At 39.6% G+C, this 72,089-nt stretch overlaps 1 long non-coding RNA gene across 5 annotated transcripts; it reads left to right on the top strand.

Moving 5' to 3' along the window:
* Positions 1–42,814: 42,814 nt before the first annotated feature.
* LOC120854394 lies at positions 42,815–56,340 on the top strand. Of its 5 annotated transcripts, none has more exons than XR_005718966.1 (5): positions 42,815–42,897; positions 47,349–47,476; positions 48,380–48,441; positions 48,560–48,718; positions 55,510–56,340. It is a non-coding gene; the product is annotated as an uncharacterized LOC120854394 (long non-coding RNA). The 5 variants fall into 5 exon arrangements; XR_005718969.1 differs by having other exon boundaries at positions 48,380–48,455; XR_005718967.1 differs by lacking the exon at positions 42,815–42,897 and adding an exon at positions 43,904–43,990.
* The last annotated feature ends 15,749 nt before the right edge of the window (positions 56,341–72,089 follow it).

The raw sequence follows: 72,089 nt of genomic DNA, 5'->3' as shown, positions 1-72,089 counted from the left end.
AATCAGAGGATGCCAAGAACCTGGGTCCTTGATGATCCTGTTTATGTAGCACACCTCCTCCAGACCTGCTGTCTTATCATCTCATCTAGTCTTACTCCTTAAGTTGCTTTTAGTTGGTTATTCTGTTACTTGCCGCTAAAAACATCCTAAATGACACAGCAGCCTTAGCCAGTTTTGAACTAAACAATTCAAACTTATTTAGACGACAACAAAAGTTTTTAAACCATTGAGACACAGTCACTACCTTTTATGGCACTGGACAAAAATAGAACTCTATGCCTCTATCATCTGCATTTATTCACACATATATTTCAATAAGCATTTATTGAAGGTCTCCAATGTTCAAGATACTGGGAAAAGCCACTCTCTCTGGGGAGAGAGAGAGGAGGCTACAAAGATGAATGAGACCTGGATCCTGTCCTAAAGGAAACTTACAGCCCAGTTGGATAGATAAGAAACAATAAAGCAAAGGCAAAATCCATAGTTCTGGCCTTAAAAGGAAGTTGGAATCCACCTCTGTAAATCACTAAAGCATGCACCTATCACATTTTACATTTTATTTTTATATGCCCAGAAACTTGAGCTAAAAGTGGAACAAAAAGAAAAAAAAAAAAAGAATGAGGTAGTAGAATAAAATAGTAGACATTAAACAAGAGGGGCTGAATCACACTCTCACACTTTACAACTCAAGTTGGAATAAAGGGGCGAATGTGATTGATGCCTTAGCTTGGGGCCTCTGGAAAAAACACAATGAGAAAGGCAGCTTGCTTTACCTGGCTCCCTTTCAGCTCAGGAGTTGGAAAGCCAATACCGAACTGGATTTCTAGGTTTTCTGGCTTGCGTACAATATAATAAATAAGACTCTGGCAATTTGTATTAGATTCTTGTACTGGGTCAGCAATTACTATGTGTGAGAGTGCTTCGAAACGACAATCCTCTATACTACACTCCAAATGGCTTTTCATATGTAGAAATATGATGTACTTTGTTCTTTGGTGTTTAAGGCTTAACTAGACAGAAATGACTCTTCATCATCTACAAAATAGCTAGAGTAAGCCCAAGACAACTCCCCAAAGTAGAATAAAATCCAGAATCAAAAGTCTGCGTGTTGTAGTGGATAAAGATCAGAGACTTAGGAGCCTGACAGATCTGAGTGCAAGTCCACCTTATTGCTTTTGCTTGTGTGACCTTGGACAAGTTACATTACCACTCTGAGCCTCAGTTTCCTCATTCAAAAAATGAGACAACAGCACATCCTCCAGAGATTTACTGCAATATAAATGAAGTAATACATGTGGACAGCAGCTAGCTTTAATGTGTATCCTCAACAAATATTACTCCTCTTCCCTCTATCTTGATTTTGATCTTGCATTTATTTTAGATTTTTATTAGTGTAGTCAACTCATAACTAGCCAGTAGCAGTAGTCCAAATAACACAACATGGTAGATAATCCCATATTTGCTTATTTTTTCTGTAAATATATTTGATTAGGGATACATTTTAAGGGAATTTACAAGATTTCAAAAATTTGCATAAAGTCTACTTGAGATTAGGTAGAAATCTCTTCATTTCGTCTTTTTTGCAGAATGATATTTGATAACCAATATGAAGTGAGTGCATGTCAGTCATGTCTGACTCTTTGTGACTCCATGGATCCTAGCCCAATATGCTCCTCCGTCCATGGGATTCTCCAGGCAAGAATACTGGCATGGGTTGCCATGCCCTACTCCATGCTCTGGATCTTCCTGACCCAGGTATCGAAACTGCAGCACCTGTGGCTGGCTGCATTACAGGTGGATTCTTAACTGCTGAGCCACCAGGGAAGCCCATGAAATGAATACCTACTATGTATCTGATGTTTTATAAATAAGAGGGAGGTGGGGTAAGGATATCCTTTTAAAAATCTAAAGATATCTTCACTCATCTGAAAGAACTAATCAGACTTGAACTCTCTCCCTTTCTCTTTCCTGTCTTGCAGCTATGATCCCTGGCCCCAGAGAAGGACATGGCTATTTTTGTCTGTCGGATTCCTGTGGTACTGTACTCTGTGGATGAGTCAGTGGGTCAGTTAGTTGTATGATAGGAGTGGGAATGTTATTCAGCAGAATTTCTGGTGAAGAAAGCATTTGAATTCTCACAGGGAAAAAGGCAGAGCCAAAGACCACATATTCCTTTCCAGGGAGCCAGGCAGAGCAGGCCCACTTGGGGAGGGTAGAATATGAAGATGCAGTGTAGACAAGGAGCCAAAGCTATGTGAGCAAAACAGTGAGGGGACTACACTGGAATAGAGAGGGGAGACACATTTAGGAGGAGATTTTAGAGAAGCTAATGACTCTTCAGAAATTTTTTGTGTGATACATACTGTAAAACTCATTTCACCTCTTTCCTTATAGTAAATATCTATACTGTTCTTGTGGATCCTAAAGTTGGACTGGAGTTTCTCTGAACATGACTTTGCATGGCATCCAGTCTGGGGAAGACAGGTCAACCATCACCAGGGAAGTTAGATAAATAGGTATCTAAGGGAACATAACGCTGGTAGACATGGCCCAATTCCCAATCACATCGCTTCTTGCCTGCTCTCTGTTTGAACCTTCACTATTGCTTTCAAGAGCACCATTGGGAAAAAATATAGTGCTTTTAGAGAAATGTTGGATTGAGAAGTAGACAAAAGAAGAAATTTTGAAACAGATAACATATAAAGAAAAAATAGTAGTGTGGAGTTAGCTGGTGGCTAACACTTCAGATGCCTTAGCATGCAATTCAGTGTCTCTGTCCTTGGAAATCTCCCATTTCCACATTTTGAAAGAAAGAAAAGAAAGAAGGAAGGGAGGGAGGGAGGGAAGAAAGAGAGGGAAGGATGGAAGTAAAGAGAAAAGAAAAAACAGAAAAGATCCTTCACAAAAAATAACCTGGCAAAAACCAATTATCTACTATTACTTCACTTGCACACTTGTGAATTGGTTGACTCAAATGTCCACCTTGAGGCCTAGATGAGAGTATTATCTGATGATGGAGGATTTGATGAGAAGAAAGTAGTTGCTACTTTGTTGGCACATGGAGCAGATGGGTAGAGGTGGGTTAAGAGCCTAAAGTAAGAGAGAACTAGATACTGAGAAGAGGGGACTAGGCAAGAAGAAAGAAACCTAGATTTCTAAGATGAAGGACTGATTCCATGATTATTTGTCAACTTTTTATTTTAGGATTAAGCAAATAACTTTTGCTGTTAAGAAGTAACCAGAATAATTTTTTTGCTTAGGATTCTGATGGGTGAGGCAGAAGATTAAAAGTTGATAAGAAGTGATACTATTCACAATTACGGGATCATAGCTAGCTTAAATAGGATTCCCTGGAAACAGACTCTGAGTCAATGAGTGCCATGCAGAAGGTTCATTGGAAGGTGATCTCAAGGGAGAGACCTGCATGGAAATAAGGAAGGAAGATTAGAGAAAGGAAGGAGTTGGCCAGCACTCTGCTTGCGATTGAGTTTTTGGCTAATCCTTCAAGGGAGGCTGCAATGGCCACTGGGAATTTCAAAAAATTAGGCAAAAGAGCTGAATCTTTGTAGCTCCCCATTCTGGCCTTGGCCTTCTATTTAGAAAGGGTGTAACCTTGGGCAAAGCAGTGCTCAGTGAGGGACATGATTGTGAACCTCAGCTGTTGATTTTCATAGTAGCTGAGGAATAGATACTGTATTAGTCAGCTTGGGCTGCCATAACAAAATACCATGGATTGGCTGGCTTAGAAATAGGAATTTTGTTTTGGAGGCTGAAAAGTCTAAGATCAAGGTGCTGGCCAGTTTGGTCGCTCAGTGAGAACCCTCTTCCTGGCTTGCACACAGTTGCTTTTTCACTGTGTTTCCATGACAGACAGAGAGAGAGCAAGTCTTCTGCTCTCTCTTCCTCTTCCTATAAGAAGACATCCCATGGGGGAGTCACCCACTCTCATGATCTCATCTACGCCTAATAAGAAGACATCCCATGGTGGAGTCACCCACTCTCATGATCTCATCTAAGCCTAAATAACTCCCAAAGCCCCACTTGCAGATACCACCATATTGGGAGTTATGACTTCACCATATAAATATGGGGGGACTTAGTGCAATTTGTAGCAGGAATGTCAACCCAAAAGAGTAGATCTGGGCAAAGCACAAGAGTATCTGCTACAACAATATAATTTGGATGCCACTTAGGGTGGAATTCCTTAAACCAGGGCTTTGTGGCAAGACGAGTGGGAAATGATAAACAAAGACACTCTGTGGCCCCTGACAGTAAGTAGTTGGCTGAGTTTTAGCACACTACCACTGCCCCAGGGGAACAGGCTGACTTTGGGACTTCTATTGCCAATAAGGAACTGGAGACTGTCACAGGAATTGAAATGAAGCCTCTTCTTAAAATATAGGAAATCACATTAATGTGATCAGGGGGAGAAGCCTTCATCATCCATGTGTATCAGTTCAGTTCAGTTCAGTCGCTCACTTGTGTCCAACTCTTTGCAACCCCATGAACCACAGCACACCAGGCCTCCCTGTCCATCACCAACTCCCGGAGTCCACCCAAACCCATGTCCATTGAGTCGGTGATGCCATCCAACCATCTCATCCTCTGTCATCCCCTTCTCCTCCTGCCCTCAATCTTTCCCAGCATCAGGGTCTTTTCAAATGAGTCAGCTCTTCACATCAGGTGGCCAAAATATTGGAGTTTCAGCTTCAGCATCAGTCCTTCCAATGAATATTCAGGACTAATTTCCCTTAGGATGGACTGGTTAGATCTCCTTACAGTCCAAGGGACTCTCAAGAGTCTTCTCCAACACCACAGTTCAAAAGCATCAGTTCTTCTGTGCTCAGCTTACTTTATAGTCCAATTCTCACATCCATACATGACCACTGGAAAAACCATAGCCTTGACTAGATGGACCTTTGTTGACAAAGTAATGTCTCTGCTTTTTTAATATGTTGTCTAGGTTGGTCACAACTTTCCTTCCAAGGAGTAGGCATCTTTTAATTTCATGGCTGCAGTCACCATCTGCAGTGATTTTGGAGCCCCCCAAAATAGTCAGCCACTGTTTTCACTGTTTCCCCATCTATTTCCCATGAAGTGATGAGGCTGGATGCCATGATCTTAGTTTTCTGAATGTTGAGGTTTAAGCCAATTTTTTCACTCTCCTCTTTCACTTTCATCAAGAGGATCTTTAGTTCTTCTTCCCTTTTTGCCATAAGGGTGGTGTCATCTGCATATCTGAGATTATTGATATTTCTTCCAGCAATCTTGATTCCAGCTGTGCTTCCTCCAGCCCAGCGTTTCTCATGATATACTCTGCATATAAGTTAAATAAGCAGGGTGACAATATCCAGCCTTGACGTACTCCTTTTCCTATTTGGAACCAGTCTGTTGTTCCATGTCCAGTTCTAACTGTTGCTTCCTGACCTGCATACAGGTTTCTCAAGAGACAGGTCAGGTGGTCTGGTATTCCCATCTCTTTCAGAATTTTCCACAGTCTATTGTGATCCATAAGCATGCACAAAAGGATGCTATATTCTTCAAATACGACCTGTGCCTTGTAGTAGTAAAAATAATTCCAGATCCATGGAGGGCTTGGGTCTTGGCCCACTGTGTTATTTATCATCACCTTTTCCTTGGAACAAAGCTGTTATAATAATTGCAGAGTTCTCATTCAAAAACTATAGTGGCTAAAAGTCCAAACATCATCAATGGTTTTTTATTGCTATTATCTGCTATTATCTATGATAATAGGGATTTACATATGCCATGTTCCCCAAGTGAAGATGTGAAAGTGTGACACCAATAACATCTATGGAATGTGTCTATATTATTAGTCAAAGGAAAGTTTTACAGATCTTAAAGTTATAACTCTAAGGCTGAGTGAAGTCATCAGTTTCCCTTTCATGAGTCAGAAAAATGTGCCCATCTCCCGGTTCATTTTTCTAGATTCTGAATTAAAAGCTATAAATCTGTGCCCTAAAAAAATAAATCTATCTTCTGCTCTGTACTTTGCTGTTTATAATGGAAGATAGCCCAAAATACTTAGTTGCTCTGATGTGGAAGATTATATTAGTTCTTCACCATTTCCACTCAAAATAATTCACGTTTTTCCTCTTGATTTTTAGTTTTTGTACTCTTACATGTTGCCTTTTCTTGTTCAATGAATCTGCCTTCACTCCCCATTTAGGTTCACTCAGGAACTTTCTGTGAATTTAGTAACATTTAAATTTTGTAGTCGGAGCACAAGGGTATACATCTTGGATATACAATTCATTCTTATAGTTCATGCTTGTCTGTCTTGAAAAAGTCATACTCATCAATGCCAGTCCTGAGTTATCACACCAAGAATTTGTAATGCCAATTAACTCAAAATTTCCATCATGTGTAGAGATTTATGATTACTCCAGTGACGTCTTGACTTACTAAAAAGCAAGCCCTGAGATTGCTAACATGAAGTGTGTCCTCAAGAATGAGAGCATCACTTCAGGAAAATGACATTAACTCATCCTTTCCTGTATAGATTATTTGAAAAGAAACTCCTATATAAATAAAATTCAGTTCATGCATTCACTCCCCCTTATGTCATTTATATGATACTTTTTATACTCTTATTCTTAACATAATTTATAAACAGATATTCAAAGTAATTCTGATGTATGCTGGAAATGTTATTTTTCTCAGTGTTTTTGTTGGCCAAAAAAAAAGAAAATTACATGGCTTAAGTTATAATAACAGTATCCTTCACAATGAAATGAAAAATTAAGCCCATTGTGTATAATATAACAAATACAATAATCACATGTATGGAAATAATCATCTAAACATTTATTTAAATTACATGATTTTTAAATTGCTAGAATATTGAATGACAAATAGGTGACTCCAATTTAATAATCTGCTCAGACTTTTCACAACAAAAATATGGGAAATAATCTAATACAGGAGAATATTTTGAGGTATGTTTCCTTTGAACAAATTCTCCAAAAAACTAGGTGTTTGCATAAAGGAATAAATAATTACTGGCCAAACTGCAGAATTCAGCAGAAAAAATGATATCTCACTTATGCAAAAGATTTTGTCATGACAAAGTTTGTTCTTCCTTACATTTCCCCTCAAATGGCAATTCTATATTTGGCAGTGTTGCTTGTTTTATTCTCATCTAGGTCAAAATTCAAGTCCTGGTGTGGAGGGAGTGAGTTAATATCTCATGCTGCACTTTGCAAGTAATCAATCACACTGCTACCTTACCCAGAGAAAAGTATTATTTGTTGAGCACTTACATTTATTGAGCCAGGCCTGTACCTACTAATGCTTCACTATGCCATTTTGTTCATTCATTCATTAGGTGTTTAAAATGTCTACTCTTTGCCAACCATTGGGAACATAAAAAAAAGAGTCAGATTCCATGTCTTTGAGAGATGTAGTCTGGTTCTCTAATTCAGATCATTCAATCTCATAATAACTGAAAGAGAAAAGTATTAGTATTCATTTTGATCTTGAAGATGAGGAAACCGAGGCTCACAAAGTTTCAATGATTTGCTCATAATCAGAAGCAATATTTAAGCTCAAGTCCATCAGACCCCAAGCCGCATTCTTGCTCCATTTTCTCTTTGTTGTTACTGGCTAAAATACCTCTGTACTTTACTTGAAATGTGATGGTGGGAACTAAAATGTCAATAAAGTACTCAGTGTCAAAATGTCATGATGTGTAGTCTGAAAGTTTTTTTTTTCTTCTTTTCACTTTCTGTATGCCTATTGCTTATATAAAAGATGCCTACAGATGGTTCTTCACCTTCCCCACAAATTAGAAAAAGAGAAAAACTGTATTGTATGATGAACAATCTTATAGTCATTTGTTGATGCTAGTTTTTACCAGAGCCCCAGATGAGCAAGCTATAACATGTAGATTCAAATTCAGTAAGAGCTGATAATCTTTAACAGTATATTAGTTGAGGTCCTTGAGTAAGACTCAAGCTCTCTCCTTCAGAGTTCATTTCTCCTGCTGGAGGATTCCTTGTGCTAACTCCTATTTTCTATGCGTAAGTGCCATGCTAGACCAGGGTAAGCATTTAGTTGTACTGTAGGGAGTAATTTGAATGAATGACCTGGGGCTTGGCCGATGGCCAAGTCCATTGGAAACTCCCCTCTAAGCTGTGCATTTTTAGGCTGTGGTCATCTTTGGGATTTCCCCCGAAAAACTTCTCTGTCATGGCAGACATTTAACAATCCCATTTTCAGAACAGCATCCAAGCCAGGGTGTCAAAATGAGGTATGAAATAATTTGCTTTGCATGTTGATTTCTCTCTTCTTAAATCCTTCCCATTCTTAAATGTTTTTAATTTGCATTTTTTAAACTTTTCTCTATTTGCATTTGAAGTCTTCTTGTAAAAGTCTCTGCTTTCCCCCACAAAATGGTGCATTCAACATTTCCTGACAGTCTATGTCCCATAGAAATCTAGGTACTTTTGGTTTGTTATTACCAAGACTAAAGAGAAAGTTTCTAAATAGCTTTTGACAGGCTTCTAAAGTAATGAGTTACAGACTGAATGTTTTGTCAAATACAATGATACAATTCATGTTTTCAGCAAGCTGTTTCTTGGTTAAAAAGCTGGACTAAATTGTTATTTGTATGTGTATATGTATATATATAGGCACAAAAAGACATATTCAGAAACAATAGGTCATGCATATTTAAGTTGTTGGTAAAAGCACTAGATGACTGGATTTTATTTGCTGTTTAGCATAATAAAATTTTGGCCTTGAAAATTGTTCCTAGAATGACACAGTTAGGAAAAAGATCCTCATTGGTAGAAAGCTATCAAACTATCTAAATTATTCAAATTATTTTATCTTCCAAATAGGCCCACTACCTCTATATATATTAGAAGACCAAAAGTATATTCAGAAGTTACTGGTCAAAAACTATCTGTGACCCAGATACTGTTTGGATTTGCATGAGATATTTCCAAAGCAGTTTGGGAAAGCCCACAAATTCAAAGCAGCCTCTTTATCCTCACCCCATTTCTGCTGAGTCCAGGAACCTTATTTCATTTCCTGCATGGTAGGCATTTTTTAGGGACTAGGTAAGCCTTGACATCTGTACTGCTTTCTGAGTCATTGTCGTGAAATGATACACGCTTGGGTGTAGTACAGCTACTTGGTTCCCAGAGAAAACAAACAAACAGAAGTCAGCTAGGAACTTCAGTTTGGTTAAAAACAAAAGCAATGTACAATTCAAAATTTTTTATTTATTTTTAAAAAACAGTCTACAGCTTTTAAGTTTCCAAATAATATTTTCTAACCATGAGAAAATATTTTAAATGAGAGCCTTTGCTCTGCATACCTCATTCAGACACATGCCATAATTTGTGAAGGGGATTGGTCAGGCCTCTTCCAAGAAGGTCTGTCTATGGAAGATAGAGACATAAAGCTTCTATTTTGATAGATCAGTGTGGCACATACTCATAGAAAAATCTCTGTATTCAAATAGCCTTAAGGGCTTCCCAGGTGGCTCAGTGGGTAAAGAATCTTCCTGCATTGCAGGAGATTCAAGTTTGATCCCTGGGTCGGGAAGACCCCTGGAGGAGGGCATGGCAATCGACTCCAGTAGTCTTGCCTGGAGAATCCCATGGACCGAGGAGCCTGGCAGGCTACAGTCCAAGGGACTGCAAAGAATTGGACACAACTGAAGTGACTGAGCACAAACACATACCCAAATAACCTTAAACTAATTTCACCATTTACTGATTTTTTGAACTGTCATATATGACAGTATTCTAGGTCCTACACAGTTATCAGCAATAAAATATAGTTTCTGCTTTCACAGAACTTAGAATATAGCATATAGGGATGAGGATGAGACTTAACTACAAAAGCCTGTAGCTTTATTATATTGTGAAATTACAAATAAAGTGCATAGAGACTTCAGAGGTGGAGGAGAACAGCATAAGTTAAATCTCCTACTAGTAAGAATAGCATATATTTGGGAATAGTAACCATATTTCTTAAATCTTTGAAGTAAAAAACAAACTAGAAGTGTACCTGGGAAATTCCAAGAACAACAAAAATAAAAAAAATTAATTCAATGATGAATTCTACGCTCCTCTTGGGTGAAAAAATAGAGTTGAGTAGAAAACTGTTATCCAGTGCTTATATTATGCCAGACATGGATGAGATATTAATTCTCTAATCAAAATAATATCCTAATATCCTTTGCTTCATTTTTAAGATGCCCTGATGAGAGGAGAGGTCAAGTAACTTGCCCAAGATCACACAGATAAATTGTGGTGGAGCAAGGATTCAAAGGAAGTCCATCTAGTTTCAACTAAGTGGCCTTAATAATCAAAGGCTGAGGAGGAGAGGAAACACAAGGCAAGCAAGCCATTTAAGGATTTAGCAAGCAATTTAGGCCTAGCAAGTTTAGCTGTTATGAGTGATAACAAACATCCCCAGCGTGTTGGTAGCTCATGGCACCAAACCTGTTCTTGGTTCACATTACATGTAGGCTGAGGTCTGATGGGGCCCTACTGGGGCTCTGCTAGGAGTTCTCTTCACTCTGGGGTCCAGGTATTGTGATTTTAGGTATTTTGGTTCTTCTGTTCAAAAATGGCACATACCACATTTGCCCTTATTTTGTTGTCCATGGTAAGTCACATGGACAAACCTGAGGTCATTGGGCAGGCATGCGTAGTTCCCCTGAGGGAGGAGCAGCAAATATTGTGAACAAGAACACAATCTATCAACCTACTGTAGGGAACACTACTAAACACTACTAAATAATACTCAGTAAGTACTAAGTAGTAGAAACACTACCAAGTACTCTGTAGTGGCCTATATGGGCAAAGAACTTAAAAAAAGAGTATATATGTACAGGCAAAACTGACTCACTTTGCTGTATACTTGAGACTAACACAACGTTGTAGATCAACTATACTCCAATACATTTTTTTTTTAAAAGAATACATTCTGTCACCCTCTACCCCTTTGATAGCATAATACTATTCCCTCCTTTCTGCACCCTGTATTTATCCTGTCCCCAAAAGAGACAATCCAAAATTCCTATCTATTTATGAGACTAGGCCCAAAGTTCAAGACCTTGTGATACTCTCTACATTAGGTCTAGATGATGTCCGTTTTTATCCAAAGACTATACATGAAATAATAAGTTTTTCCTGCTACACACCTAATACACAGTAAAGACACAAGAGCAGGATAATCTCAATAAGCATTTCAACATGGAAAGGGATGAAGAGGAGACACACAGCCATTCACTAATTATCAAAGTCCTAAGATTCCACTTAGGAATGGCAAGAGGCTCCCAATTTGGGGCCGGACCCTCCAGCTGGGGTCACTCCAGATCTGGGGCAAACTTGATCTGTAGGATAGGTGATACAGTATGAATCAGAAACAAAAGTAAAGGTTTGATTTGACCTGGATTAGACTTTTAGGTAACTGAAAATGAGTCAGTTCTGGTTTACAGAAAGTAACCAAAGGCTGTGTGATCAGCTGAGGATGTTTTAACAGAGAGAGAAGGAAAGATCAGCAGAACATGGTTGAAAACAGTGAACTGCAAAATCATTGCATGTTTCTACCTCATCGTGTTCAGACTTTTTGTAAAACTAGAACTGGCAGAGAGAAGGAGAAAAACATCAAAGATGACTACGTTTTTCTATCCTTGATAGCTGGGGAAATGATGATACTATACATAGCTATTGGGATATAGAGAAAAAAAACAGATTTCAGAAAGAAGGCAATGACTTTCACTTTGAATAAGTTAGATCAGCTAAGTATTTAACACTGAGTTAAATATTATAGTCAAGAGAAAGGGAAAGAGTAGAATTATGAGAAAGATGTTCAGGCTCAGGAAACTCACAGTGTTTTAAGCAAAGTAAGACTAACTAACAAGAAGCAAAGGTGGCAATATAATGTTTGGATTTGGTTGTTGAACTACTTTTAATAAGAGTCGAAGTTTAGAAAGTTAATCCCCTCTCTCTTCCTGCATGGTGCTGAGGCTATGCTCTGTCTGTCTCAGGCTACATTTATGGCTCTTAATAATGTCTCATCCAACGTCTTTGGCTGGAAAACCCAAATGTCAGAATTTCCAAGTGGTTCTTTCTCCATTACTCAACATATAACCTCCATCCCTTAGGAACATCCTTGAACAGTCAATTCTCAATGACAGAGAAAAAAAGGACAGTGTGAGGTTGGGATAAGATTGATAGCCTGAAAACCTAAGCCACAAAGATGTCTGGATGGGTATACATATGACTGAATCACACGTCATGGATAGTCATCCTGGTACCACTGCTAGAAGAGTCTATTCACCAACATGGAATAAGTCATTTTTTCACTTTCTTCTTCTCCAAACATAAGTTAAACTCAATAAGTTATCATCTATTCTATAACAGCCATAGCTATAAATTATTTTTCAAAAATGTTATTTTTATTAACATGTAATTGGTTTATTCTTATTTTCAATAATTTTAAATTTTAATTTATTTAATAGATAATATATTAATATGAATGATAATTAACATGTTATTTAAAATAAATATTTTAAATGGTTCTGCTTTAATTTTTAATACAATTAACAATAACTATAACACTATTTTATATTTTATTTTATTTCATTTTTATTGGGATATAACTGACAAACTGCAAGATTTTAAAGGTATTAAGATATTAAAATTTGTTATCATTTGATACTTATATACATCATGAAAGGATTCCTACTACCAAGTTAAATAACATTTCCATCACCTCACATATTTATCCTTTTGGTTTTTTTCCTTCTTCTTTTTTTGGTGAGAACATTTAAGTTCTATTCTCTTAGTATATTTCAGTTATACAATGCAATGTTATCAACTATAGTCACTATGTTATACATCAAATCCCCAGATATTATTCATTTTATAACTGAAAGTTTAAACTGTTTTACCAACCTCTTCCTATCTCCTCTGTCCCTCCAGGTGATAGCCACTCTTCTACTCTCTGTTTCCATGAGTTTGACTTTTTATTCAGATTCCACATATTTATTCCATGTGGTATGTGTCTTTATCTGGCTTATTTTACTTAGCATAATGCCCCTGAGGTCCATCTATGGTGTCTCAGAATTTTTCTCCTTTCTCAATAATATTCCACTGTGTGTGTGTCATATTCTTTATCCATTTTTCTATTGATGGATATATTCCTCATATACCCTGTTTTCATTTCCCTTGGGTATATACCCAGAAGTGAAATTGCTGTATCATGGTTTTGTTTTTAATCTTTTTAGCAACCTCCATACCATTTTTCACAGTGGCTGCAACAATTTATATTCCTACTGATAGTACATGAGCTCCTCTTTCTCCAGTTACCTTACCAAACACTTTTTATCCTCTGTCCACTTCTTGACTGCCGTTCTAACAGACATGATATCGTACCTCATTGTGGTTTTGCTTTGCGTTTCCTTAACAATTAGTGATGTTGAGCACCTTTTCATGTACCTTTTGGCCATTTCTATGTCCTCTTTGGAAAATTGTCTATTCAGTTCTCTGTTCATTTTTAATTAGATTGTTTGGGGTTTTTTGTTTGTTTTGTTACTGGAATTTATGAGTCTTTATATATTTTGGATATTAACCCCTTATCAGATATATGATTTTCAAATATTTTCTCCCATTCCATAGGTTGCCTTTTAATTCTCTTGACTGTCCTTTGCTGTGCAGATTTTTTAGTTTGATGTGGTCCCACTTGTTTATTTTTGCTTCTGTTGCCTTTGATTTTGGTGCCAAAATTTAAAAAAAAAAAAAAGGGAAAAAAATCATTGCCAAGATAGATGTCAAGGAGTTAACCCCCTGTTCGTCTTCCTGGAATTTTACAGTTTCAGGTCTTAAAATCTTTAATCCATTTTGAGCTAATTTTTGTGGATGGTATAAGATAATGGTACAGTTTCATTATTTTGCAAGAATCTGTCCAGTTTCCTAACTCTAACTCATATTTTAGAAAGCTCATTAGGATCCTCGATACTTTTTAAGAGTGTAAGAAGATCCTGAAATCAAAACGTTGGAGAAAATCTGAGTTATATAATTCATGGCGCCTCCATGGCCTGCAAATCAACTGTTGCTGCCATGGCTATGCTTCATCCTGTGTCTACAAGGTATACCATTAGTTTTTCTTGGGCCAGGAACCATCACTTGAGTTTGAGAATGACAGATGAACCCACTGGAATCAAAACATTTTGAGAGCAAGGACAGTATCATTTTCATTCTGTATCCACAAAGCCTAGCCTGGAATCTTGCACATGATAGTTGCTTAATAAAAATAAATACTTACATAACTGAACAGAAGTAATAGCTTGATTTCTTGATATAAAATGGATTTCTTGGTTTGCTTAATGTTCATGGGAGAATCTGGAATAATATAAATGACTCTAAAATAAAACAAGGTTGAAGTGACCTTCTATGGATAGATCAAACACACATCAAATAACATTTTAAAATGTAACAACAATGAAATAGTAAAAAAACCCAACAGTTAGAACTGGACATGGAACAACAGACTGGTTCCAAATAGGAAAAGGAGTACATCAAGGCTGTATATTGTCACCTTGCTTATTTAATTTATATGCAGAGCACATCATGAGAAACGCTGGGCTGGAAGAAACACAAGCTGGAATCAAGATTGCCAGGAGAAATATCAATAACCTCAGATATGCAGATGACACCACCCTTATGGCAGAAAGTGAAGAGGAACTATAAAAAGCCTCTTGATGAAAGTGAAAGAGGAGAGTGAAAAAGTTGGCTTAAACTCAACATTCAGAAAATGAAGATCATGGCATCCGGTCCCATCACTTCATGGGAAATAGATGGGGAAACAGTGGAAACAGTGTCAGACTTTATTTTGGGGGGCTCCAAAATCACTGCAGATGGTGACTATAGCCATGAAATTAAAAGATGCTTACTCCTTGGAAGGAAAGTTATGACCAACCTAGACAGCATATTAAAAAGCAGAGATATTACTTTGCAAACAAAGTTCCATCTAGTCAAGCCTATGGTTTTTCCTGTGGTCATGTATGGATGTGAGAGTTGGACTGTGAAGAAGGCTGAGCACCAAAGAATTGATGCTTTTGAACTGTGGTGTTGGAGAAGACTCTTGAGAGTCCCTTAGACTGCAAGGAGATCCAACCAGTCCATTCTGAAGGAGATCAGCCCTGGGATTTCTTTGGAAGGAATGATGCTAAAGCTGAAACTCCAGTACTTTGGTGACCTCATGCAAAGAGTTGACTCATTGGAAAAGACTCTGATGCTGGGAAGGACTGGGGGCAGGAGGAGAAGGGGACAACCGAGGATGAGATGGCTGAATGGCATCACGGACTCAATGGACGTGAGTCTGAGTGAACTCTGGGAGTTGGTAATGGACAGGGAGGCCTGGTGTGCTGCGATTCATGGGATCGCAAAGAGTGGGACACGACTGAACGGCTGAACTGAACTGAACTGAACCATATTTGAGTGCTTCCTGTGTCAAACACTGAGCTAAACACTTTGTATCCATTATCTCATTTATGCCTGAAAGTAACTCTAGGAGTTAGGTGTTATTGTTGTTGTTATACTTGATAAGTCAGGTCCAACTCTTTTATGACCCCATGGACTATAGCCCGCCAGGATCCTCTGTCCATGGGATTTCCCAGGCAAGAATGCTGGAGTGGGTTGCCATTTCCTTCTCCAGGGAATCTTCCAGACCCAGGGATCCTATCTGTGTCTCTTGCATTGGCAGACAGATTCTTTACCACTGAACCACCAAGGGATCATTGTCTAACAGAAAAAGATTGATCACTGCAGAGGCATACAACTTGCCTAAAGCCACACACTAGGGAGGGACAGAGCTTGGATTCTGACTCCATCATAATATATTATCCCCCCTAAGATGATAAGAAATATTACAGCCCTATGTCCATTGTATCATTCTATTTTCTCAGCAACCCAGAGTAAGATGAGAGGTTCAAAAAATGTCTGCTGTTTACAAATGTAGAAACTTGGGCACAGAAGAGCCCTGAAAATTACCTAAGTTCCCACATGGAGTGACAGCAGAGCAAAATCATACCTAGAGGCATCTACTGCTTGGGTATGCAACCACTGTTGCCCAGGGAATCTGTGAACTCTATGGGGATTTCAACTGAACCAGTACACACTAAATGTGTCTTCCATTGGCTGCCCCACAGCCCAAAGAGAAGACAGACTTGGTCCTTCGAGGACTAAAATCCTCTTCAGTACAACAGTTCATAGATACTTTGAGCACCCCTGCTTGATGAGTCAACTGGACACATGAAAGAGAAAAGCTAGTGTGTACAGAATAGGAAATAAATGAGAAATGAACTATGGTAGAGAAAGAAGGGGGATGTTGGAAATAGAGGCAAGAAACACTGACTGCTTCTGTAAACGATTCCTGTCCATAGTTATCTTGTCCTGAGATATGACGAGAAGTAAATAACAGATCCAGAGACTGGGTTTCAGTTTTGGTTTTGACTAATACTGCCTGTGAGACTTAGGATAAGTCACAGTATTCCTCAATCTCAATAAAGTTCCCTCAGTTTCAAAAAAATTCCTCTTTCTCTCAATAAAAAAAAGAGGTTAGCCTAGATTGATAATTTTCTATTTCCTCCCAATACCACTCCCAGCCTCCCAGCCTCACCAAGAGATAAAACTCTCAATACATTGTATCTTTCCAGAAATAATACTTAATGTATAAACAAGGTATACACATCTATATACATGCATGTACATACACATATCTCTTGTTTTATACACATAGGATTACACTATGCATATTTTTCTGAAACTTACATTTTCCACTTATAGATCTTGAACATCTTTCTCTAACAATACATACAGATTTCTTTTTCCTTTAAAAGCAACTATTTAGTATGCTATTGTATGAAGGCACCATAATTTACTTAGACCCCTATTGAAAGACATTTAGTTTGTTTCTAATTTTTTGTTATTACAAACATTGCTGTGGTGAACCTCCAGGAGCAATTTAAATCTCCAGTGTTTGGCAGAGAATACATCATTCTTTGTGAAACTCCTCCAGCAACGCCACGAAGCCCCAGGGTTCCAGGAAGCACAGTTTGAAAACCAGTAAACAAGATGATCTTAAATTTCCTTTTCTTTCAATTAAATGAAACTCTTTTAACCTTTAGCGCTTGTTTCGCTCACACATTATTTTGCAGTATATCCTAACAGTATGAGTGAGTAGATATGTTTTGTCTTTCAAACCAGGTTATAATTAGTTTGAGGGTACTGACTGTTTAGCATCTTTTCTGCATTCCTTAAAGCCTAGCATACTACTGAGTGAGGCATAGGAGTGCTCAATAAATATGTGTTGAATGGTACTGAAAGATAATTGGGTTGGTAAGACAGAACACTGAGCTCTACTTCTTTGTCAATTGTACTTGTCAAATAGTGTGAGCACCTAATAGTTACCCTTAATCTCAGTATGAAGAGCTTCAATGGGTTAGATGCAGTTTAACTGTCACTCAGGGGAATAAATGTGAATTGAGCAATTCCTCCATGTATGCTGTGCATTTCCAGGGTTGCCAGCCATGCACAGCTCTGGAGACACAAGTTGTATTCTGCATAAATGGTAACTAGGAGTTGTGCTTTAGTTGACTAAATTCACATTTATTTCTCATAAAAGACAACATGTGTTGTGCCCCTTAGAGTTGTACAGGGCATTGAAAGTGAAAGTGAAAGTCACTCAGTCGTTTCTTTGCAACCCCATGGACTATACAGTCCATGAAATTCCCCAGGCCAGAACACTGGAGTGGGTAGCCTTTCCCTTCTCCAGGGGAGCTTAACAACGCAGGGATTGAACCCAGGTCTCCTGCATTGCAGGCAGACTCTTTACCAACTGAGCTATGAGGGAAGCCTCAGGGCATTGGTAAGAATCATATTCCCCCTCTCGGCTGTTCGCAAGAACTCTGTTTCATCCCTCATTCTCTCTGTTAACGGAATCTCTAGTTCCTCCCCTACTACTTCCTCTTTTCACATAAACATCCTTAAGTCTCTTTCATCATTGTAGTAGTAGTCATAATAATGATGATGATAATGAGAAATCCCTTGCCTACAATCACTTCTTTTTCACAGGTGAAGCTTTTTGAAAAAAGAGTCTACACTCCTGTTCTTAAGTTTACAGCCATCCCACTGGGTGGACTCGATCCGTCTGTGACATGAGCCACTATTCACTACCTCCGCTAGAAACTCACTCCTTCCTGTACTTTTGTGATGGCACTTTTCCTGGTCTTTTCTCCCAGCTTTCTGTTAACTTTCCAGCCTCTTTCAAGAACTCGTCTCTTTCAACTCTTACATCTTGTCTCCTGGAGTTCCAGCTTGTACTGTTATCCTGAGCTTAGTCGCTTTTCAATTCATTGGACTTAAGGCAAACAGTTTCTTACTGCCCTCTACCCAGATTCCCAGACACGAAAACTTGCACCTCTCCACCACTCCTAATCTCACTACCAAGAGATGAAACTTTCAATGTATTGTGTCTATCTAGATATAATATCTATGTACAAGCTTATATACATTATAAAGTCATGTCATGCTCAACTTCCTATTCTTTTTCATTCCTAATATTTAATCAGCCACCAATTTTAGTCGGTTCTAACTCTTAAACATATTCAAATCTCTCTATGTCCTCTAAATCTATAGTAATTCTCTAAGCAAACCACTATCTTCCTGAATTCTTGCAGCAATCTCCTAACTGGGTTCCTTGCCTCTAGTCTAGCCGTTTTCAATTCACTGTGCTTCAGATGAATTCTCTAAAACATACACTTGCTCAGATCAGTCAGATGTGTAATGTTCTAAATAGTCTCTCACACCATTCAGGATCAAGTCAGAATACCTTTGCTTAATGCAGAAAGCCTTTCTAATCTTGTGCTGTTTATCTCTCAGTTTTATCTCCCACTCAGTTCAGTTCAGTCACTCAGTCGTGTCCGACTCTTTGCAACCCCATGAATTGCAGCACGCCAGGCCTCCCTGTCCATCACCAACTCCCAGAGTTCACTCAAACTCACGTCCATCGAGTCAGTGATGCCATCCAGCCATCTCATCCTCGGTTGTCCCCTTCTCCTCCTGCCCCTAGTCCCTCCCAGCATCAGTCTTTTCCAATGAGTCAACTCTTCGCATGAGGTCGCCAAAGTACTGGAGTTTCAGCTTTAGCATCATTCCTTCCAAAGAAGCCCCAGGACTGATCTCCTTCAGAATGGACTGGTTGGATCTCCTTGCAGTCCAAGGGACTCTCAAGAGTCTTCTCCAACACCACAGTTCAAAAGCATCAATTCTTTGGTGCTCAGCTTTCTTCATGGTCCAACTCTCACATCCATACATGACCACAGGAAAAACCATAGCCTTGACTAGATGGACCTTTGTTGGCAAAGTAATGTCTCTGCTTTTCAATATGCTGTCTAGGTTGGTCATAACTTTCCTTCCAAGGAGTAAGCGTCTTTTAATTTCATGGCTGCAATCACCATCCACAGTGATTTTGGAGCCCCCCAAAATAAAGTCTGACACTGTTTCCACTGTTTCTCCATCTATTTCCCATGGAGTGATGGGACCAGATGCCATGATCTTCGTTTTCTGAATGTTGAGCTTTAAGCCAACGTTTTCACTCTCCTCTTCCACTTTCATCAAGAGGCTTTTTAGTTCCTCTTCACTTTCTGCCATGAGGGTGGTGTCATCTGCATATCTGAGGTTATTGATACTTCTCCTGGCAATCTTGATTCCAGCTTGTGCTTCTTCCAGCCCAGCGTTTCTCATGATGTACTCTGCATGGAAGTTAAATAAGCTGGGTGACAATATACAGCCTTGACATACTCCTTTTCCTATTTGGAACCAGTCTGCTGTTCCATGTCCAGTTCTAACTGTTGCTTCCTGACCTGCATACAAATTTCTCAAGAGGCAGGTTAGGTGGTCTGGTATTCCCATCTCTTTCAGAATTGTCCACAGTTTATTGTGATCCACACAGTCAAAGGCTTTGGCATAGTCAATAAAGCAGAAATAGATGTTTTTCTGGAACTCTCTTGCTTTTTCAATGATCCAGTGGATGTAGGCAATTTGGTCTCTGGTTCCTCTGCCTTTTTTAAAACCAGCTTGAACATCTGGAAGTTCACAGTTCACGTATTGCTGAAGCCTGGCTTGGAGAATTTTGAGCATTACTTTACTAGCGTGTGAGATGAGTGCAATTGTGTGGAAGTTTGAGCATTCCTTGGCATTGCCTTTCTTTGGGATTGGATGAAAACTGACCTTTTCCAGTCCTGTGGCCACTGCTGAGTTTTCCAAATTTGCTGGCACAATTTATCTCCCACTACCTCCTTCATTCAATTCTCCCTATATTTACATACTCAGTTTGTTCTTGGAGTACCATGACTTGTCTTCCTTTACTTTCCCCCATCTTTACTTTCTTCTCTGTAACACCAACTTTCATCACTTTTGTAAATCTCCCTCAAGCATCATCTTCAGGAAGCCATCTCAGGTATTGATCCTCATTTGACATCCTCCTTCAGTCTGTGCTTACACAAGTCTTGAATATAATTTTCTCTCCCTCCCCCTGCCCCCATGTGCTGAGTCACTTCAGTTGTGAATGACTCCTTGTGACCCTATGCACTGTAGCCCTCTAGGCTCCTCTGTCCATGGGATTCTCCAGGCAAGAGTACTGGAGTGGGTTGCCATTCCTCCTCCAGGGGATCTTCCCAAGGACTGAACCTATGTCTCTTGTCTCCTGCATTGGCAGGTGGGTTCTTTACCACTAACACCACCTAGGAAGATTGCCAATGTGTGGTGCAATCACTGATTGATGTTCCTCTTTCTACTAAATCATAAATCTCAATCAATGTCTTTTTCTACTTCGTATTTCCAATATTTAGAACAAGGAGTAACTATTAGTTGGATGAGTGAATGAATAAACTGTATTCTATTGGGGTTATTTTGAAAAAAATAATGCCTATTTTTGTTAAATAGGAATATCCAAATCTTGAAAATTTAATACATGCACCTTAATATTTTTTCTTGATTATGAAACTCTAGATGTAATTATAATTGATTGCATAATAATTAGTCACACTTTCATAAAAATTAATTTTTAACTCAAACCCTCTGCATTATATTTATTAGAATAAACATAGTGAACAAACTATTTTGTTCTGGAGAAAAAATGAAGCTGATGTCTGTGTTTGTTGACGTTTTACAACATCACCAACTTAGAGTCAATTTAAACGTACTCAAGAGAAAGTTGAGGGGAGCAGATCTTATAATACCTTTTAAAAAAATGAAGTGAGAATATTTTCTTTTTCAGTATTTACCTAGTCATCCATACATCCTTTTATTCTTGTTTTTCTCTATTCATGTTTGTCCCTTGAACTCCTTATCTCGCTAATCCCTTCCTCTGAATGCTCTTATTTTATCTCTTGCTCCACTGTTTTCCTCTAGGTCGTCTGTGTCTCTCTGCTCCCCAGGTCAGGTTCCCCAGGCTTTTCTTGGCCCCCTGACCCCTCCTTCCTCTCCCAGAACTGTGTTTCCCCTGCATCTCATTTGCCTCCCAGCAACCTGAACAGAACAATACTGGAAGTGGAACTGGTACTGACAAAAAGGAGAGCAACTGGAAAGAAAACTTTACTCATCAAGAGAGAGGCAAGTATCTTAAAAATATTTGTGGGAAGGTGTTTGCTAAATCCATCTGCTTCTTCAGATGTGGAAATTTCAATATGGCTTCCACCGTTTAGGTGGGCAATAAGCGCCTTCTTAGGCTAGACGACTGGGCAGAGGCGAGGAATTACAGACCTCGGTAACTCAGCCTGGAATAAAATTCAAGACCGTTTCCCCCCTTTTCCATGTTCTTTCTTTCTTTCTGAAAGCCCCGTAGCAGGAATTCAAAGGCCAGGTTCTGCTCTCAGCTGTGAGTCATGACTCCCACTAAAGTCAGGAGCTCATGTGTATGTATTCAGAGGAAGTATTGGGCCTCGGGGACCCAGATTCAATAACAACGGTCCAGTCATTTGTTTGCTTATTTGCTTAAACCTTTATAAAAGGAGCACAAGGCCTGCTGTACCTGAATGCCTTTTTATAATCATTTTTAAAATACACAGTAGAATTTAAATTCCCACAGTAGATCTCCTGCATTATAGCGCAAATAATAACAGTCTATCTTATCCCGTGCCCCTCATCCAGGAGAGAGTCATCGGAAAAGAAGCAGGCGTGAATTTCTAACGTGCCAGGCTTTCCCTGAGAAAGTTCTGTTTGTATCCCCAGGGAACTCTGCACCAGGGACTGAAATTCACTGTTTCTTCTAAACAGTATGGAATACCTAAAGAGCTTTTATTTTTCAGTGCTAGATAGCTGACGGTAACAAGGGCCCCATCACTAGCTTTAGGGAAAACAAAGGCAGACAAGCTGGATTTCCACACTCCCCTCCTTGTTTTCTTATCCTTTTCTCCTCATCTTATAGGTTGTCTTCCCACCAAAAAAGTAAAAAAAAGAACCCAGAATCAAGTCCAATATCAATTCTCTTTGCCATCCTTCTCCCAGAGTGATTCTTTTCTTTCTTTCTTTTTTTTTTTTTCCTGCTAGTGTAGAATCAGTGTACTTTATTTAGTCAAGATAACAACTATATTGGGACTTCCCTGGTGGTCCATTGGTTAAAACTCTGTGCTTCCAATGCAAGGGGCACAGGTTCCAACTCTGTGCCTGGGAGATGTCTGGGAACTAAGATTCCTGAATACAAATTGAGGGGTGCAGGCGGAAAAAAAAAAGAAAAGAAAACGCAATAATTAGATATTAAAAAAATAGATGATTTTCTCCAAGTTATTATACAAATTTTATACTCTGTCATTATGGTTATAATGTATTTTTTATTAAAAAAACTCCCTTCCATTTTGATGGGTTTAAAAGATGTTATATGACAACCATCACAAAAAAATAAAAATAAAGCAAATAAAGCAGGCCGGAAAGTCCCCCTTTCCCCGGTTCTATTTTCCAGGGGTAACCACTAGCAACACTTCCCAAAACACTTATGTTTAAATTTTTAAACGTAGAACGAAATGTTGAAGACGTTTTTTTGGTAGCATATACTCTTGTCTCTCTTCCAGATGCTTCTCAGTTCCCCAGCCCCGGGAGACTTTTCTAGAGGGCAGACGGGGGTGTCTTGGCACTTGTGGCTTATTTAATATCAGCCGTGGAATGTGACACCTTCTCTGCCCAAGTACAGATCTACCTGCTGGCAAATTTCTTCTCTGTAACTTGTCCTCCCTTCATTTTACTGCCTGAACACAAGTGGAAATATCTTTCCACACTTCTTAACAGCAACTACTCCCAAGATGCCCAGACACCAGGATTCAGAGTTCATTCTCACTGTGCCTATTCTCCTGTTCCTTCTCCCAGCCACCACCCCCACCCAACCAATTGCCCTGAAATTTGACACTTTGGCTCATATGGTAAAATTAGGCCTGTGTTTGTTTCTGTATATAAAGAGGATTAGACTGACCTAATAAAGTGAAGAAGAATTAAAGAGCCTCTTGATGAAAGTGAAAGAGGAGAGTGAAAAAGTTGGCTTAAATCTCAACATTCAGAAAACTAAGATCATGGCATCCAGTCCCATCACTTCATGGTAAATGGATGGGGAAACAGTGGAAACAATGGCTGACTTTATTTTTCTGAGCTCCAAGATTGCTGCAGATGGTGATTGCAGCCATAACATTAAAAGACGCTTACTCCTCGGAAGGAAAGTTATGACCAACCTAGACCACATATTAAAAAGCAGAGACATTACTTTGTCAACAAAGGTCCATCTAGTCAAGGCTATGGTTTTTCCAGTGGTCATGTATGGATGTGAGAGTTGGACTATGAAGAAAGCTAAGTGCCGAAGAGTTGATGCTTTTGAACTGTGGTGTTGGAGAAGACTCTTGAGAGTCCCTTGAACTGCAAGGAGATTCAACCAGTCCATCCTAAAGGAGATCAGTCCTGGGTGTTCATTGGAAGGACTGATGTTTAAGCTGAAACTCCAATATTTTGGCCACCTGATGTGAAGGGCTGACTCATTTGAAAAGACCCTGATGCTGGGATAGATTGAAGGCAGGAGGAGAAGGGGACGGCAGAGACTGAGATGGTTGGATGACATCACTGACTCGATGGACATGGGTTTGGGTAGACTCCGGGAGTTTGCGATGGACAGTAAGACCTGGCGTGCTGCAATTCATGAGGTCACAAAGAATTGGACACAACTGAGCGACGGAACTGAAGTGAAACTGACCTAATATTAAGTGATCAAACAACAAAACTTTGTAAGATTGACATTACTTATAGATAGTAGAGAATTAAGGAAAAAACAAAACAAAGCAAAACTTAGTAGGATTATGTCTTAGTAACCCTTATGGCAGAAAGTGAAGAGGAACTAAAGAGCCTCTTGATGAAAGTGAAAGAGGAGAGTGAAAAAGTTGGCTTAAAGCTCAACATTCAGAAAATGAAGATCATGGCATCCGGTCCCATCACTTCATCGGAAATAGATGGGGAAACAGTGGAAACAGTGTCAGACTTTATTTTGGGGGGCTCCAAAATCACTGCAGATGGTGACTGAAGCCATGAAATTAGAAGATGCTTACTCCTTGGAAGGAAAGTTATGACCAACCTAGATAGCATATTAAAAAGCAGAGACATTACTTTGCCAACTAAGGTCTGTCTAGTCAAGACTATGGTTTTTCCAGTGGTCATGTATGGATGTGAGAGTTGGACTGTGAAGAAGGCTGAGCGCTGAAGAATTGATGCTTTTGAACTGTGGTGTTGGAGAAGACTCTTGAGAGTCCCTTGGACTGCAAGGAGATCCAACCAGTCCATTCTGAAGGAGATCAGCCCTGGGATTTCTTTGGAAGGAATGATGCTAAAGCTGAAACTCCAGTACTTTGGTGACCTCATGCAAAGAGTTGACTCATTGGAAAAGACTCTGATGCTGGGAGGGATTGGGGGCAGGAGGAGAAGGGGACGACCGAGGATGAGATGGCTGGATGGCATCACCGACTGGATGGACGTGAGTCTGAGTGAACTCCAGGAGATGGTGATGGACAGGGAGGCCTGGCATGATGCAATTCATGGGGTCGCAAAGAGTCAGACACGACTGAGCAACTGAACTGAACTGAACTGAACACTATGACATTATTTACTAACCATACTGATTGACCACATTGTTGACCTAAAAAAATGCACGAGAGTTGCAAGTTAGGTTTCTTTTGGGCAAAATGAGGACTGCAGCCCTGGAGACAGCACCTCAGACAGCTTCTAAGAAACTGTTCCAAAGTCGTGAGGGGGTAGGGGAAGGTCAGTATCTATGTATATGTGATTTTGGTGAAGAGAGAATACATTCAATCAAACATACACGTTTCCAGAAGCTTTCTGCTAGTCATGAGGAACAGTGGTCACCATGAAGAACTTTAGTGCTTTTCTAGATATGAGGAGATATAAGACTTGGGGTCATAAATTCAGCTCCTAAAAATCCATAACTATCTGAAGACCTGTTTTGCCAGTTTTTCCAGAGCACAGAGTGCCTCATTTTTGCTCTCCACCCTGAGCTTCTTTCAGGAAGTATTGAAGATCAGTAGCTGCAGCAGCACTATTTAATCATTGTAGAAGTAGATGGCAAGTGCCAATTTGTAGCTGACAACGTCATTTAATATATGTTATCATTCAGTCACCTAATAAACAATTATTTATTTCCTAATGAATTTAAATTTTGTTGTAAATATATAGTTATTTAATTAATTTTTTAATTGAAGGATAATTGTCTTACATTTTGGGGGTTAAAATAATATATTCTAGAAACATCATCTTCAATCTTTGGAATGATTATTGCTTCAAATAAGCTGCCATATGTAAGGTGACACCACACACTTGACCAGTCCTGATGGATTCACTAATAGTCATTGGACCCAACTACACCAAAAAGATTCATTCTCTGGGGATTTTTCTGAAAGAGAACTAACAGTTGTTAGCTGTGAGAGTGAGATCTGAAACCCAAGAACTACTGCCTATTTTGTTTCCCACATTAGGATCACCTTGGGAAGCTTTACAAAATGCCCTGGCCCCAACCCCCAGAAATAATAATCAACTTGGTCTGGGGTGGGACCCAGGTGGCAGTATTTCTGGAAAACTCCTCAGGTGATTTGAATGTGCAGCAAGTTAGTGATGAGAACCACTGAACCAAGAAGCAAAGTTTACAGTGAGGAGGAACAGAGTCATGACCTGCAGCAATGCCAGAAAACGCACACACAGGCAGAATTTCTTCCCAGGCTTTCTTTCACACTTTTCTGTTGACAAATTCTTTTTTCAATTATCTGAGATATTCCAATGTCTTTCCAGTAAATCCTCCTTTTATCCTAAGCTAATTTAAGTTGCATTTGTGTGATTTGCAAACAAAGAAGTCTGTACTAGATCTCTGTTTTTGTGTGCTCAGGCTTAATAGATTTTTACACTTGTAGAAGAGTTTCTCTCCATTCATGTCCCGATTCACTAAGTTATTAAGCAATAATGCCCACAATATTCCAAGTTCTGTGCTACTTAGCAGGAATACTAAATCACGTGGACTATGCGTGTGTGCTAAGTCGCTCCACTTGTATCTGACTCTTTGCGACGCTATGGACTGTAGCCCACCAGGCTTCTCTGTCCATGAGATTCTCCAGGCAAGAATACTGGAGTGGGTTGTCATGCCCTCCTCCAGGGGATCTTCCTGATCCACAGATCAAACCTGAGTCTCTTATGTCTCTTGCATTGGCCGGTAGGTTCTTCACCACTAGTGCCACCTGGGAAACCCAAATAGAGTTCCTTTATTTGAGCAGCTTCCACTCCAGTGAGAGAAATGGGCATATCAGCAGAGAGAAGTAGCAATGCAAAAAGTGTTACAATAGAAGTATTGATAGGTTACTGTGAGAGCACTGAGAAAATGTGTAATCTAGTGAAATCATGGAAGCCTTCAGAAAGAAGGTATTATAATTTTGGTGTTGTCTCTGGAGGATTGAATTGATGTCACCTGGTAGACAATGAAAGATTGACATGAAAAACTACAAAGCCAAGTGCCCAGAATTATAAAAGAGTGAAATTCCATGGACAGAGGAGTCTGGCGGGCTATGGTGCTTGGGGTCGCTAAAAGGTCAGACACAACTTAGTGACTAAACAACAACAAAAGGCATGCTAGGGAATGAAAGTATTTTTGTGATGACTGGGCTGACAGGTTATGCTAGGGGTGGGGGTTGGGGCACAGAGACCCAGGTTAGACCATAGCCGTTTGCACTTATCATGCCAAATATCTGAGATTTTGTCCAGTGTCTACTGCAGCAACACTGGAATTGTTTAGAAAGAGTAGGCTTTGACAAGCTTTGTATGCTGGAAAGATTTCTCTGAAGACATGATTGGGCAGAGACCAGACTGTCTGAAAGGAACCAAGTCAAACTGCTAAGCTGCTAAGTCGCTTCAGTCTTGTCTGACTCTGAGTGACCCCATAGACGGCAGCCCACCAGGCTCCCCCGTCCCTGGGATTCTCCAGGCAAGAACACTTGAGTGGGTTGCCATTTCCTTCTCCAATGCATGAAGGTGAAAAGTGAAAGTGAAGTCGCTCAGTCGTGTCTGATTCTTCAAGACCCAATGGACTGCAGCCTACCAGGCTCCTCTGTCCATGGGATTTTCCAGGCAAGAGTACTAGAGTGGGGTGCCATCACCTTCTCTGATCAAGTCAAGCTGCTGCTGCTGCTGTTGCTAAGTCGCTTCAGTCATGTCCGACTCTGTGTGACCCCATAGATGGCAGCCCACCAGGCTCCCCCGTCCCTGGGATTCTCCAGGCAAGAACACTGGAGTGGGTTGCCATTTCCTTCTCCAATGCATGAAGGTGAAAAGAGAAAGTGAAGTCGCTCAGTCATGTCTGACTCTTAGCAACAACATGGACTGCAGCCTACCAGGCTCCTTCATCCATGGGATTTTCCAGGCAAGAGTACTGGAGTGAGGTGCCATTGCCTTCTCCAGGCCACTGCAGTTGTCCAGGAGAGAAGTAATGAATGAGACCTTAAGTTAAGACTGATAATGAGAACTAGTGAAAAAAAAATTTAGCATGTAGCTTCCCATGGATATGATAACTAATTGAGATCAGCTAAAGAGAGCATGTATGTGTGGGGAGTAGTAAGAAGAAAGGATAGGCATGAAACCTGCCAGAAGGTTTACTTATTTGGGAATATGGGGATATACAGGTAAAAGAAAAGCTGCTTGCAGAGAGAAGAGATAAGTCATAGAACCAAGAAAGCATTGTGTTAGGAAATTAATATCTCCAATGATTTCTGTATAGAGTTACAGTAGACTGTAATTATCCACCAACAAAGGTTCTTTTTCTTTTTTTTTCCTTTAGATATCTCTTGCTCTTGTTCTGTGACTAGTCAGGGGATAGGACTGATGAAACACAACCAAGAGTTGCTGATTTTCTCTGCACCTCCTCGAATTCCTTAGCTGCATCAAGACCAGATTTATCCCCACTTTGGTACTCTAGCAGACCGGAACACTGGAGAGAGATGGAGAAAGGAAAGTGAGTGAAGTATACAGTTAGATGTTTAGTGTTGGCTCACTTAGCTCTGAGGATAATGGGACAAAATTCAGGCCAGGTCTGGGCTTTTTGGCAGGTGAACAAGCTGGAGGGAAGGTCTCACAGAGAAGGCCTGGGGACTCATCAGAGAGCAATAGGAATAGGTGGGAGTCAGCTTGAGAGAGTCTGGACTGAAAGGAGATCCAATCAGTCCATCCTAAGGGAAATCAGTCCTGAATATTCATTGGAAGGATTGATGCTGAAGCTGAAACTCCAATACTTTGGCTACCTGATGTGAAGAACTGACTCATTTGAAAGGACCCTGATGCTGGGAAAGATTGAACATGGGAGGAGAAGGGGACGACAGAGGATGAGATGGTTGGATGGCATCACCAACTTGATAGACATGAGTCTGAGTAAACTCTGGGAGTTGGTGATGGATGGGGAGGCCTGGAGTGCTGTAGTCCCATTGGGTCACAAAGAGTTGGACACATGTGAGTGACTGAACTGAACTGAACAGCTTGCTTGAAGCTCTTGCATGTGGTTACAAAGTGGGACTATGATATTCATGAGGTGAAATGACTGGTCCAAGCTCTCGGGTCTCATGTGAGATTTCTAGCTTTATCACTTTCCTTGTCTCTCTAGGACCTTTGCCTTAGCAAATGGTTTTTATTAAAATCTGAGTGGCTAAATTCTCACTTGGAAACTGAAATAATGAGCAAACAGCTTTACTTCCTTTTATCTTAAACATTGACTAGAACTTTGGCCCCAAAGGAAACATACCAAATCCCTTTAACCAGTAGTCTTTGAACTCTTCCCTTATACAGCAAGCTTGTACAGTGCTAAATTTCTTATGGCCTAATTAAATTCCAGTATTCATTGTATACGTGTGTGTGTGGGGTGTTTGTGTACGGAAGGGGACAGTTCCAGTGAAAAGAGCAGAAGGAATGATCCATGTTTTTAAATCAGTATTATTTAGTCTAATAGTGTACTGAAAGGAAAGGAAATAAATGGGCAAAACCTGAGCCAAAAAGGAAACGGAAAGTTTTAAATTAGACTGGAATTTTTTAGTCCAGCCTCACCAGCCCAAAAAAGAGAGCAGGGTGGCATCAGGTGCACAGAACTCATTGATTCTGGCAGCTTGGATGTCGTAGGCATTTGGAACACTGATTTCTGACAAATGAAAAGGGAGCTCCTCATGGGAGCACATAGATATAGAGGAGAGAACCAAGTAAGGGCTGGTGAGAGCTTGGTTTTCAGTGACCCATCAATAAGATATGAATGAAGGATAGTCATTAATGAGAAGAAGGGTTTCTATATTCTCATCCTGCCTCACTTGAATTTTCCTACTAGGTATTTCTCTTCTGGTATGGACATCTGTATTTTCTTTGGGGAACCACCTCTGCCTCAGTGTGCATGGGTTGGTGGGACTGCCAGTTTTGAGGAATCCTGCTGTGTTCTAGGCAAGGAGAAAGCACAAGGAAGAGACTGAGACTGTGAGCAGAGCAGAGTGACACACAGTTGGAAAACACATTAGTCTGACTCATCACAATAGCAGTGCTTTCGAGAGACTGCCCCAAGATTCTGCTTCATAGAATTCTCTTCTCCCAGACTGGCTGATTCCTGTTATTTTTCAGGCTAGCATTTAAACCTTCCCTTCTAGTCATTTACTTTTTAATTTTTATGTATTTGGTTTTGTCTTTATTTGGCCAAAGTGGGCTTCCCATATTTGCAAACAAAGGATCCCAGGGAAAAACATCCTAGACATTACCTAGTGGATTACTTAATGCAGTTATAGCTAGATTATGGATTCATTTTATTTTTTAAAATAAGTTACAGTATTTTTACATGCTATAAAACTTTGGAATTTGAGCAAAACTATAATTTAATTTTCTTGTATCATGCCAACTGTAATGAAGAATTCAAAAATAGTGTAAGATTCTAAATAACATACCATGCCAGGGAAAGGCATACAAGGGGCCCAGGGATATGCTAAAATTAACTTAATCCAAGTATAGGATTTCTTTTGCTAATTGAGGGGATGCCTATAATAGAGAAAGTAGAGATAAAAATCAAATTAAAAAATGCTAATAGTTAATATACAGTGACTTAAGGGGTATGAGAATAGATATTTTAAGCATACTTAGGTGTGGTTATTGTGTTACGATGACATAAGAAAATACTCTTTTTATTTTTTGAGAAATACTATTTTATTTATGGGTGAAATAGCATAATATCAGGATTTTCTTTAAATATATTCCAGCAATAAAAACCATATCATAGGAATCATGACATCTGAAACAAGCACAGCAAACATGTTGATGACTTCATGTCATGTGCTGGGTCACTTCAGTTGTGTCTGACTTTTTGTGACCCCGGGGACCATAGCCCTCCAGGCTCCTCTGTCCCTGGGATTCTCCAGGCAAGAATACTGGAGTGGATTGCTACTTCCTGCCTTCATGGGGTCACTTATAGTAGTAACATTTTCTCCATTTTTGTGCATGTTTGGAAATTCCCAAAATAAGAAGCTTAAAAATAATTGAAGGAGTAAGATGTACAAACTTTCAGCTATAAAATAACTAAGTCATGAGGATATAATGTACAGCATAGGGAATAAAGTCAGTAATATTGTAATAAATCTGTATGGTGACAGATGGTAACTAGACTTACCATGGTGATCATTTCATACTGTATACAAATACTGACTCACTATGTTGTTTACCTGAAACTAATGTAATATTGTATGACAATTATAATTCAATAAAACAATAGAGTGAAACACCTTTAAGAAGTTAATTCATCTGTGTTTGTGTATTCTTCACTGACATTTAGATCCTTTCATCATTTTTTAAAGATCCTTGAAAATTGTGTCTTTCAACAGTGGTTTTTATCCTATCTTTTGTAATTTATTCAGTTTTATGATTTAGAAAAGATTTGCTTATTAGTGATGACCTGTGACAGTAAATGGAGAAGGCACTGGCAACCCACTCCAGTACTCTTGCCTGGAAACTCCCATGGATGGAGGAGCCTGGTGGGCTGCAGTCTATGGGGTCGCTAAGAGTCGGACACAACTAAGCGACTTCCCTTTCACTTTAAACTTTCATGCATTGGAGAAGGAAATGGCAACCCACTCCAGTGTTCTTGCCTGGAGAATCCCAGGGACAGAGGAGCCTGATGGGCTGCTGTCTATGGGGTCACACAGAGTCGGACACGACTGAAGCGACTTAGCAGTGACAGTAAATTACTTTATTAAGCTTTTTCTTTGAAATATACCCCCTCCTCTAATATGCCCATCTATACCTAAAAGAAAACCAAATGGTAGGAATGGAAAATGAACAAGCAAAAGCCTATGCTTACCTAATTTGATCTTTGGGTTCAACTTTTTTAAATGTTAAAATAATAAGCCACCAAAGACATCTTACTAAGTGTCCTTTGGAGGAAGGAATAGCAGATGAGAAGGAATGAAAATAAAATGTCCTTTAGTGCGGAAAAGCATTACTTTTCAAATATTCAAACCTATACTAAAGATATAAAGGTAAAGGATTATTAAATACTCATAATCTTTGCTTTATTGTTTATGTTCAAGTATTTTTAAAAACCCAAATCTAGCCTGATAAAACCCTATTTTATTCTTATTGCTTTTATTTTTTAATAGCAGCCAATCATGGAGAACAGGGATCACATAGAACAAAATGAGTCACGACCTAAACAATGAGAATGCTAGTATGAATGATTATTGTACATAAATTAGACGACGATACTTCATTCTCCTGCTTGAGTATGGCTAATATAGTCCATCCTCTTGATTTTTGCAATGTTTACTACAATAATGAACAATTTGGTTAATATGCCTCTAAAAATTGATTTTGTTTGTCCTCTAATATTTTGTATTAATAAGAATTTCTCTTTAAAACATAGCTGGTTCTGCCTCATCAACCTCAGACTTTCATTTTAGAGTGGATCTTCTAATTATAAAACCATCCGGCGACAGTTTGGACAAAAATGGCATTCTCGTTAATACTCACCACAAAAGAATATCAATGCCTGAGTTTATACCAATGCATGTCCCCCTCCTTAAAATGAGGGAACCTGTAGAAGTTAATTATGATATGATTTCACTTAAAACATTTGATACAGTCTCACTATTTCAGAGAAAAATATAGGTTCTAGGTATTCAAATAGGAATATAATTTGTTAAAAAAAGTTCAGATAGTTTTATACGAGTTCATTTTCAGAAGCAAACAGATCTTGAAATGTTCTGATGATAGGCTACACCAATTGGCATTTTCTCAAACATTCTGCTAAAAGAAAAGAGGGAAGTTTGATAACATCAAGATCGGCTTCCCTTTTGTAAAGTTTTCTTAAATCATAACTTCTCTTCTATAGGAACAAAAGCAACATGGCCCTATTTCAAAATGGGGACAAATAAATATTAAATAGAACTGAAAATGATTTCAATGAGTTCATTTCATATGGTTCTACAACATGAGTACATGAATGTTGTGTGGACTTGTTTGGAATTACTGAACAGGAAAAGGCACACAATACTTTTTTTTTTTTCTTTCTGTTTTGTCTATGAATGAAGGGAAAGGTGATATGTTAAAATATAAGAAATGTTATTAACTGTCCTCTACTCATGGGAGAAGCAAACTGTAGCTAGCTTGTGTTTTATATTGCCCTAGTTTCAAAAAAAATGATTTGAGGCAGGTATAAGATTTGAAAGCAAGGCTGTAGCTACTGCTGAAAGAGTCTCTGCAGTGCTTGCAAACTCAGAGGATTTTCTCTATCCTTCTTTTATGTGCCTTTGTAGCTCTCAAACTACAATGATTTTGTAATGGTTCAAAAGGAGAAATGGGCCTTCTGCTGTTAGGGGTAGCTCAGCAAATAGTATAGATCAGTGATGTTTGCAAAGTATTTGATCTCTATGGAAGTTTTTCCTCCATCATTCATTCCCTCCTCCAAAGCTGTCTGATTCATCCTTCCTATAGGTCCTGGTCCCAGGAGTGTGAGGGCAGCACCCAAAAACAGCACCCATGGGAAGGATGAATCAGACAGCTTTGGTGGGCTCTCCAAAGAAGTGAATATCTCTGTCTGAGCATTGCACACATCTGTGCAATAATGAATTAGAAATTTAGGGGCTAATTTATGGAATTAGCCCCTAAAACACATAAAACTAGTTGATGTGCTTAAGAAGTGAATTTTTAGCAGTAAACACAAATAAGTAATCAATCCACTTCTGATGGTATTGGTTATGGGAATTCCATCCATCTGAGCTCCTAGAAGATGGACTGTTAATGATGTATAACCATGTTGGGGGTAAAAAGAGGATCTAGAAATGACCAGGACAGAGATACTTTTTCTAGATATAGTAGAGTAAAGATTTCACTAATTCTTTAATTTAGGGAAGCATTGGAAAACACCACCAGAACTGAACTACATAAAAAACTTTTTTTTCTACCATGCAACATACTGTTTGGGATCTTTGTATATATCCATTTGTTCCCAAATTATTTATTTAGTAAATTGTATGCTGTTCACTCTATTATTATTTTTTTCCTGATGTGGATCATTTTTAAAGTCTTTATTGAATTTATTCAATAACATATTGAAAAACTCTACAGTTTATGTTTTCTATTTTGGTCTTTTGGTCATGAGGCATACTGCTGGGGAAGTCTCTCTATTATTCTTTTGCTGCCATATTATGGTTCAAAATTTAAAAGCTGTCCCTGCAATTGTGAGAGATTGCTAAATCCAGCTGTATTCTTTTGGACAGGCTACACAATGATAGCACAGTTAACTGCATTGGACCACTCAGCTCTTTAACTGCTAAAGGTTTACCTCTAGCTCATAAGAGATCTTTTGAAGGTCATGATCACTCTCTAGACCAGCTTCCAAGAGTCCAGGAGTGCTTCCTTCTTATAGCTACATCATTTGGAAAATGAGTTTTCTAGGGCCATGAAAAGAAAAAGTGCTCTTAAAAACTTAGACTAGGAGTGACAAATTTCATTTCTTTTCAAGCCTATTGGTCAGCACTAGTTACATGGCTCCAACCCAACCACAGAAGAGAGTGGAAAATATATAAGAGCCACATAAAGGTTCATGAGCACCCTTGTCCCTGCCATATCTAATCACCACAAGTAAAATTTGTGCTAAGAATATCTAGGCAGAGTAAGTAATACCTCTCCTAGAAGTTTTTCTCGAGGATTAACAAATATAAAATCTTGGGAGTGCTTGTTGAAAGAGAAGATTCCCAGGCCAATGTGTGAAGTTTGGTCTAGTGCGGTTAAGGTATGACTAGTGCCATAAACAAGCTTACTGTATAAACATAAGGGCTTCCTTGGTAGCTCAGCTGGTAAAGAATCCACCTGCCAAAGCAGGAGATAAAGGAGACATGGATTTGATCCCATGAAGAGGGACATGGCAACTCACTCCATTATTCTTGCCCAAGAAACCCCATGGGCAGAGGAGCCTGGTGAGCTACAGTCCAAGGGGCTGCAAAGAGTTGGACGCAACTGAGCACACACTTGTGCATGCTATAAAGGTATGTGAGTTGCATGGTGTACATGGAAAGATTCTGCATCGAAGTGTAATGTAAAAGTCTCTTTAGGGGACTAGGATGTAAATGAAATGAAACTAAAATACAAAAATAAGTCATATGGAACAGTCAGTATCTTTTTGAGTCACTTCTTCTATACCACAAGAAGTCCATTCTATGCTATGGTCCTGGGAAGTTGGATAAATACCCTATCAATGTCCTGTAAGTATCAGTGCAGCACTACCCAATCCTGTCTGTGAAGAACCATGTTAGATCAGGACATTTGTCCAGGCTTCTTACTTTCTTCCCAGGTTTTCCTCTTCTCTTGCCAGTTGCTCTTGGTGAAAAAGTGCTAAAGGGAAAACATGTTTACTTCTCCTCCAAACTCTAAAATAGAGTCTTTCCATTCTTTCTTTTCTTCTTAGATTGTTACTGAGGCTTTATGCACATCAGTTGTTATTCTTTGGAGAGAAAACTAGAAGAAAAAAAATTAGGTGATAATATGAGCAAATTTAAGTGTAGGCATGCACGAAAACTTCTTGAAAATCAGGTTGCGGTATGCATTCTTATTTTAGATTTGCCCCTGTTAACATCTTCTCAATAAGCAGGTGCATACACTTCCCCAATCTGTTACTGTTGTTTATTTAGCCTGTATGCTTCAAAATCGACTGATGGATGATACCCAACCAGCTTGAAGCTTGACTTTCAGAAACAGAGCCTTGAAGTTTTAACGAGACTTTCTTAATGTGTAGTCCAAAGAGTTTGTTAGAATAGGGACACATCTCTCAAAGATACCATAAAAGTATCACATTTGTATGTTAATTTTAGTTTAACAAATAGGAAAAATGATGATGAGTAATAACTCTCAGCTTTCAGATAGTTCTTTTCATGTTCAAAGTGCTTGACAAACATTAATTAAATCACTGGCAGTCAAATTAGATAAATATGTTCCCTGTATGTGCATAACTGTACCTTCCATATACACAGTCTTCTAAATCCCATCACTGCAGATCAAACATTTTTTTTTTTTTGCCATCTGAACTTGGTTGGCTGACACTGATTCCAAGCAACAGATAATTACTGGAAAGGCTAATCATCAGCAGAGATTATGTAAGCTTTCTTTGTTTTTAAACAAAAACATGAATTTATCCTTGATAAAAGGTACAGGATGAACCACAGCATAAAACGTTTCTGTCTCTAGGCCAGAAGGTAACAATGATAAAGCAAATTCCCTTGTATTACAGCACTGGAATGGCTAAACCGTAATTTAAAGAAGTCATTTCATCAAGAGAGTACATTTTATGCTTCCTAGGCTAACTGATGTTTTTGGCCTCTTTAGCACCAAAAATGAGAAGACCTTTCAGGCTAAATATGGTGTTGATTTCGGCAATATGGTAATTGTTCATTAATGCTGGGAATCCTTGGTCACTACTGATTTGAGAAGCATTTGGGGCAGCAAATTAAACACAGTATATGCCTTGATGATTTTTAGAATAACTTATACTTACTTTTTCTTCACTGAATTTAATGAAGCTTTCCAGACCATCCCAAGAGATTAGCTGCTCCCAACAGGACCCCCTTAAATGAAGTATATTCCAAAGAAAAAAGACTGCTAGCAGCATTCCATCTTTCAATAACACTGAACAAATTTACACAGTCCACCCATCTGCATCAGACAATTGAAAGAAGGCATGCTACACGCATCCATAGACAAACCTTAGCCAGAGTCCAGCTTGGTTTCCTCAGATGCTAAAGCTGCAGAGCTACAAATGAAGTGGACTTAACTTGCTTCTTTCACTCTGTCTGCCAAAAACTAGTCTAGTCTGTTTCCAGGGAAGAAAGGTACTTGTTAATTGTTTTACAAGTTGCTGAACCAAATTGTCTAGTTCAACCAAATTGTCTTTTTGGAAAGACTTTGAGAAAGTATCTGCTGGAATTGTGACAGCTGTTCACATGAATCTCACACAATGGTCTTTGTTTCTTTTTTAGAGAAGTGCTAAAATATGGGAAATCTCTCATTACTATTGAAAACCTGGAGTTCAGCAAGGTTATGTGATGTGCTCAAGGTAACACCCACAGCCCTGAGGTTTAGATCTGACAGGTGGCAGTGATGGAACCATAACCAATATGGTACTACATCTGCCTTAGTGTTTCTACCATTAGACTCCTGCTACATCCCAGGAGTAAGAATGAACTTTTTTAAAAATTTAATTTATTTAAATGAAAAACAAAACCAAAAATGATTTTCCCTTTTCTCTCATTCTCAACTCCCATCTCTGGCAAACACCAATCTGTTCTCTGTATCTCTTAACTTGTTTAAATTCATACAGTTCTTTGGGTAAATACCCAGAAGTGGTACTGCTGGGCCATATAATACTTCTACTTTTAGTTTTTTGGGGACCCTACATACTGTTTTACATGGTGGCTGCACCAATTTATGCATTCCCATCAGCAGTGTACAAAGTTTCCTCTTTCTCCACATCCTTCTCCACACTTGTTATTTCTAGTCTTTTTGATAATAGCCATTCTGACAGGTGTGAGGTGATAGCTCATTGCAGTTTCAATTTGCATTTCTCCGATGATTAATGATGTAGAGCAGCTTTTCATGTACCTGGTGGCCATCTGTATATCTTCTTTGGAAAAATGTCTATTCAGACCTTCTGCCTATTTTTTAATCAAGTTATTTTTTGCTACTGAGTTGTATGAGAAAATAGTCGCAAATATTTTCTTCCATTCAGTAGGTTGCCTTTTCATTCTGTTGATGATTTCCTTTGCTGTGCATAAGCTTATTAGTTTGATGTAGTTCCACTTGTTTAATTTTGCTTTTGTTGCATTTACTCTCAGTGTCAAATTCATAAAGTCATCACTGAGACCTAAGTTAAGATTACTGCTTACATTTTCTCTAAGGAGTTTCATGGTTTCAGCTCTTACATTCAAGTCTTTAATCTATTTAAGTTAATTTTTGTATGTGGTACAAATAATGGTTAGTTTTCCTAACACCATTTACTGAAGAGTCTTGTTCTTTTCCCATCATATATTCTTGGCTCTTCTGTCCTAAATTAATTGACCATACATGCATAGGTTTATTTCTGGGCTCCCTCCTCTCTTCCACTGATCTATGTGTCTGTTTTTATATGTAAATACTACACTGTTTTAGTTACTATAGCTTTGTAATACAGTTTGAAATCAGGGAGCAATGATTCCTCCAGCTTTACTCTAATTTCTCAAGATTACTTTGCCTACCCAGGATCTTTTACATTCTGTACAGATTTTAGGACTGTTTGTTTTATTTCCATGAAAAATGCCTTTGGAGTTTTAAGTAAACTCTAATTACATTTAGAACAATGAATCACTGGTGTGACTGATTTGGGGCCCAGAAAAACACATAAGATATGTTTCTATGGTGTAAGTTTGTTCTCCCTTCAGTCTAGAGACAAAAAAATTAGACCTGACTGAGAGTTTAACATAGATTTAAAATTTCGATACTAGCCCAAATGTAAATGACCTAAAAGGTAAATTGCACAACTGAGTAGTACTGACTCTTCCAGTCAAAGTTTACAGTCTCAATTTCCTCACTTCTCAGCACCTCACCCTATGGGAACTCTTCTCTTAGAGGTCACACATGACATTTTTCTTGTTAAGTATACTAGCTCTTACTTAATGCTTATTCTCCTTGACCTTTTTGCTGCATTTGACACTTTGGGCTCTCCCCACCCAACACCGCCTACCACCCCTCATAAATACCCATTACTTGATCTCCTTGACATTTTGTCTTCCTTGCTAACCTTGCGGTCAACCTTGTCTACCTCACATCACCTCCTGCTTGGATTATCACACAGGCTTCCATCTGGTCTTACAGGTTCTAATCTTCCCTCCTTTAATCCTGAATGCCAGAGTGACTAATCTTCCAAAAATCTGTACTTTAACCTGACCTTAAAAATCCCTTCATACCTACCAGAATTTGCTTACCTTTCCTATTTCATTTCTTTCACTTTCCTTCAGAAACACTTGGTCTTTTTTAGTCTTAAGGACACTAAGTTTGATCTCCTTAGGGCTTTGCAATAGCTAACTCTCTGCCTGAACTGCCCTTTCCCAAATCCTCTCTGGACTGGTTCTTTCTTTCATTTAAGCCATTGTTTAAATGTTCCTTAGAAACATCTTGCCTACTTTTCACTCATTTTGACATCCTCATGTTTTCTTTTCTTTGGGACAGTTATTACTACCTGATAGTAGTGTATTTATTTGTTCCTCTCTGTCTCTCCTATGTGGAATGTAAGCTCCATGAGAGGAGGAACTTTTTATTTACTGCTTTACCTCCAGAACTTAGAACATGCTTAAAGGTCAATGAAAATTTGTTAAGTGATGAATAGTATCCATGATATCATTTACAATTCATTCAACTCTGTTTCCCACTATTTCTGTATAAGCACACTTTACAGTCCCTCCAGGTTGGCATCCCCATCCATGGAATGTGTTCTCAATTGTGCCAGGTGTGTTGACCTTCTTTATCCAAGCAGATTATAAGCTTATGAAAAGCAGAGGTCCTTTTTATACTTTTCCAGCTCTCCAGGCTAGCAGAGTGCTGAACAGCACTTGGTATGTATTTAACAAACACTTATTGATTTATTTCCAAGTGTGACATTATACACTGTACTACTGAGCATTTTTACATCAGTGGGGCTGAAATGGAAATAGAAATAGGTCGACCATAAAATAGCAAAGGACCCACGAGTCCTTTGAGTAGCAAACTAAACTTTTCTGAAATGAGGATGTGACGAATAGGAAGGTATACCTTGGGAAAATTTTTTCTTCCTTTTCTAGCAACTGAGAGCCTGTATGTACCATTTGAAGTCTGATGATCTTCCAATTCTAAGGGGTAAGGTCTATGTATACTGTTACTGACACACTACAACCCTAAAGTCATCTTGAACTTCTTACTGATCTTTGATTCTTTATTATAATCCCTAAACCCAAGTCTTTGCCTTAGTCACATTTATGTCTATCATTGATTTTTAAATTCCACTTGCTACTTCAGAATCTAACAAGTGGTCTCCTGTTTCATTTTTCACTCCTCTCCCTCTGCCAAATTCAAAATGATATTCCATTAGATCAAATCTAAATTATTCAGGCTCAAATTCAGGTTCTCTACCAATGATTCCACCCTATCATCTCACCTTTGTTTTCTATTGTTTCCAAAATGAAGCTCTTCTTTTGATTCATCTGATCTCCTAACTTTTCCCCATTGTTAGTGTGCTTATTTTTCCCCCAGTGCCTTTGTTCAAGCAATTTCCTTTACCTTTTTCCTATAAACCAAATCCAGATTTTACATTTTCCTTTGTTGTCTTTTAAGAAGGCTTCCCTTAATCTACATGGTTAATTTCCAATTTAAGATTTGGATTTTATAATTGAATCCTTTGTTATTATGAATTATTTATTACTTTATGTTTCATATTTTATTTCCCTAGTAATGTTGTAATTTTCTTGGCAATAGGGACTTCATAATACTTACAATCATGCACAGCTCTTGGCACCTCCAAGGATGAATGTATTTGGCTGTGACATGACCCCAGTGTCCTGGCCAGAATTACATGGAACAAAGATGAACCCTGACCAGGTGAGATGGAGCTTATGCAAAAGGAATTGTTGAAATCAGTGGGACAAAATGACCTCTGATAGCAATACTTTCCTAGTTAATGCCATGTATAATTTCATACATCACTTAGGCCATGTAGGAAAAACTGCAGCGTCAAAGACCTCTGATGTGTAATAACTTTTTGTGACTAGTTACTATAACCCAGATGCTGGCAGATATGTGAGTCAGAAGATCTGTTTGAATTCTGGCTTTGTTTCCAATTAATCTGGGTAATACTGAGTAAGTATTTACCCATTCTGGATGTCAGTTCTTCAACTGTAAAATGAAAAGATTAGACTCCAGATGATAAAGACTGGATAAGTTAATTATAACATTGTAAGACTGGATTTCCAGAGCAATGAAATGGCAGCCATAGCCTTTGGAGTTCTTCTTGTACTTGTTCCATGGATAGGATTTACTATTTTATGTGTTTTTAGGAACACTCACTTTCAGCTTTTGGCATTTTTAGTTTTCTGTTTCCCAATTTGTGTTAAAGGGGATGGACAGATGGTTGATTAGGCTTTCAAATGCTTATAATGCTGTTGTTCAGTTCAACAATGGTTTTAAACTTCAAGGGTCTACATAGAGCCTGGATTTTGTTTAGAATGGAAGATAGTTTTTACTCTTCAATTTAAGGATAATAATGTTTACTCACATAATTTAAAGCAACTTGTGGATGTTGCTTCCAAAGGCCTAATCAGTTTCCCTCATTTTGTTATGTTTAATTCATTTCCACATCACAGTCCAACTCTTCCAAGTTGCAGTTTTTAAAATGAAGTTACCGGAGTTCTAGTTACATTTGCATGTTTTGCCTTCTTCTAACTCATTTAACCCACAAGCGCTTTCCAAATACAAAACCCTTTGATTCGGAATCACAGAAATTGAAATGTGGAAGAAACATATTCCTCCTTTTACAGGTAAGAAAACAGGAGATTTAAAAGATCCTGGTGCTCTTCTACTGAATATGAATTTTATAAATAAAAGAGCTAAAGTGAGGTAAGATTGCAGAGAAAATAACAGGCAAAATGTGTGAACTTTAATCCCCAGCAGGAATTGTGTCATTTAATATATTATTGCACAGAAAAAGATTGGAGGGAACCCATGCAAGTCTAAGAGGCACCACTGCTATTGCTCAGGTTTGTGATTTTTTTTTTTTTAATACTTTATTGGCTGCACTGGGTCTTAGTTGTGGTAATTGGGATCGTCCCTCATCATTGTGGCATTCAGGATCCTTTTTTACTTTCTGCATGCCAGATCTAGTTTCCTGATCAGGAATCGAATCCAAGCCCCCTGCACTGGAAGGACCAAGTCTTAGCAACTGGACAACCAAGGAAGACCCAGTTTTGTGAATGTGAACTACTTCAGAGACTCTTCAGGTGAGTGGGGTAGCGCACAGGCATTTAACTCCTACACGGCATCTGAAGTATTTGGAGTAGTCAGAACAGAAAAGACGCTCAAAATGTAGGTAAAGGAAGAAGCGAGCCTTTTCACAGGGTTCCGAGGTGACCAGAGGGAGGGAAATTAGAACGCGCTGGCAGAGCAGGCGCTCAGGAGGTGCGAGCTGCACAGCAGGTAGCGGTGGCAGGGAACAAGGCCAGTGCGTGCGGGGACCCTGAGGCTCCAGCAGGGAGGGGAGAGGAACGGGGACCAGGAGGGAAGGGACTGGCAAGAAACTGCAAACTGAGGCTGACCTAGTGAGCAGAGATCTTCTAGAAAGAAAAGAAGGCATGAAAGCTTACAACCAGACTAGGGCTTGAGGAAAGAGTACTAAAAACCTTAAGGGGAAGACAGGGGTGCGACCCAGAGATGGGAAAGGTGGGGAGGTGGGCGGCAAAGCGAGGTCCTCGGGCAGTGAACAGGTAAAAAGAGGTGCGGGGGTCGAGAGCCCACATGTGGCATTCTCCAGAGGGCGGGAGCGGCCGCTGAGTCAGGGACGGGCAGCGTCCCGGCAGCGCTGGAGGCGGAGTCTTGAGCGCGTGGGCGGACCCAGTGGGCGGGGCATGCGCCTGACGCGCCCCGAGGCCGCTGCGGCCGCGGGCCGGGCGGGGCGGCGGCGGCGGCGGCTGCGGCCGCGGGGGAGGGGCTCGGCGTCAGCGCGTCGCCGGCTGGGCCGCGCCGGTGGCCAGGAGGGAGAGACTAGGAGGAGGAGGAGGAGGAGGTGAGTAGGCTCCGGGCTGGGGAGCCGCGCGGGCCGGCGGGGAGGCGGGGAGCGCAGCCCCTCCCCTCCGCTCCAAGGCGCCCGCCTCGCGGGGCCGCGCGGCTCGGAGTTCCCAGAGGGGTTTTGGCGGCGGCGGCGGCTCAGGGAGCCGGGGGAGGGGGGGAGGGCGGAGCTGAGGGCCGCGCGGGCGGTGTGCTTCCCGGGCGCACGCGCTGCGCTGGCGGTGCCGCGGTCCGCCGCGCTCCCTGAGCCGGGCACCCGGGCTGCTGCGTCTCAGTCCTGCTGCACACTGGCCATTTTCTGACTCCCTTTTCCTGGGTTCTGCGTTTTCTGCGGGCCGGCTCCCCGCCGCTCGGCGCGCCGCTGCCGCCTCTTCGCTCTGCCGCGGGGGTGGGTGGGGGCGCGTCGCCTTCTGGCTGGGAGGAGGCCAGGTTCCCGGGCTCGGCCCTAGGCCCTCCTCGCCGATCTTGAGACTGCCGGGTCGGTGGTCCTTCGCGCCGCGCGCCCGCGGGCCTGCCTGAAGGACCCTTTGCATCTGGCCCAATTATCGCCCTCACTTTCCTGACCTCAGGAGCCCCTTACTTAGTCTGCAGAGACTTACGACCTCACTCACTCTGCGCACCCCCGCCACTTCTCTCCTATGAGGATCCAGCATACACTTTGTTTTAATCGGGATCCAGGCAGTTTCTACTGGTGGAAATGTCCCCGAAATTAATCCTGTAAATCCAGACACGTACCCAACAGCGAAGTTGCAGTACTATAGTAATTTAACCTTTAGTCTCGGCGAGGTTTTTTTTTTTTTCCCTCTCCTCTCTGGCGAAGGCAACTTTATAGAGTCTTCTGAGAACTGTACTGCATTAGATTATCTTCGAGATAATTCTTAAGTTAGCGCCTGGAGGCAGTGTGATGGGAGGTTCAAAGAGAAGGCTATGCACTTTTTCCTCCACCGTATCGCAGTTTGAAGTGGAAAACGTGCGTTGACGGTGATTTTCCACGAGGTGGGTTGCAGAGTGCAGCCCCCGTGAGCCGTGGCTCGCCTTGGTTCCTGGGTGCTACCCCTGAAGTTGATTTTAAAGCTCAACAGAATGGTCAGGTAAAGGAGCTGCTGCAAAGAAATCCAGTATAATTCAATAGAGCCATTTTATTGGATTTTATTAACCTGTTTAACCTTAAACTAAAGCATGGCGGGAGTTTCATGTAGGAACTCACATACAGAGTGCAATACTAAATTTTAGTTAGTACGTTCCAGGTTTGATGTGGAATAGTCTCCTCAGCTCGCACTGCCTTTCATTATGCATTTTCCTTAGGATCTTGTTTTAAAGAAACAGTTTTAGTATAGAGGGTGGGAGGAATACCCTTTGAATCATGAAACTTTCTTTGACGAACTTGAAAACTGGATAGGTAAAATCTGAACCTTGATACTGAGATAAGGTAGGAAACTGATGTTTATAGCATTACCACTTTGAGAAATTAAGGCTTCTTTACTCTTGTTTTGAAACCATGTTGACGTCTTAATTTCACGGACGGCAGAAGTACAGAATTTTCTGTTTGTGAGGAACTTCAGCAGCTGATTATTAGTTATTTATTATTAACTTAATTCAGCGTCATTATTTTGCAGAGAGAAAGTAATCCAAATTCCCTGAAGAGATTTAACATGAACTAAAGAGAACTAGTTGATTTAACTGAACACTTAAGTAGATACTTTAGACCTCCCCAATGGATATTTTTGTACCAAAATTTGTTTTGATTTTGATGTCTTGAAAGCCAAATAATTACTTTTAATTTTCCCCCCATAGTTTGAGTATAGGCCTTAGTTTGTGATTTGGACTCATTAGATACAAATTGTATTTAAGGAGTGTTTACATTTTTACCAGTTGAAACAATTTCCAGTTTGTTTGAATTTAGTAACTGTTTTCAAGAATGTTTATTCATATTCTTGATTCAGGTAGTCTGTATCAATTTCAGGAGATTGGCATTTCAAGAATCTTATAGAGTTATGATGTATGTAACCTTGATACAATAAAGAAGAAAGGTCTGTACGCATGTAGTCACTGAATTCCAGCATCCTCAGCATCCCTTTTAGTGGTCCTCAACGCAGAAGTCTGGAAGTTCTTGCTGGCCTGGGGTGAATTCTTTGCATCTCCCACACTCCAGTGTTTACTGCAGGCATTTAGTAGAGACTTTTTGGCTTGTGTGCACTTTCCCTGGTGGGGGCTTCCTGTAAGATGGACTGTTTTATTCATCTGTGTATGCTTCATGTCAAGTGTAGTGGGTCCTTTGTAAATGCTTGTGGTTTTGTTGGGCTTAATCAAACTTAAGAAGGTAGCAGAGTGTCTGGAAGTCATGAATGATGATATTATAAACTTGAAATATCTCATTTCCGTTTTTGTGTTGAATCAGATACTCTGTTAGGCTTAATTCCAATACTGAAAGAGGTAACATGTATCTAATAATATTTTAGAAAATTTGAGGAAAAAGCTTAACATTGAGAATTTTATTCTCTAATATACATTATCCACTGTGAAATTGGGGAAACACAGTGTTACTTAAACTTTTTGATAGGACACCACGTAGAGCTAAAATAATGCAGGTTTTCTACTGGAGCAAAGTTTGAAAATTGTGAATTGAATGATCCTAATTGTTATCATAGGCCACATTTTAAGGCCACCTTCGTTTCACTTTATAAAGATACATTTTTCAGTATATAGACTCCTGGAAGCAACATGACTTTCAGAGTTCAGACTGCCTTTACAAGCTGTCTTTAAATGATACTTTAAACAGTTTTTGGTTGATATAATGTGCTTCATGATGGATATACTGAAAAAATAAAGCAAAAACCCCAAACAAAAACCAAAACCAAAAAACCAAGACCACACTATATTTTCTTTTTCTCTTAGACTTATATTTTCTTTCTTTAATAGATTATTATAATGTTTTGTTTATTTAAAAAAGTGAGGAAAATTTTCAAGCATTTCTTTTGGAAAGTACCACCACTCCACCAGTTGAATAGCCTTGGCAAATGATGTTTGGGCAAATGCAAGGCTGTTTCCATAGTGTTATTTCTGTTTGAATATGTTGAGTTATATAAATAATAGTCTTCACAGGGACATCATCTCTGGACTACATGCACTTTTTTCCTCTCTCCTGACTCTGTTACTAAAAACCGTTGTATAGTAGAGTGTATGTGTGTGTTGTGTATGTGTTTGTTGCTCAAGTCGTGTCTGACTCTTTGCGACCCCGTGAACTCCTCTGTGCATGGAATTCTCCAGGCAAGAATACTAGAATGGGTTGCCATTTCCTCCTCCAGTAGTAGAGTATGATGATGCTTAATTTATAGGAGCAAATGATTCCTCTTCTATCATTGCTGGTTCCTATGTCGGAACCAGGCTATCTGGCTTGTCCACTCCTCGTTCTGTCTTTTCTACCCAGTCTTTGAACTGATTTTTAAGACTGAAAATACCTTAAGATCCTCAGCCCCTTCAGGAAGTGAAATCTGGAATTATTCCAGTGCCCTGAGCATCCATTGCTTACTGAGATATGATGTCTTCTTACATCCTTTGCACATACTCAGTTTGGCTGTCAGATTCTCTTTTTGAAAAACGCTTTTTACTCATCAGGAGTTTTGAAACATATGCCATAAACATCTTGGGGAAGTATATGTAAAGCATGTAGACTATAAATACAGATTTAGATGGAGTTAGGTTATAGAATCAGGCAATTGGTAAGAATTAGTAAGAATGTCTAGTCCTTTTCTCCCACTCTTGAAGGTCACACTTAAGGCTTTTAAATTTAAGAATATAATTTTGAGTATTTATTTTTAAAAGTAAAGCAGTTCCACAGTTTTTCCTTGCTATTGAATAGTCCATAGAGTTGATGTGTTTCCTGTATTATTCTTTTGTGTATTTCGTATCCTCTGCAGACCTGAACCTTGTCTTGAGCCTGCTCAAGAACTCTCCTGCTTGACCATCTCTGTCTCCTCGCTGTCCTCTCTTCCCTTGGAACTGGGGCCTGGTCTTATCCATGGTGGGTGGTTGGGGTCCTGCTTCAATCGTGACATAGCTAGCAGAGTCAGAATGCTTTGATTCTGCTTCTTAGGCTCACATTCACCAGATTGACTTGTCAGATACTGAGAACAGGACAACTGAGAGCTGGGCTCTTTGGCTGCTATAATTTTAGCTTTTTTGAGGGTCAGCTTTTCATTTGCATCTGATACTAGAACACCCTGGTCACATACTGATTACTTCCTGACTGTTCTGCTCTTGGTTCTCTGCCTTCTTAGCTGAGTTACTTACTGGTTTATTTTTATCGAATTTTAGTGGTAGCTAATTATTTTCAAGTGTTGATTTTCTACCCAGATCTTCTCGCAGTTTTGAGCTTTCATTTCACCAAGTATCTGTTATTCCACCAAGTTTCCCATAGTGTGTTTTTTCATTATCTTTCTTTCCTTCTAGACTCTATATTCCTCGAGTGTTGGGACTGAATTTGTGCTGTTCCTGACAGTGTCCTCAGCACTTACTGCAGTACCTGACACATAGCAGGTGATAGACAATATACAAATATCGATTGGATGTAATCAACAGTAAGTTTGTTATCAGTATTGGAAACCAGTGTTCATATAGAAATTGAGAATTCATATAAGAAGTTCAGACATTTCATTGCCATCATTAGTACCAGAGAGTCTGTGTATTTTAAATTATAAGCATATCCACATACAAAATTACTCATAGTCATCTGGGAGGACATTTATTTAAGAAGAAAAAGTATATAGTTTTTACTACGTATTGTTAGGTGTTGCACACTTAGAGTTTTCTTGAGTTTGATTAAATGTATATTTTTTATATTTCTTACAAATGGAAGTTTTATGGCACTATAAAGAAGTGAATTTATGGCCCTATTTTTGTTCATTAGTAATTATATACTGTAGAGTAAATTCTTGTTAAAAGGCCCTTAAATGCCTGCTCATGAAAAAGAGACCTCTTTGATTTTGTTCTCCGTACAATCCCAGTTATTGTATTGAGGCAAGTCATCAAACTCTTTAGTAGTCTAAAACCTTTAATTTGGTTTCAGAACAGTAGTCATGTATTGAGTATCCAAATTACCATGTCTGTAACAAGTAATGCAGACAGTTATTAAAAAGGTAATGACCATAACTTTTCTTGTAGAATTTCTTGTGCTAATTTTTAAGAGGAATTTTGAACTAAATTTTCCGTGAAGGCCAAAATCTCATACTTTTAATGTTAGTGAAGTATATGTGTAGTGTAGAGAGGAGGGGGGTAGTAATTTTTGTAGTGGTATTTTTAAGTGGACAGTTTACTAATTATGTTGAGGTAAACACTTTACAACTCTTAAGAGGAAAACTTCAATTATCTGAATGAAATGAGGTACATGAAATTAATTCAGATAAGTGAGGGAATCCTTAGTGTAAATGATGCATGTCAAGGGACATGACCTCAATCTTTTTTTTTTTCTATATATCTGTCAGCTGGTTTTACGTTACTAGATTCTGATTCTTTTTGGTCATGCTGGGAATCATTGGTGGAGGAGGTAAGGTTTGCTCTGTAAGTTTTCTTTTTTAAATCTTTGCCACAGAGGGAATCCAGAATATGGTATTCTGTGACAAGTGTAATTGCTCATCTCTTGCCTGTAATGCCTGCCCTTTTAGGTGGTATACCACAGCCTTCCATTTTGTCACCTTCCTGTCAAATGTCAAGTGTGTGTGGGGACTCCTTGAGAATACAATTGGTTTGAAATTAAAGCCACATTCCTCTGTCCAAGCTCAAGATGTTTATATTTCTGCAAGTTCTTACAACAAGTTGTGAAGGTGAATTGAGCTGGATTAAACCTTGATTCTATTCTTTTCCGCCTTGGGGTTTAATATTAAGCAACAGTTTGTACTGTAAGCCCTTGAAATAGAAACAAACATTGGGCCATAACCCTTGACTTTTGCAAATTGTAACTTGAAATTAAAATTTTTCTGATTGATTGGAGTTTTAGTGTCTTAGGGTAATGATTTCTGTTGCCGTTTACTGAGGTTTGCAGCATTCCTGGGTTCCTGGCATCTGAAAGTTGTTGTGCAATCTATAGATAGCCTGTGGCTCTGCTCTGCTTTTTTTGTTGTTGTTTTGTTTTTAAACAAAAGTAGGCTTATTTTAATGGTAACCCACTCCAGTACTCTTGCCTGGAAAATCCCATGGATGGAGGAGCCTGGTAGGCTGCAGTCCATGGGGTCGCTAGGAGTCAGACACGACTGAGCGACTTCACTTTCACTTTTCACTTTCATGCATGGGAGAAGGAAACGGCAAGCCACTCCAGTGTTTTTGCCTGGAGAATCCCAGGGACGGGGAACCTACCTGATGGGCTGCCATCTATGGGGTCGCACAGAGTCGGACACGACTGAAGCGACTTAGCAGCAGCAGCAGCAGCAGGCTTATTTTAGCCACAGAGATGTGTGCCATCTGACACCTCTGTAACTGAATTTTATTTCTTTCTTCAACGTTACTGTAACTGAATTTTATTCCTTTCTTCAACATTACCTATTGATGCTTTACTGAAAGCACCTTAGAACATGGCTTTTTATTTTCAGCATGCACCAGCTTCCTTTTCATCTCTTCATCTTTGAGATGTAAGATGATTCATATGTTGATTGCCTTGGTGAGAGTTGTTATGATTTCAGCAAGCTCTGCATACAGACCTTGAGAACAATTCCTAGGTCATTGCCTGCTTTAATATATGCAGGCCATGTAATTGAAGAGTTTAGGCTTCAGGGTCAGTCCAGACTGATTTTGACTGTACCATTTGTGAACAACTTGTCTTTGGGGGAAGTTAGTTACTTCTCTGGGTTTCAGGTTTTTCATCTGTCATACTGGAATAATATCAGTTGAGTGTATTGAATATTTTTTTTTTAAGAGAAAGCTTATCTGTATTGATTCATTGTCCTGTTCACAGCTAAGTGTCTAATAATGTGAATTAGTGAACTATTTATCTGGATCATATACTATTTTAAAGGGAAGTAGACTTTATTCTAGTTTGTGACAGAAATAGTCAATTAGCAAGAATTATTACAAATACAGGCCTTGCTCAGTTGTCTTGTTTAAAACTATGTAAGACTTTTTTACTCATCAGTCTGTTTATATGCAAAGGCTTTGTTGATAATTGGTATAGGAAAGCAGAATGTGTACTGCACTCTTAGGAGTGAGACAGACTTGGATTTAAATATAGATGATCTAACGGTTGGGTCACCTTGGGCAGGATACTTTACTTTTTTGATTACAGGTTTCATCTGTAAAATGGTATTAAAGTATAAAGAGTTAAGGGAAAAGGGGATAATAAAAAGGTTGTTAAGACTAATATGAGGTAGGAAAAATACTTAAAGTAAAAGGGAAAGCTGCTTCAGTTCAGTTCAGTCGTGTCTGGCTCTTTGAGATCCCATGAATTGCAGCACGCCAGGCCTCCCTGTCCATCACCAACTCCCTGAGTTCACCCAAACTCACGTCCATCGAGTCGGTGATGCCATCCAGCCATCTCATCCTCTGTCATCCCCTTCTCCTGCCCGTGATCCCTCCCAGCATCAGGGTCTTTTCCAATGAGTCAACTCTTCACTTGAGGTGGCCAAAGTATTGGAGTTAAAGCCACTTAGTTGTGTCCAACTCTGTGACCCCATGGACTTTACAGTCCATGGAATTCTCCAGGCCAGAATAATGGAGTGGGTAGCCTTTCCCTTCTCCAGGGGATCTTCCCAGCATTACAGGTGGATTCTTTACCAGCTGAGCCACAAGTAAAGCCAGAATCCATAAATACTGGTAATTATTGACACTTTGGAAGTGTGGCTTTAGTTCTCTGCACTTCAGGCTTCCTCATCTGTGACATGAAGGTCAGAGAATTGATAGAGTTACGAGGATTAAATGACATAATACCTGTCAGAGGTCATTACATGTTAATCACTACTGTTATTTATATTATTATTTCACTTTCAGAACAAATTGGACCAATTTGAGTTAACAAGAAATAATTCATACAGGTATTTAGTGTGTTTTTTATGTTGGAGGGCATTTACTATGGATTTGAAGATGGCAAGTTATCATTCAGTAGCTTTCAGTGTTTGCTTAAGACAGAAGTAGTCCACAAGGTTGTGGTATGTAAGCCTGTTGGTCAGTCACTGGGACCCTTTCGGGGGATCCATTAGGTTAAAATTATCTTTATGGTAATACTAACTGTTTCCTTTTCCACTGTTTTTACATTTGCTCTGCTGATACTAGTAGTAGTAGGTAGTAGGTAAAATCAGTTCAGTTCAGTCGCTTAGTCGCTCAGTCGTGTCCGACTCTTTGTGACCCCATGAATTGCCGCATGCCAGGCCTCCCTGACCATCACCAACTCCTGGAGTTCACTTAGTAGGTAAATAGTAAATAGTAGTAGGTAAAACTGAATATCTTAGTAGATATTAAATGTCAGTGACACCAGACTCTACTAGTAATCATCATATTCTTCACTGCTATGCATTCATGGTTTAAAAAAAAAAAAAACCCAAAACAAAAACTCAAAAAAGCCAGTTTTACTTGAGTGTCCTTAATGAAGCAGTAAAAATTATTGGTTTTATTAAATCTTGATCCTTGAGTGCATTGTTTTAATAGTCATATATATATGATGTTTGAGTATTTTATATATGTTTGATATTTCATATGTGATGGTTTTATATTCTCTATATATGATGAGATAGGAAATATGCAAAAGGCACTTCTGCTGTATATCCAGAGTATTTTATCTCAAGGAAAACCCTTAAGTATTCCTTTGAGTTGCAAGCTGAATTAGCCATATTTTACATGAAATACCATTTTTGCTTGAAAAATCGAATACCAGACAAACCATGATTATTTAGACTTAGATATCTGGCAGTCATTTTCTTGAAAATGAATAAAGCGATCTTTTGTTCATGGAAAAACAATCGACAATATTTGTTGCTGATGATAAAATTTTAACTTTCTACGGAAAATTAAAATTTTAGAATTCTTACATCAGCTGCTGGGTTCTTGTCAGCTTCTCATTACTTAAAGAGTTTTCCAATGGGATGGGTGGTGATGTTATTATGAGTGACTTTTTGCTGTGGTGTTATGTCAGGATCTTCAATGTTTATATAACTCAATGGACATGAACTTGGGGCAAAATTCAGGAGAATGTGAGGGACAGGGAGACCTGGTGTGCTGTAGTCCATGGGCTTGCAAAGAATTGGACATGACTGGGTGACTGAACAACAATAACTCAATGAAACAATATTTTCAAAGTGATCAATATTCCAAAATTATGGTAAAAGACCCTTATAGAAAGCCTGTAACAGAATACAGAAAGCATATGTGATATTAAATTTCATATTACAGCTAGCCCACAAACTCTTCTACTTGTCAAGTTTTGGTGTAGTATCAAAGAACATCCATAATTCTCTGAAAATGATATTAATAGTACTCTATACTTCCTTTATTCTCACTGCATACTTGTGTGGGGCTGTTTTCATGTAGTTCAGTCAAAGCAGGTATCACAACAGATTGTATGTAGAAGCAGATAAGAGAATCCAGCTGTCCTCTGTTAGGTTAAACATGAAAGAAATTTGCAAAAGTTGTAAAGCTGTGTCATTTTTAATGCTAAACTTTTTTTGTATAGTAATTTTTCAAAAGTATATTCTCATATTAACATGTCATTAAAATTTTTAAATGAATCACTCAGAGGAAAGCAGAACATATTTTTGTACAAAACTGGAACTTAATCATTGTCTTGCACATTCTAGAAGTGGAAAATAATTTGTTTCATTCAACAGATATTTGTAGAGTGTATATGAATAAGCACTTTCCACTCTGCAGGAAACTCAGCCTTGATAGAGAGATGAGATAGATGTCTGCATTTTCAGATACTAGCAGTTCACCGAAACAAGTGCTTTAATAAAACATTTATTTAATATTGCATTTTTTTTAACTAAAAAGAAGACAGTAAACTCTAAATGCTATTTTATTACCTGATTTTCTTCCCATTAACACTATAGAGCAACCTTTTTTTTTTTTCTCGTTAATACTTTGGCCACCTCATGTGAAGAGTTGACTCACTGGAAAAGACTCTGATGCTGGGAGGGATTGGAGGCAGGAGGAGAAGGGGATGACAGAGGATGAGATGGCTGGATGGCATCACTGACTCAATGGACGTGAGTCTGAGTGAACTCTGGGAGTTGGTGATGGACAGGGAGGCCTGGCGTGCCGCGATTCATGGGGTCGCAAAGAGTCGGACACGACTGAGCAATTGAACTGAACTGAATATTTACATATCTATGATTTCATTTTATTATAGTGAAAAATTGGAAACAGCCTGTGTCCATGGATGGGAGAATCAGCTTAATTGTGTGGTATCTCATATATAAATTTTTAAATTATAAGTCAAGCTTAAAAAATTTAAGATGAATCAGTAAAGTTTTTCCTTTAATTCTTAATATAGTAAATACTGATAATTATAACTCATATTAACAAAAACTCTTGGAGTCCTCAATTTTCAATAGTGCACAGAGTCTTGATGCTAGGAAGTTTGAGAACTGTTTAAGGAAATTAGCTAGATTCATCAAGTGAAAGTTCTAAAGTTGTAATATTTTGCATATTCCTTTGGAATATGGACTACTTACCTCTAGTTTCTTTTTCTGGTTGTAAGGATATGTCACTAGTTGGCGTTCTGTGTCATTCTCCAAGCAGGCAGAAGTTTCCTGTGTGTGTTTTTAAAATTTTTCATTTTTATTTGACTGATGTTACCTAGATTATTGCTACTCAGAATTGAGATAATGGTTAATTGTGATTCCATCAGTGTATTCATTCTTGACACCACTCTTTTGGTTGTGAGCTGTTCATGCAGTTTTAAGAGCTGTTCACCATGGAAGGTTTCTTCAGGATTGCAGTGAAATCCCCTTTGCTGAAAATAAACTGCCATTTTCTCTGAAGTCTTCACTCTAGGCTAATTTGTCTGCTGTAAAGTCTTCCTGACATTTCAAAGCTAGTTTTTAGATGGTCAGTCCACAGCTTATGAATGTGTTTGTGAATGTTAATTGCAACAATATAATATGCATTAGAGATGGGTTCTATAGTGCCATTAATACTATGGGCATAGCCTTGTTTTGGATTATTAACATCTTTCTGTAGGGAATTATATTCTGACTCCTGGAAGTCTAGCCAAAATCATTACTTCATTGCAGTCCCAGTGGCAAGAGGACCCTTTTTTTGGCTTATAATAGAAATAGGAATGCTAAAGCTTTTTAAAAAATAATATTAATTTTTATTGGAGTACAGTTGCTTTACAGTGTTGTAGGTAAAGCTTTAATATAAGCAGGAGAGGCATTCTGAAGCAGTACTTGAGATGCAGGTATCCTTCGGACCCCAGGTGTGTAGAAAGGGTGGTGAGTAACTCTCAGATGAAGCAGGTATAGAAACTTTGGGCCAACCAGCAGTGGTGGAGGGAAAAAAGAGAAGGGATGTTCTGGATGCTGCTTGGGAGTGATACTAATAGATACCTTTTTGTGCCAGTTGCTAAAATAAGGGTTAGGTAGTCCTAGGTTGGGAGATCCACCTGTATAGTCTTTTTGTGTGTTATACTCCTATGTTTGGTTATTGTATGAACTGAGCTCAAGAGGTAGAATGACAAGCCAGTTGGTAAGGTTGAAGTCATAGATTTATAGGCTAGAGGTTTGAATGTAGAAGGAAATTGATGAACTCCAGGGGCATTCATGATCAGGAAGAAGAATGGAACCCAGGAGGGTGATGAAGTATGCAAAATGTTCACAGGGGCCCCAAACAAATTCATTACATGTGGCTGCTAGGGCAGAACTGGTAATCGGCGGCAAATCAAAGAACGGTGTGACTCAGACTACTACCTTAGATTCTCTGGTAGGAAATACAGACTTTTAAGAGTGGTGTCCGTACAGGGAGCCTATTATGGGAATGGTGGATATATGGCAAAAATGGAGAACCAGGAAACATGGGGATACAGACAAGGACAACTTTGGAGCACTAGAATTTGACCTGAAGTTGAGCTTGTCTTCTTCCTGCACAGGGGCATTGTTGGCCCTTTGTATAGAGGCAAGACTGGGCCAAAGTGGGGAGCAGAGTGAACATAGTTAGCTCTCTGCCCTGGAATGATAGACCTACCGAAGAAACATTCGTTAAACCAATGGATGGAAGTGAGGCAAAGACACTAGATGTCATATTACCTACCCACTAAATATTCTCTAGGCCAGGGGTCAGCAGACTTCTTTTCAAAGCACCAGGTAGTAAATATTTTAGGATTTATGGTTGATTATGGTCTCTGTTAAGGTGCCACTGTAGTGTGAAAGCAGCTAAAAAAATAAATGAATGAGTAGCTGTGTTGCAGTGCAGTTTTATTTATGGAGACTGAAATTTTTTTTAAGTCATTAAAAAATATAAAATCCATTCTTAAATCATGACTATGTAAGAACAGGCAATGGGCTAATGGGCTCTTGTTTGCTGATCTCTGTTTTAGGAAAATAAATGACTGTCAGTTGTAATACAGAAAGCTTATTAGCATTACTGAAATAGATGTTCTCTAGGACAATGCTGTTGGTGACACTGTCTTGTTTTATAGGTGGCACTGATGATAAAAATCTGTTCAAGAATTTAGATGTGACATCTGCAGCAGGTTCAGATCTCTCAGCTATAAGTCAAACTGGATACTTCGTAAAGATTTTCATCTATTACGCACAGAGAGCCAAAATCCGTTACTGAAATTGTCTGGGTGAACTGCCTGCTGGGTCCAGTGATGCACTAGTAGACAAAGAAGTTGCACAAGAAGGCTGGCCTATTTGGATTACTGGCAGAATGTGACACCAATATGGCACCAAGCCCTGCTGTGATTCCGTGGACTTCATGACTGAATAAAGATTTTTTTTTTTTTTTTGAATGGGGGTGGTTGAAGTAAATTTGATCTTTTACTTGGGGAATGTGTAATATATTATCATGCCATAATGATAGATGGTAATTGCTTTGGTAATCAAACCTTAAAGATCCTATTTATGGAAATTAATATAGTTATCACCTTTTAGTATTGGGCTTTCTTACACTAAGGGAAATAATGTAAAGAGAAGTATCTCTTAGCTTAACATCTTTTTTAGCTTAACCTGAAAAACATCTTAAGCATCTCTTTTAGCTTAAACTAAAAAGGTCAAAATAAAGACTGTGATTTCATGTGGAAGTTTTTGTTTGGGGAATTTTTAAAATTTTGCTCTCCCCTAGAGTGTGTAAATATGCTTCTGTTTGCTACTGTAACCAGAATTTTCTAGGAAAATATCCTTTTGTGTAGGCTGTTGAACTCGATAGTAAGTAGGAAGTCATGCTGAACAGTATTAATGTGCATAGAACATAATATTATAAATTAATACTAACAGCTACTAATAATAAACTAATATCTTCAGACCTGTTAACTAAATTCACTTGAAATGATTTAATGAGCATGTGTGAACTGGAAATAAACCTATGTATTTTCTAGAACTATTGAATCACAAGAAAACTGGAGCATCAAAGTTCTCTCTGAACCAAAATCAATATTTTATTTGGTTAGAATCCCTGCTTTTGGTATACATTTGTTTATATCAGTTATCGAAACATAGCTTAGTATTCTTGGGCTTCCCTTGTGGCTCAGCTGGTAAAGAATCTGCCGACAGTGCAGGAGACCTGGGTTCGATCCCTGGGTTGGGAAGATCCCCTGGAGAAGGAAAAGGCTACCCACTCTAGTATTCTGGCCTGGAGAATTCCATGGTCTGTATAGCCATGGGGTCGCAATGAGTCGGACACGATTGAGTGACTTTCACTTCACAGAAGATTTGAAAGCAGTTCTGAGAAACGAAGTGGGTGGATTCTCTTAAAGTCAAATCCCATTTTTTTCCTTAGTGAGTCTTCAACGTTTTTTTTTTTTTTTTTTCCTTCTAGCATTCAACTAAAATCCTGGCAGCCCAGGATAGAAAACATAGATTACATTTTGCACCATTCATCTACAGAGAAAGATTTTCTCATGACTTACGTGAAACCTCTATTTAGGTCTATACTATTCAGTTTGTCAGTGTGACACTGCTACTCCTGCACATTTTTGGCCAGAGTGCATTGCAGCTAACATAGCCATCCTGCTACGAAAAAAACCTGGGCATTGCTGAATAGTGGAAGTTCAGACATCTAATTTACAAGTCAGATTAGCGATCAGAGTCATGCGATAGCTTTATGTGGAGTTGATTTCATTTCATGGTTTTTAAGCTATTTTTTCACGGAAGCAATGCCTATAACTCAGAGACAGGTGTGTGGTAGCATTTGAAAGCCTTAAACTTTTGAATCTGTAATGAAAAGAATGTTCTTACAGATATTCAAATCCTAAAACTCAGGGATTTTGAAATAAGATGCTTTGTCATTCATTTATTGTGCCATAATTGAACGCCTCTGCAGATTTTATTTTGGATCACTGTGATTAATATTTGGAAAACTTTCCAATTTGCAAATACAGGGCAGTTTAGGGAAGACTGTGATTGTGAGTGTGTGTCTGTGTGTGTTTAAATAGAGCAGCAAAACACTTACTTTATAAATAAGTTATATTTAATAGGAAATAAGAGAATTTAACATTGGTAGACCAAATCGGGAATTCTATTGTTGTCTTCTGGAAACCTTCCACAATGAGGAGTAGACAGTAAATAGATCCCTTTGTAGATTGCAGTTACTATTTTTCCCTAAAGTAAACTTTTTTCAAAATATACAGGAGAATTCATAGCAATAGCTTGATGTGTGTGTGTGTGTGCCCAGGCATGTCTGACTCTTTGCGGCCCCATGGACTATAGCCCACGAGGCTCCTCTGTCCTTGTTTTTCAGGCAAAAATACAGGAGTGGGTTGCTGTGTCCTCCAGGGGATTTTCCCAACACAAGGATCGAACACATAGCTTGATGTGTGTATGTTCAGTTGCTAAGTCATGTCTAACTCTTGGAGACGCCATGGACTGTAACCTGCCACTCTCCTCTGTCCATGGAATTTTCCAGGCAGAAATACTGGAGTGAGTTACTATTTCCTCCTCCAGGTGATCTTCCTGAACCAGGGATACAACCCACAACTCTTGCATCTCATGTATTGGAAGGCAGATTCTTTATTGCTGAGCCAGCTGGGAAGCCATTGTTTGATAGGTTACAGTCACTCTTATTTCACCTGTACTTATTGAAATAGAGAAGACATCTCATAGAAGTATTTAGTTCATTTGCAGAAAAGAAGTGCTATTTATTGGGCTTTAAGGACAATTGCAGACAAGAATCTGTGAGTTTTTAGATGGTTCTTAGGCCAATAAGCCACAGTTAGAACCAGACATGGAACAACAGATGGGTTCCAAATCGAGAAAGGAGTACATCAAGGCTGTATATTGTCACCCTCCTTATTTAACTTATATGCAGAGTACATCATGAGAAATGCTGGACTGGATGAAGCACAAGCTGGAATCAAGATAGCTGGGAGAAATATCAGTAACCCTAGATATTCAGATGATACCACCCTTATGGCAGAAAGCACAGAAGAGCTAAAGAGCCTCTTGATGAAAGAGGAGAGTGAAAAAGTTGCCTTAAAACTCAACATTCAGAAAACTAAGATCATGACATCCAGTCCTATCACTTCATGGCAAATAGATGGGGAAACAGTGGAAACAGTGTCAGATTTTATTTTTGGGGACTCCAAAATCACTGCAGATGGTGACTGCAGCCATGAAATTAAAAGACACTTACTCCTTGGAAGAAAAGTTATGACCAACCTAGATAGTATATTAAAAAGCAGAGACATGACTTTGCCAACAAAGGTCCATCTAGTCAAGGCTATGGTTTTTCCAGTAGTCATGTATGGATATGAGAGTTGGACTCTGAAGAAAACTGAGCACTGAAGAATTGATGCTTTTCAACTGTGGTGTTGGAGAAGACTCTTGAGAGTCCCTTGGACAGCAAGAGATCCAGCCAGTCCACCCAAAAAGAAATGAGTCCTGAATATTCGTTGGAAGGACTGATGGTGAAGCTGAAACTCCAATACTTTGGCCACCTGATGCGGAGAACTGACTCATTGGCAAAAACCCTGATGCTGAGAAAGATTGAAGGCAGGAGGAGAAGGGGACGACAGAGGATGAGATGGCTGGATGGCATTACCGACTCGATGGACTTGAGTTTGAGTAAACTGCGGGAGTTGATGATGGACAGGGAGCCCTGGCGTGTTACAGTCCATGGGGTCGCAAACAGCTGGATACGACTGAGTAACTGAACTGAACTGAAGCATCCTTATATTCTAAAGAGTAATGTGGGGCTTAGTAAACGAATATGATTGTGGCATCCACTCCTCATAACATAAGTGGAATTAGAAAAGGGGTTTTAAAGATGTCATTCAAGGGCTTCCCTTGTAGTCTATTGGTTAAGAGTCTGCCTTGCAATGTAGAGGACACTGGTTATGTCCCTGGTCTGGGAACATCCTGCATGACACGCAGCAGCTAAGCATATGGGCCACAACTACTGAAGCCCACACGCTTTAGAGCCTGTGCTGGGTAACAAGCCACTCCAATGAAAAGCCTGCACACTGCGAAGCCTGCAACTAGAGAGTGGCCCTGTCCCTGCTCGCAGCAACTAGAGAAAGCCCATAGCCAGCCACAAAGGCCCAGCACAGTCCTCCCCCACAAAGTGTCATTCAAGGGAAGAATTGTTAATCTAGTGGAGAGTTGGTTGTGTGACATTTCCCTGTTTCTTTCTCAAAGGGCCTTTTATTTCCAGCCCAGGATTTGGGTATATCTTCCAGAAAGGTAGACGGGTATTTAATTTCTTGTCTGGGTGTTTAATCAGCTTCAGAATCTTGTTTATTGATACTGCAGTAGCACCTTCCATAGACTCTTGAGAGATCATGGCATATGTTTCCTAGAGTTTGGGGCCCTTCCTTAACTGACTCATTTCTGGAGGGAAGGAGAGTAAGTGGAGCTAGTTAGTTGACATGTTGAGTTTGAGAGGGCAGTAGTGGGAAGAATTGATGTTTGCATCTAATGTGGTGAGCAGGCATAAGTTTTTTTGGGTGCCATGGGAAGTAACCAGGCTTGAGGTAATCTTGATGGCTCCTGGGAAGGCGGACCGCTTGCCCTATAAGGGGACTTTGGGTAGGATGGTAAGAGGCCAGCCTTAGAGTGCATCCCCCACACCAGGGAACTATTCAGGGTGGGAGGCTTCTTGAAATTTAAAGCCCCCCTTCTGTGAAGACCTGAAACGTGCTGTCCAAGCTGGGCCTTGAGAATGAGAGGAGATAGCTGTCATAATTACATAAGGATAGCAGATGATCTTACTTCATGGCAATCAAGTAAGCCCCCATTAAAGTAGGCATGTGGGACACTTGTCCCTCTCCTCTCCTGATCTGACAGAACCAGGAAGTGAAAAAGGAAGTGGAGAAAAGTGAAAGAACCAGTAAGGATTTTGAAAGAAACTGGTTATGTTCTTCTTGCCTGTCTTGGCTGAGGTTAGTATATGGATTCTCTGAGTAAGATATGAAATTGAAGGTATACATTTGACTAGATTGTGTTTTGCAATATTTGACTGAGAAGCAGTCGTTTTATCTGGAATGTTACAGAGAGATGGGGAGTTGACTTCAGTTCAGTTGCTCAGTCGTGTCCAACTCTTCGCAATCCCGTGAATCGCAGCACGCCAGGCCTCCCTGTCCATCACCAACTCCCGGAGTTCACTCAGATTCAGTCCATCGAGTCAGTGATGCCATCCAGCCATCTCATCCTCTGTCATCCCATTCTTCTCCTGCCCCCAATCCCTCCCAGCATCAGAGTCTTTTGCACTGAGTCAACTCTTCGCATCAGGTGGCCAAAGTACTGGCGTTTCAGCTTTAGCATCATTCCTTCCAAAGAAATCCCAGGGCTGATCTTCAGAATGGACTGGTGGGATCTCCTTGCAATCCAGGGGACTCTCAAGAGTCTTCTCCAACAGCACAGTTGAAAAGCATCAATTCTTCGGTGCTCAGCTTTCTTCACAGTCCAACTCTCACATCCATACATGACCACTGGAAAAACCATAGCCTTTGCTAGACGGACCTTTATTGACAAAGTCTCTGCTTTTGAATATGCTATCTAGGTTGGTCATAACTTTTCTTCCAAGGAGTAAGCGTCTTTTAATTTCATGGCTGCAGTCACCATCTGCAGTGATTTTGGAGCCCCCCCCCAAATAAAGTCTGACACTGTTTCCACTGTTTCCCCGTCTATTTCCCATGAAGTGATAGGACCGGATGCCATGATCTTCGTTTTCTGAATGTTGAGCTTTAAGCCAACTTTTTCACTCTCCTCTTTCACTTTCATCAAGAGGCTTTTTAGTTTTTCTTCACTTTCTGCCATAAGGGTGGTGTCATCCACATATCTGAGGTTATTGATATTTCTCCCGGCAATCCTGATTCCACCTTGTGCTTCTTCCAGCCCAGGGTTTCTCATGATGTACTCTGCATATAAGTTAAATAAGCAGGGTGACAATATACAGCCTTGACGTACTCCTTTTCCTATTTGGAACCAGTCTGTTGTTCCATGTCCAGTTCTAACTGTTGCTTCCTGACCTGCATACAGATTTCTCAAGAGGCAGGTCAGGTGGTCTTGTATTCCCATCTCTTTCAGAATTGTCCACAGTTTATTGTGATCCACACAGTCAAAGGCTTTGGCATAGTCAATAAAGCGGAAATAGATGTTTTTCTGGAACTCTCTTGCTTTTTCAGTGATCCAGTGGATGTAGGCAATTTGATCTCTGGTTCCTCTGCCTTTTCTAAAACCAGCTTGAACATCTGGAAGTTCACAGTTCACGTACTGCTGAAGCCTGGCTTGGAGAATTTTGAGCATTACTTTACTAGCGTGTGAGATGAGTGCAGTTGTGTGGAAGTTTGAGCATTCGTTGGCATTGCCTTTCTTTGGGATTGGAATGAAAACTGACCTTTTCCAGTCCTGTGGCCACTGCTGAGTTTTCCAAATTTGCTGGCATATTGAATGCAGCACTTTCACAGCATCATATTTTAGGATTTGAAATAGCTCAACTGGAATTCCATCACCTCCACTAGCTTTGTACGTAGTGATGCATTCTAAGGCCCACTTGACTTCACATTCCAGGATGTCTGGCTCTAGGTGAGTGATTGTACCATCGTGATTATCTGGGTTGTGAAGGTCTTTTTTGTACAGTTCTTCCGTGTATTGTTGCCACCTCTTCTTAATATCTTCTGCTTCTGTTAGGTCCATACCATTTCTGTCCTTTATTGAGCCCATCTTTGCATGAAATGTTCCCTTGGTATCTCTAATTTTCTTGAGATCTCTCAGTTCAGTTCAGTTCAGTTCAGTCGTGTCCTACTCTTTGCAACCCCATGAATCGCCACACGCCAGGCTTCCCTGTTCATCACCAACTCCCGGAGTTCACTCAGACTCATGTCCATCGAGTCCATGATGCCATCCAGCCATCTCATCCTCGGTCGTCCCCTTCTCCTTGTGCCCCCAGTCCCTCCCAGCATCAGAGTCTTTTCCACTGAGTCAACTCTTCGCATGAGGTGGCCAAAGTACTGGGGTTTCAGCTTTAGCATCATTCCTTCCAAAGAAATCCCAGGGCTGATCTTCATAATGGACTGTTTCGATCTCCTTGCAGTCCTAGGGACTCTCAAGAGTCTTCTCCAACACCGCAGTTCAAAAGCATCAATTCTTTGTCGCTCAGCCTTCTTCACAGTCCAACTCTCACATCCATACATGACCACTGGAAAAACCATAGCCTTGACTAGACGGACCTTAGTTGGCAAAGTAATGTCTCTGCTTTTGAATATACTATCTAGGTTGGTCATAACTTTTCTTCCAAGGAGTAAGCATCTTTTAATTTCATGGCTGCAATCACCATCTGCAGTGATTTTGGAGCCCCCCCAAATAAAGTCTGACACTGTTTCCACTGTTTCCCCATCTATTTCCCATGAAGTGATGGGACCAGATGCCATGATCTTCGTTTTCTGAATGTTGAGCTTTAAGCCAACTTTTTCGCTCTCCTCTTTCACTTTCATCAAGAGGCTTTTTAGCTCCTCTTCACTTTCTGCCATAAGGGTGGTGTCATTTGCATATCTGAGGTTATTGATATTTCTCCCGGCAATCTTGATTCCAGCTTGTGCTTCTTCCAGCCCAGAGTTTCTCATGTCTTTCCCATTCTGTTGTTTTCCTCTTTTTCTTTGCATTGATCGCTGAGGAAGGGTTTATCTCTTCTTGCTATTATTTGGAACTCTGCATTCAGATGCTTGTATCTTTCCTTTTCGCTTCTCTTCTTTTCACAGCTATTTGTAAGGCCTCCCCAGACAGCCACTTTGCTTTTTTGCATCTTTTCCATGGGGATGGTCTTGATCCCTGTCTCCTGTACAGTGTCACGAACCTCCGTGCATAGTTCATCAGGCCCTCTATGCTTCAGATCTAGTCCCTTAAATCTGTTTCTCACTTCCACTCTATAATCATGAGGGATTTGGTTTATGTCATACCTGAATGGTCTAGTGGTTTTCCCTACTTTCTTCAATTTAAGTCTGAATTTGGCAATAAGGAGTTCATGATCTGAGCCACGGTCAGCTCCTGGTCTTGTTTTTGTTGACTGTATAGAGCTTCTCCATCTTTGGCTGCAAAGAATATAATCAATCTGATTTTGGTGTTGACCATCTGGTGATGTCCATGTGTAGAGTCTTCTCTTGTGCTGTTGGAAGAGGGTGTTTGCTATGAGCAGTCCATTTTCTTGGCAAAACTCTGTTAGTCTTTGCCCTGCTTCATTCCGTATTCCAAGGCCAAATTTGCCTGTTACTCCAGGTGTTTCTTGACTTCCTGCTTTTGCATTCCAGTCCCCTATAATGAAAAGGACATCTTTTTGGGGTTGTAGTTCTAAAAGGCCTTGTAGGTCTTCATAGAACCGTTCAACTTCAGTTTCTTCAGCGTTACTGGTTGGGGCATAGACTTGGATAACTGTGATATTGAATGGTTTGCCTTGGAAACGAACAGATATCATTCTGTCGTTTTTGAGATTGCATCCAAGTACTGCATTTTGGACTCTTGTTGACCATGATGGCTACTCCATTTCTTCTGAGGGATTCCTGCCCGCAGTAGTAGATATAATGGTCATCTGAGTTAAATTCACCCATTCCAGTCCATTTTAGTTCGCTGATTCCTAGAATTTCAACGTTCACTCTTGCCATCTCCTGTTTGACCACTTCCAATTTGCCTTGATTCATGGACCTGACATTCCAGGTTCCTATGCAATATTGCTCTTTACAGCATCAGACCTACTTCTATCACCAGTCACATCCACAGCTAGGTATTGTTTTTGCTTTGGCTCCATCCCTTCATTCTTTCTGGAATTATTTCTCCACTGATCTCCAGTAGCATATTGGGAACCTACGGACCTGGGGAGTTCCTCTTTCAGTATCCTATCATTTTGCCTTTTCATACTGTTCATAGGGTTCTCAAGGCAAGAATACTGAAGTGGTTTGCCTTTCCCTTCTCCAGTGGATCACATTCTGTCAGAGAGATGGGGAAGTGAGCCCCAAAAGCACATATTTGAAGTGATGAAATTAGAGCATATATCTCACTGAGTTCAGTGTATTTGATCGTTTTCTTACTGTGATAGGATTTTAATTTAGTTGAACAAACCTTTAAGTAAGGTGCCTACAATTTCATATGTAGGGTGTCAGTTAAGCATTTTAGGTAGATTTTCTGTCCTCGGGGGGTTTCTGTTTTAGTGTAGAGGTAAACTTAATCCATGGTAGAGTGACATGGGTGTTCTGGACCTATAAGTGGCAATGCTCTGGGAATATGGAACTGAAAACCACTGGGGTTCAGGGCACGCTTTGGAGGAGGCTGAGTTTGGTCTGGGCCTTGAAGGCAGAGGATGGTAATAGCTGGGAAGAGGGACATACAGCATGAGGAAATAGTCAAAGGCAAGGGATTGGAAATGAATAGATGACTGAGAGAGAGCAATGCTCATCCACACTGAAAATGTTACTGTTTTAAAGAAATGGTTTCAATCACCAGTTTGCCCATGTTAACAAATTCCAGTTGAGGTTTGATTCCTTTACATGCCATTTTGTGTTTTGTTAACATTACACAAAGTATCTTCTGTTATAAGATACAGTGTAGAAATGTTATTCACTTTAGAACTTAGACGGTTGTAAGCATCAAAACCAAACTTCTAATCACGAAGTCTATTACTTTCCTTGATTTAAAACAGTAAAATGTAGAGAAGATGAAGATTTTTATGTATGATCTTAAGCATTTGGCAGTGCAGTTAGTTTCATAACAAGTGATTGTTTTTTAAAGCCTTCCCAGAATAAGAATGAGTATCTTGATGCTAGTGTCACTTTTAAATAGCTATAGCTCCAGGAATGTGTCTGTTCACATTGTTATCTTAAATACACACCTTATCTATCCATATTGCTGTACTTCAGATGTGAAAGTAAAAATAAAGGTGTGAAGTGCCTAGCAGACTTGCATGGATTTATGTAAATCAGAAAGCACATGATCCATTAGTATTAAGGCCGTAATGTATTCGAGTATGGATTCTTTCCTAAAGTTTTATACACACACACATACACACACACCCATGATACCCAGTGATTAACTTTGCAGAAAAAAAAAAATTAGATTTTTTTTTTCCTCTGAACTCCAGACCCTTAACTGTGTTATGATATCTCCATATGCATATTTAAAGATATTTAAGTCTAAAATGTGCAAAACCTGAATTTATCTGTTCACTCTAACTTGTTTCATCTTCAGTCTTTCTCATCTAAGTTAATGACAGTCCCATCCCTCTTACTCAGATCACGAACCTTGAAGTCATCTCTGACTCTTTTTTCTCATATCTACAGCCTATCTGTCTATAGTTTATGTTGACTTTTCATCAGAATACATCTAGAATCTGAATTTGACCTCCTCTCCTCACATCCACTACTACCTGGTCAGCCTATTATCTTCTCTTACTTGGATTATTTTAATAGTCTGCTAACTGGTCTCACATGTGAGTTGGACTACAAAGAAAGCTGAGTGACGAAGAATTGATGCTTTTGAACTGTGGTGTTGGAGAAGACTCTTGAGAGACCCTTGCACTGCAAGGAGATCCAACCAGTCCATCCTAAAGGAAATGAGTCTTGAATATTCATTGGAAGGACTGATGCTGAAGCTGAAAACCAGTACTTTGGCCACCTGATGCGAAGAAGTGACTCATGGGAAAAGGCTCTGATGCTGGGAAAGATTGAAAGCAGGAGAAGGGGATGACAGAGGATGGATGGCATCACTGACTTGATTGACATGAGTTTGAGCAAGCTCCGAGAGATGGTGATGGACAGGGAAGCCTGGCCTGCTGCAGTCCATGGGGTCACAAGGAGTCGGACATGACTGAGCTACCGAACTAACTAGTCTCCTAGCTTCCTCTTACAATCGCCAACTCAGCATGTAACCTAGCACTTTGGTCTAGTGTCAGTGCAGTCGGTAGCCAAAAGAATCACAGAACCTAAGTCAAATGTTGTCTTTGTTGACGTCACAACTTTATTTCCTTTCTTATTCAGTCTAAAAACTAAAGTCTTTCTAGTAGCTTATAAGGCTCTACCTGATCTTCCTCCATCTGCAGTCTCAGCTTTTGACTGTGTTTCAGTTCAGCTCAGTTCAGTCGTTCAGTTGTGTCCGACTCTTTGTGACCCCATGAATCACAGCACGCCAGGCCTCCCTGTCCGTCACCATCTCCTGGAGTTCACTCAGACTCACGTTCATCGAGTCCGTGATGCCATCCAGCCATCTCATCCTCAGTCGTTCCCTTCTCCTCCTGCCCCCAATCCCTCCCAGCATCAGAGTCTTTTCCAATGAGTCAGCTCTTCACATGAGGTGGCCAAAGTACTGGAGTTTCAGCTTTAGCATCAGTCCTTCCAAAGAAATCCCAGGGCTAATCTTCAGAATGGACTGGTTGGATCTCCTTGTAGTACAAGGGACTCTCAAGAGTCTTCTCCAACACCACAGTTCAAAAGCATCAATTCTTTGGTGCTCAGCCTTCTTCAGAGTCCAACTCTCACATCCATACATGACCACAGGAAAAATCATAGCCTTGACTAGAGGGACCTTAGTCGGCAGAGTAATGTCTCTGCTTTTGAATATGCTATCTAGGTTGTTGATAACTTTTCTTCCAACCCCCTATTCACACCTGACTGTTGTTCCTGGAATAGCTGGCCTCAGGGCCTTTGCACTTGCTCTTCCCTTTCCTGGAATGCTCTTCCCCCTAGATAACTACTTAGCTTATTCCCTAACTTTTCTTGGGTCTTTACTAGTGAGAACTTCCTTGACCATTTTATTTAATGCATCCCCCTTTTTCCAATTGCTTTATTTTTCTAGTTAGCACTTTGCCAAACGAATTGTATATTTTACTTTTTTATGGTCGGTTTTTTTCCTTTTAGGATGAAAGCTTGATGGAAGCAGGGGATTTCGTTTTGTTTACTGCTGTACCATCCCACCTAGAATCATTTTTGGCATGTAGTTCATGCTTGAATACATAATTTACTGAATGAATAAAAGATAAAAATTTATTGTGTGGGATTTAAGCTTGTAATAAAACTTGATGTGCCCTTATTGGTATATTTGGGCAAGGATGCTATTTCCAAATGTTTGAATATTACTTTTCCTTTAAATTTTTTAAGTCAAATGTATTGGGGTGTAATTTATATAAAATAGAGAGTACTTATTTTAAATGTACTGTTCAGTGAATTGTGACAGACATACACACCTATGTAACTGCTGTTACAATCAAGGTATAGACAATTTCCATCACCTCAGAAGGTTCCCTTGTCTCCCTTTGCAGTCACTTATCCCTTTCTCCCTTGTGCTCATTTCCAGGCAGCTGTTAATCTGATTTTGTCACTAGTTTTTCCTACTCCAGATTTTCATGTAAATACAATCACATATTATGTAGTTTTTTCAGCATGATGTTTTTGAAGCTTCTTGTGTTATTGTATGTCTTAGTAATGGGTTCCTTTTCCCTGTGTTCATTGTATAATTGTGCCACAATTTGTTTTTCCATTTACCTGATTGTGGACATTTGGGGTATTTCTGTTTTACATAGGAATAAGCTACCATGAATGCTCATGTTCAGGTCTTTGTGTCTTATGCTTTAGCCTTTCTGGGTTAGATACTCAGGAATAGAAGTTTAGTGACGTATGATAAGTGTGTGATTAACTTCGTAAGAAACTGCCAAACTGTTTTCAAAGTAATTATACCATATTCTCCCAAATGTATGAAAGTTCTTCTTGCTCCACATTCTGGCCAGCACTTGATGCTATCATTCTGTTAAATTTTGACATTCTATGGAGTGCATGATGGTATCTCATTGTGGTTTTAATTTGCATTTGTTTGTTTACCAGTGACATTGATCTTTTCATGTACTTATTCACCATTTGTTTAATCTTTTGTGAAATATTTGTTTAAATCTTTTGTCCATTAAAAAAATTAGATTGTATGTTTTCTTGAAATTGTTGGTCTATAGATTGCCGTTTTTCTTTCATTAATGGTGTCTTTTGAAGAACAGAAGTTTTAATTTTTGAATATATCTATTTTATCAGTGTTTTCTCCTTCCCTTCCTTCCTTGTGTGGTTCTTTCTAAGAAATCTTTGATTAACTCTAGGTTATAAGGACTTTAGTGTATGTTTTCTTCTAAAAGTTTTATATAATTGTTTCAGCTTTTGCATTCAGTCTCTGGCCCCTTTTGAGTTAAGTTTTGTGTAGAGTTTGAGGTAAGGATCAACGTCCATTCTTTTTCATATTTAGTTTTCCAAGGACCAGTTATGGAAAAAAACTATCTCTTCTCCCTTGTCTTATCTTGACGCTTTTGTTGAAAATCAACTAATCATATATTTCTGAATCTTTTCCTTGACTCTTTTATATATTAATCTATATGTGTATCATGTCAGCACCACACTGATTCATACTGTCTTGAAGTATGTGTGATATAAGTTGTCCAGCTTTGTTCTTTTTAAAATTGTTTAGGCCCTGTAAAGCCTTTTTACTACCATGTCCTTGAAACTGTTTTATTTTAAATTTATTTCTTTTTCTTGTTACTCACAAAAGGGAGTTTTAATATCTAACCTTGGCACTTAGGGCCCTCTCCAGTTAGGCTTTAGTCTGCTTTTTCTATCTTTATTTTCTACCTTTTTAATACCTAACAAATACTCTAGGGTCTTGGTCAGTATTCCTACATTTATCTCTTTTTCTTTGGTAATACTCTTTCCTTTCCTGAAAGCCCTTCTTCACCTCTCCCTGTTAAAATCTGAATCGTTCTTCAGAGTCTCTCATTTCTTTATGGTGCTTTTCTTACTAGGATATTACAATCTTTTAAGTATTTGTCAAATCCTTCTTATTACATTGTAAGCTCATTGAATGCTTTACTCATCTTTGATTCTCCCATAGTGCCTGACTAGCCCAGAACCTGACACATAGTTGGTGTTCTTTAAGTATTTATTGAACATGTACCTGAGTAATCTCTAAACTAGAAAGCCTTTAGGGCACCTTAACTTATTAGCTCTCCAGTGTGGCTTGTTGAGTGACTGTATCTAAGACTGTACTACCTGCAGCCAGCCAGGCTCCTGTCCACGGGATTCTCCAGGCAGGAATACTGGAGTGGGTTGCCATTTCCTTCTCCAGGGCATCTTCCTCACCCACGGATTGAACCCAGGTCTCCTGTGTCTCCTGCTCTGCTGGTGGATCCTTTACTGCTGAGCCACTGGGGAAGCCCCTGCAGGCATCGTGCTGCCTCGCAGAGGTCTTTTTGCATGGCTGTAGTTTCAGAGTAGGGAACAGAGAGAAATAGAGGGGCTATTATTTCTTCCAAATGGTGTTCACTCAGTAAAGTCGGGGAGGGGGTGGAGTTAAGGGCGGCTGTGGGAGTTGGGGGTGTTTGCTATGGGCAGTTACTCATCCTCTGATATAATCCATATCTTTCTCTCTTAACTTTTATGTGAGTCCTTTAACTTTACCTTTGTTGGTCAACGTGATAGTTACTATTTATGTCAGCAAGGGTGAACCAACTAAGGCCTCAGTGACCTGTATACAAATGGTAAACACATGAGTATTTTCTGTATGCTATGAGTAAGTATGGAGATGGGTATCATGAACAGAGGAGGAACACTTGTGTGTCTGATTGCCCTTTTAGGTTTTCATAGGCCTATATCTAGGTGTATAAATTAGGGAGGACCAAATGTGCTTTGCTTAGCCCAGTGTTCACTTACTGAGCAGTCTATTTTCAGATAGTTCTTCAGATAGTGAAAGTCATCTGTCATTGCTTAATTTTATGTACTCTTCCACTTATTTATACCTGCTGTCATTTGCTGAGATCATCCCCTCAAAAAACATTTTCTTGAGGACCCATTATGTGTTGAATGCTAGCGCTGGCACTAAAAAGATAAAAAAAGACATGCCTCCTGAAGGAGTGGAACTTTCAGTTGACGTATCAGTATTCAACAGATACTTCTATATCCCAAGGAAGTGCTATAGCATATACAGAATTGTGGCAAGCTAATTTTGTGATCTTTGAATCCCTTTGTTACATAGAGGATATCAAAAGAGGGAGAGATTTCATTAGGCAAATTCAGAGTGCCATTGAAATGCTGTGTGTTTAGCCCTACCTCTTACAAGATAGGCATCAGAATCTTTCATGAAGCTTAGTGAGAGGAGTTCAACTGTAGTACATGGTCTGAGGTCACAAAGGACTGATTCTTGCCTCATGCCTGAGAAAGCATAAGGATTCTTTGGCAATTGGGCTGGGTTTGAGAAATAATTGCACTGCTTTCTTCCTGGTGGATCAGATGGTAAAAAGTCTGCCTGCAGTGCAGGAGACCCAGGTTTGATCCCTGGAGAAGGGAATGGCAACCTACTCCAGTATATTTGGCTGGAGAATTCCATGGACAGAAGAGCCTGGCAGGCTACAGTCCATGGGGTTGCAGAGTCAGATATGACTTAGCAACTAACACACTTTTCTCCCAGCAGGTCAGAAGTGTAGGTATGTATCACAGAATATGACTGTCACCCTGGTGTTACTTGAAAAGGAATCCTTCCCAAAAAGTTTACTGCCAGGGAAGGAAGATCCTCGCAGTAAGGAGTTGGGTGTATGGCCAGAGGTCAGAAACTGAGGGGACACTGAGAGGGAGCCGTTATGTTAGCCAAGGGAGAGCACCATCCCTGGCTCTTGTACTTGGAGGATCATACTCGTAGATGAATGCATAGACTCTTCCCAAGAGAGGGAAAATCAGCATTAAACACTTGCCATCTTCATATAACATTGGGTCCTGTTGGTACAGTAGCACTCAAGTAAGAACTGTACTGTTAGGCCTGACCTCTCCTTCCCCTTCCTGTCTTTGATCTGGGTGGGCTCAGAAAACTTGAAAGATGGCAGAAGAGAAACTTGTGAGAAGAGACGGATCTTGTTCCTTCCCTCCCTGACAATGGCCAGCTCTCTGCCAGGCCCTAGCTGAAAAGGTAACATAAGTTTTGGTGTTTACTTTGGAGTTCTGACTATTATTTGGATAGTCTTTAAATTTTGAAAAATTTTAAGCTTAGACAGCTGTTGAAGTAATTATCCAATAAGCATCTCATACCTTTTACCAGTTAGTAACATTTGACTACAAGTATATGTACAGAGTACTTTTTTTGGCCAGTGGAGTGGGCCTGAACCATTTGAAAATGACACTTTACTCCTAAATACTTCAACTTTTCTATTTTAAAAATTAAAATATTCTCCTACACAATGCATTGTCACACCCAAGAATTTACTATTGATACAATAATGTTATATAACCCATAGTCCATATTCAAATTTCCCCAGTTGTCTGCCTAAGACTAGTTATTTTAAATTACTGAACTGGGACTTACCATTTCAAGTGATCATATGATTTTCTGTAACGTCTTAGTGATCAGAAAGTCATGAGAATTATATGAGTTTTTTCTCTAGGGCAGAGGTTGTTTTACTGCTGAATGTGTTTAATAGACCAGTAAGAGACAAAAATAAAGTTTTTGCATGAAACCTGCTGTTTCTGCATGGTCAACATGTTGAGTACACTTTTAAAAGGGTATCTCAATTCAGTGTGCTTTTGAATGGTTCAAGAATAGATTTCCTATAGATGAAATAAAATTATCAGAG

The sequence above is a fragment of the Oryx dammah genome, unplaced genomic scaffold (genome assembly GCF_014754425.2).
Source record: "Oryx dammah isolate SB20612 unplaced genomic scaffold, SCBI_Odam_1.1 HiC_scaffold_27, whole genome shotgun sequence".
Classification (NCBI taxonomy): domain Eukaryota; kingdom Metazoa; phylum Chordata; class Mammalia; order Artiodactyla; family Bovidae; genus Oryx; species Oryx dammah.
The sequence above is the reverse complement of the archived record's forward strand: the minus strand, read 5'-3'. Positions and strand labels throughout refer to the sequence as shown.